The 72,089-nt window shown below is 34.7% G+C and overlaps 2 long non-coding RNA genes across 12 annotated transcripts; both read right to left on the bottom strand.

Annotated features, from left to right (window-relative positions):
- Positions 1–2,528: 2,528 nt before the first annotated feature.
- Positions 2,529–4,848, bottom strand: LOC144998636 (uncharacterized). 2 transcript variants are annotated; one of them, XR_013660386.1, is made up of 5 exons: positions 4,512–4,848; positions 3,968–4,184; positions 3,782–3,866; positions 3,471–3,698; positions 2,529–2,832 (listed from the first exon to the last, which is right to left on the bottom strand). It is a non-coding gene; the product is annotated as an uncharacterized LOC144998636 (long non-coding RNA). The 2 variants fall into 2 exon arrangements; XR_013660385.1 differs by having other exon boundaries at positions 3,782–4,184.
- Positions 4,849–51,690: 46,842 nt separating this feature from the next.
- LOC145048589 (uncharacterized) lies at positions 51,691–58,021 on the bottom strand. 10 transcript variants are annotated; one of them, XR_013682920.1, is made up of 6 exons: positions 56,738–57,692; positions 55,869–56,660; positions 54,848–55,673; positions 54,496–54,599; positions 54,304–54,412; positions 51,691–51,953 (listed from the first exon to the last, which is right to left on the bottom strand). It is a non-coding gene; the product is annotated as an uncharacterized LOC145048589 (long non-coding RNA). The 10 variants fall into 10 exon arrangements; XR_013682916.1 differs by having other exon boundaries at positions 54,304–54,599; positions 54,848–54,925; positions 55,212–55,673; XR_013682922.1 differs by adding an exon at positions 57,706–58,021 and having other exon boundaries at positions 54,304–55,673; positions 56,738–56,880.
- Between the last annotated feature and the right edge of the window lie 14,068 nt (positions 58,022–72,089).

Here is a 72,089-nt window from a genome sequence, read left to right as displayed (position 1 = left end):
CAAAAACTAATGAATCATATGGTGTTTTATTCTAAACTCTCTCTATCGTTAAGAAAAAAAAAAAAAAATACATCTCATCTCTTAAGTTAAAAGGACATCTTTTAAATTGAGTAATAACTTTTCCCAAACAAAATAACTTCATTAAAATAAAACCTTCATATTTCTTCTTAGACCGAAGAATATATTCACCATTTGTCTTATTTTATCAAAAAAAAAACCTTTCATACCCAGCACCCAAGGTGTGGTGTTACTAATGCAGTTTCAAAACCTTTCCTCCATCACTCACCCACATTGTTTGTCGTAAGGGTGATTTTAGCCGGTAACAAGTTATCAGCCGGTCAAGGGTTACCTTGACAATAGAATACATAAACTTTTCAAAAATATGATCAACAATTAAAGGTTTTTCAAAAAACAAAAATATGATCAACAATTAAAGGTTTTTCAAAAAACAAACGTAATATACTATCTTTGAGAAACATAAAATAGAATCTTATTGTATTATTAATAATATCATTACTTTTTGGGTTCAAAACATAAAATAACACCTTAAGAGTCGTTTGATAGTTGTTGGTTGAGTTTAGTGTTGGTTGAATCCATATTTGATCGAAACCATGTTGTTTTATTATTTTTCTGACTGACTGGTGAATGGTAAAAAAATAACCATATTACCTTTATGTTGTCTCTTGTACTACTAGATAAAACAATTATAAAAAATACAAATTGTCATATAAATTCTAAAGTAAACATATACATCATTTAAAATAAAAAATACAAATTGCCACACAAAATCAATGAGCAAAAAAATAGAGGTGAAAGAAGCCTCACCAACACCAACCAGCTTGGAAAGTTATTAAGGTGATTTAGGGGGTGTTTCGGAGTGTTTTTTGAACTCTAAAATTGCTTTTAGATAAAAATGTTTGTTGACTTATAGTGGTGGTAAAATGAGTTTTTTAAAAAGTATTTGGATTAGTTTTTATAATGAAAAGCCAACAAGTCAATAAGTTCAAAAGTGTTTGGCTGAAAAAAATGTTTTTTGAAGTTATTTTGGTTAAAAAGTCATAAATAAGTTCAAAAAACCAAGTTTTACATTCTTATTAGAAAATGTTTTTTCAAGCTTATAGAAAAAACTATTCTAAAGTGTTTTTGAGTTTGCCAAACACTTTTTTGACTTATTAGCTTTTCAAAAAGTCAATAACTGTTTTCAAAAGCAATCCCAAACACCCCCTTAATCTAACGAGCAAAATAAATAAATAAATAAATAAGAAGAAGAAGTCAAATATACCTTTGAAAATTGAGACAGTCAGCTCCTATTCTACGGACTGTGATGGACCAAAAGTCAAATAAAATCCCACAACCAGTTGCTGCAAAAGACAATCCAATTCTAACAAGCCTAAATGGATTAATGATGCAATATACAAAACATTCAAGATTATTAGAATATGAATATTAGTAACTTAATGTTTGATTAATTAATAATTTAGAATCCATAATTACACATATTTTTAACAAGCTACCTCTTAGCCAATGATGCAAATACTGGAGATGCTACAAGAAGTTCAAAAAGATTCTTTTAAGGACTTAGGGTTTAGGTATGCTCCTTCAACATATATGACAATAGTTTTTGGAGGAATTTCGTTGAAATTTCATCACACTCCATGAAAATGAAAATATGAGAGATGACAAAATGGTCATTTTAGAAGAGTTGACGACCACCGGGGTAGTAAAAAGCATTATGAAACCATTAAATAAGGACCAAAAGTGCAAAAAAAAAAAAAAAAAAAAAAAAAAAAAAAAAAAAAAACCCTTTTTGGGCCTAAACGGTTAAACCACCAAGCTGACAATAAAAACATGTTTAATTGTAGCAAGAAACTCCCTCTCCACTATAGATGTTAAAGAGGAGGGAATGCTAAACCTGAAATTAAGCAGATCACATTTCAAAAATCATAAATATATTTTGACTTATTTGGTCTACATGGAAACTTGAGACATGTTAAGAACAAATAAAATAGATCAAATTTCAGCAGAAAAGATTGAGACATGTTAAGAACAAATAAAATATATCTTACTACTACATATATAATAAACAATCTAATAATTACAAATAATAATAATAATAATAATAATAATAATAATAATAATAATAATAATAAAAATAAAAGTGATAACTATATTATATGTACATATATAATAAACAATCTAATAATTACAAAAAATAATAATAATAATAAAAGTGATAACTATATTATATGTACTACCATCAGTCTAGCAAAGGATATATCGCTAATGGACGCATTTTCTATCAAGTCAAACACAGATATAAACACAAATCCAGAAAATTGAAGACGTCATTATCCATGCACATCAATCGTCAACACATAACCATTAAAAAAGGTAGATAGATGCGTATAATTTTAGAAAGAGAAATGAAAATTATTTAGAGAATTTTCAAAAATTCACATCTAGTGAAATATAATGAAGTAAGTTGACAAACAAATCTGAAGTAGATCCTAATTACAACGACATGGTGGTTGAAATCTAAAACATCAACTTACACTGCTGAATACATTACATACCAATCACACCAATTTGTACAACAGAAAAATACCCATAATAGAAATAAAGTAACTAAAGAATCCCAAAACATGATACCCAATTTAAATAAAAAGAATAATAATATCACATCAAGAAATTAATTGCATCCAACACAGGTCAGGATTGCTACAATACAAAAGGAATTAGCTGGAAACACAGTAACAAGACAACAAAGAGAATTTGAAGTTAATTACCTTTCCGTGTCCTCGTATCTGATATGAAAATCAATCCATATTGTTCCTTTTAAAAAACAGAAAGAGTGTTTATGTATGTTTTATCTAAATACAAAAAAAAAAAAAAAAAAAAAAAAAAAAACAGAACTTGTAAGAAGCACACAAACTTAGAAAGAAGAGTAAAATTAAAGTAAGCCACCAGAAAGAATAAGATGAAATACATACTTTCTTAACATATGGAAATAGAAGAAGTATGCTGCTACTTACTGAAATTTATCCCTAGAGAACTAAAGTAAAAGGGACAAGTGAGAAATGATAATAAAGATGGTTTGCGAATCTAATTGCAATTTCCTTCAAGAAATAGGAAGTAACTGTTGTGACTGTCTGAATCAAGGGCATTATAGTCCTTTTAGCTAAGTCGGTGGTGATTACAAGTATAAATAAGGACAGTTAAGAAGTGGTTAGGTATTCTGTTTTTGGAGTGATTTTACTCTAATCATTCAATCAGATTCCTACTCAATTGTCCTAATTCATCTCTATCAGGTCTAGACTATAACTCTATCATCTTTTTACAACATTTTACTTTCAAAAATCTACCCAGTTTCAACAGTGACTGCAAAAAATATCAGTTTGCCTGAAATGTAATAACAATAACAATAACAATAATAACATCCAAATCCAATAAAGATGAAGTAATCAACTCACCTGTAACCTTTATATTTGACTCGCCAAAATACAAAGCGTGCTTTGGGAATTACAGGAGCTGTCTGATAAGCCCCAGAGTTTACTGGTTTATAGCAAGGGGCAAAATGAGAAATTGGGTGGCATGTATTTTCAAAGAAGATCAAAGACTAATATGACCACTCATTTATCAACTTATTAAGTAACCTGAATAAGCACCTTCTCACCATAGTTCTTCACAATAGCGTATGCCTAAACAAATAAAAACACTGTTTAGTTAAATAATTTATAACTTTTGTAGAATTGGGGAAAAAACACAAACATAACAATCCTACTTGCCACTTCGCTCTCTTTTGCTGTAGACCAAAGAAATACGCCACTTCATTCATTATTAAAATCGTACCAATTATCAAACACTACCTAAAGCATTAAAAAAAAGCATTAATTCACCATCAAAACTTCAAAACTTGCATTTTTATAGACATGGAATAGGTTTATTGTAACTTAAAGGTTACAACTACCTCTAATGGGAAAAGCCTTCTTTCCTTGACATTCTGCATTAAGTAAAAAAAGAAACGACCTTACCGAATTAAGTCTTACACATTTGTTCTGATTAAGCTCATTCAGTCAAAAAATATTCAAAAGAGTCAATGCTGCTGCCGAGTTTCGAGCTCATTCAGTCAAAATTGATAAAGTGAAAATTTAATCTGCTAGTCCAAAGCAAGTTTCTTATCCCTCCTATATGAGATAACATGAAACATTTATCAGTTACAAATACATACAGAATTTCACACATAAACTGATTTTACACTTCCAAAATTTTCTTATGAGGACATAACCTGAGCCCTGGTCTACATCACAAAAACACATTCAGTCATGAATAAGCAAATCATAAGCAAATCGGAGTGGGTCTTACTAGAAAGTAGAAACCCCAACGAGTAGAGAGAATATAAAATAAGATAAAGAAGAATAACAATTAACCTTTGATTCTTTCTTATTTAAACAATTTTAATTTAAAACGAAATTACAATATCTTAAATCACAAAAAACCCTAGAAAAACTTACAACGATCTTGATAATTTCTTGGACTAGAGAGATGAATGAGAGTCTCATTTGAAAGTTGTGGGTGTTTACGTCTCCGGCAGTGTAAAACGTATATATAACACTCAACTAAAAACCAGTTCCTTCGAATTCCAAAGGTTTCTTAGATCTCCGGCGAAGGAAGGTGATGCTTTGGTCTCCTGGGAGCGGAGGAGTTGCAGATATCGCCATCGATTTTCGGGGGCTTTTTTGGGTATCGGTTGAGAGCGGGATATCTGAAGAACGTATATATTGCGGGAATACGAAGCCAACCCTTTCGACTTCTAACGGTCAAATATTATAAAAGCTTTCCATAATTAACATTTTCTTAATTACAACTTATAAATTTTAAAGTTTTTAATTCTTTTTTGGAATACAAGAACTTAAATTTATTGAAATGTTTATTTATTAATATTTTTTTTATTAATGGTTTGAACATACTATATATTGTTTTTACCAAAAATTGTCCTATCAATTTTTTCTTAAACCAATAGGTTAAAATGCTAATCAAATACAACTACATGTGAGAGTCTTAGGGGTGTTTGGCTTGTCTTTTTGAGAAGCAAAAGAACTTTTTGGAAAAGTTACAAAAAGTCAGGTTTTTCTAACTTTTCCAAAAAGTCATTTAACCTTCTATCTCAAATCCAAAAGTCACTTTTAAAATATATTTACCAAACATCTTTTGCTATTTATCTTTTCCAAAAAGAACTTTTGCCCTTTCAAAAGACAAGCCAAACACCCCCTTAATTAGTAGACAAATTAGGGATAACATGACTTGCGGAAATCCTATAAGAGTATAAGATGTGGGTAATTAGTTATAACACTATATGTCACATCACCAATGGTTATAACACCAAGTGGGAAATGATCACCATCACCAACTTTTTTACCTCTTTATAATTTCTTTTTTATTTTTTTTCCAATTTTTTTAATTTAAACAAATATATTTTAAATATAACATAATAAATAAAACATAATGTTTAAAAACTATAAATAACATAGAATAAAAATAAATTTTAAAAATTAAAAATAACATATAAATTAAATTACAAATAACATCCAAAAAAAAAAAAAAAAAAAAAAACCCAAGAAAAATACAATGCTATTTATAAAAAACATTTTTTTAAAAACTAAACATTATTCGTTATCGTTATCGTTACCATAGAAGATATAATCTGTTAAGTCCTCTCGAAGTTGTCTGTGTTTATTTGTATCCTGAATGTCAACGGCTCGATGCAAATACTCTGTTGTTCCCGATTGAAATTGAACGTGTCTAGGCTCTGTTGGGATATAGTGTTCAATATTTCATCCTTTATCTTCTACTATCATGCTATGCATCATGATACATGCATACGTGATATATCGTAGAGTTTCTAAATCCAATGATCGTGCTGCATGTTCAACTATATGCCACTTCGCCTTCAGCACTCCAAAAGCACGTTCCACATCCTTATGTGCTCCTTCTTGTCTTCTCTTAAAAAAATTGTCTCGTTCTTCAACCGGGTGGTGGAATGCCTTCACGAATGTGAAATACTGAGAATTTATTCCATCTGTAAGGTAATACCCATATTTGTATTCGTTTCCATTCACCGTGAAAGGAGCATTCGGGGCCTTTTCATTCAAAAGATCTTCGAATATTGGCGACTGATCAAGTACGTTGATGTCGTTGTTGGAACCCGCAACCCGAAAAAATGCATGCCAAATCTATAAATTTTGAGAAGCAACAACCTCTAAAACCAACGAAGGTGATTCGTGATGACCACTTGCGTATTGCCCTTTCCATGCCACCGAACAATTTTTTCATTTCCAATATGTGCAATCAATGCTTCTGATCATTCTGGGAAACCGATGGCGTTCTTCATGCGCCGCATACAATTCTTGCAAATCATTCAACGAAGGTTTCCGCAAATACATGTCTCCAAATGTTTCAACAACACCCTTTGACAATGTATACAAAACTCTCCCTTGCGGTTCTTTCGTACATTCTCATATAGTCGTCCATGGTGTCGGGTGACTCCCCCATAGCCATCAAACGAATGTCCGCAACACATTTCTGCAACGTTGTAAACCCTCGTCTGCCTCTAGCATCATATCTCAATTGAAAAAACTCATACCTAAACATAAATTAACCACAATTTTAAAAAAATAATACATTTGTTGTAAAATTAAAGAAACATGTAGTACATTTGTATTTATTTTCTATAAAAGTATAGTAAAGAAGTGATACCGGATCCCAATGTGTTGGTGATCCGTAGAAATACATTCCTACTTAAAACGAAATCTTCTTTTGAAGTCCTTTAACCCATACATAATTATCCACAAAGTAGTCGCGATATAAATGTTCGTGTCCTTCCTTGCGATTTATGTTTAACATCTCACGTCTTGTTAGTAGCGAGACTCAGGGACTGAGTCTGGTTGTAGCAGGTCAGTAGTGCAATAATGATACATCATCCTGAAGAAAATATCATCATCGAAATCATCGGACGAGTAAAAATGATCCATAATTTTTTTTGAAGATAATTGAAATTATATAGAGAGAAAAAGATAAGTTATGTGTAAGAAAATGTATAGATAATAGGTATTTATATAGGAAAAGAATAATTAATTTTAAAGTTTTTTTTTTGTTAAATTGACCGTTTGAGTTTAAAATCAAACTGAAATTATACCGTTTCACCCGATGGTAACAAGCACGAATTATAAAACGACGAGAAGCAACGAGTAGGGAGGTGTTCCCCCTGTTACAACGGCATTAAGGTCGTCCACATAAGCCCATAACGAGCAAAACTGACCCATACCGCATAGTTTACAGGATTATAACAATGTTTTTAGTTGAAAAGGATATATAATATATTATAATATTATGAATTTCAAAATATATAAAACTTCATATTTCCTCACTATTATACAATATATATATATATATATATATATATATATATATATATATATATATATATATATATATATATAGGAGTAGGATCAAATGAGAACACCTAAAAGGTTGAGAACGCGAGAACAGATCTAGGCTCTCCAAATTTTAAAATCAAAGGTTAATATTAACGGGACATTTATATAAATTCTGAAAGTCATAGGATTAAATTGTAACTTCTTAATTAACTAAAAGGGTACTATAGTCATTAGGTTCTATCTTATTTTTATCAGCTCCTAAAATCTCTCTCTCTCTCTCTCTCTCTCTCTCTCTCTCTCTCTTTCTCTCTCTCTCGTTTCCTTTAAACCCTAATTGATGGAAGCCAACACTAAAAAAACGTACGCCTCTTCCCTCTCATCTCTCCACTGCCGATCTTTTGAGTTTTCTTCAACCTAGCCGCCACACAAGACAAAAAACACCACTACTACCATCGTGATTGTAGAATCCGCCAACAACACAACCGCTACCGTCATCATCACACAACAAGTATCTCTGTGACTGTTGCTGCAAGCGAACAATAAGGGTTTGAAGGGTCCACTTGCGAGCCAAGGAATAGGACTTCACGCAGGAGGGTTGTAGGATCTCAGTGGCAAGATTACGACGAAGGACCCTCCAACTAGGGTAGTACGAGGCTGAGGTGATGTTGAGAGCCGCCAAGGTGCTAGGGCGGCCGGAGAAGCCTGAGTCTCACTGGATGAGTAGTTCGTGGGTGAGATCTTGATTGCCAACAAAGATGAGTTGACGAGAACCAATAGAAAGAGTGACCAGTGTTCTATTTTTTAATTTAAGATTTCTGATGATTGGGACGAGCTCTTGGATGGCATTGGTTAATAGTAGGAAGTTAGAGGAGAGGAACGAGGGTCCTGGTGGTAGCTTCTCGACAAAGGTAAGAAAACATTATCGATATCAAGTGCTTTATTGCTAATCAGAGAGATGCGAGAAAAAGTTTTGAACTGACTTTGAAGGTTCTGAGAGTTCTTCCAAATGGGTTTTGTTGAGGTCCTTTGGATTTGTTTGAGAAGATGAAAGTTGCAGAATTTGAGCTATTATGTTCTGTATTTTTTAGATGTAAGTTATATTATATTTTGATAAATTTATTTATGTTAGAATGCATATGTATTTATGAATAGTAGTGTATTCATTTGTGATTAGCAGTCCATTCATGTGTGAACGAATGTATTTATTTATGATTAGAGGTATTCGATTCTGAATAATAGCGTACTCATTTGTTAGTAGCAGTTTATTCATTTGTGAATAACATTGTAATCATGTGTTAATGAGTGTATTTATTTATGATTAGATGTATTCTTTTTATGAAGAAATGATAGTTTTTACACTATTTTTATTTCTAGTTGATTAAAAAAAGAATTTGATTACTTGTAAATTGATGTGTAGTCATTAGTGATTGGAGCAGTAACAAGTTTCTTTAAAAAAAATCAATTATGAATACAAATGTATTAATCTGGGGTTCGACTTATATTCATTTTTTTTTAACACAAAAAACGTGAAATAGGAGAAAAAAATGAATTTTTTAAGAAAAAAAAAATATATTTTTAATTTTAAAATAAATTTTGGTAAAAATGTTTTTTTTATATCCCATTAATAAGAAAAATAAAACAAAAATCGAATATTTATTTCTTTTTTGGTAATTGGTTCTAAATTTAAGGGATTTAGATTGATTTTTATTTTATTTTAATTTAATTAAAATATACAATTACTAATATGCCCTTATATTGATTGGTCTAGAATTGTTCTCGCGTTCTCAACCTTTTAGATGTTCTCATTTGATCATTCCCCTATATATATATATATATATATATATATATATATATATATATATATATATATATATATATATATATATATATATATATTAGTTTTCAATAATACAAAGAAAAAACATAAATTATTTTCAAAAGATTTTATAAAAAGACTTTTGAAACGAATTTGAAAAGAGGAAAAGAACTTTGAAAAGAACAAGGTGTGTGATGCGTGCAATCGGCCGAGCTCAAGTAAGTTTTCCCCAATATACTCATACCTTATATGTTATGATATGATATGATTATAAAAAATGCATGCTAGATTAGGGATAAAGATCTAGGAAAGATGCCTTATATGCCTACTATATGTGTATGAGAACTGCATGCTAGATTAAAGTTAAGGGTCTAGGAAGATGCCTTATGTGTTGCATGATAGTATTGATTAGTCAGTTATATGATAGCCTAGATAGGATATGTGTGGTTTGGGTTATTCAATGCATGAATGTTGCTTGTTTTGTGCTTTTAGGAATCATAGTTATCTTTAACTAACTAGTAAACAAATATGTTAAGTTACATATTATGAGGAATAAATAATTTCAGAAGGTTAGGTCTAGACCTATTTTGCAGCTCTTGTTTGAGTCCAACCGTTGTAGGGTAGGGCCTCCCATTCGAAGAATTATCTGTTCTGAGTGATATGAAATGGTATTCGCGAGCTAGTTAGGTAAATGATGGTTGTCGAGGCCAACAAAATTAATAACCCTAAATCTTTTACACTAAATAGTGTATAGTGGTAAAGGGATCGAATCCACGGAGATTGGTTCAATTTTATAACTCTATGAAAAATCTCTTTGTAAAAATACTTGTAAAATGACAATAAATTAAAAATTGTGGGATTGATCTTTTGAAATACTTGAAAGAAACTAGAATTAAACTAAAATTTAAATAAACAATTTCAACAAAAATAAGAGTTTGATGTAAATAAATAAGAGAAGGATGGTTGATTTAAGGTTTCCTCACTTTGACTTTTTGAAGAACATATCATTAGAATCCAATGGTGCAATACTTGTTTTAAATCCTTAATTTGGCTATAGTAATCCAAGGAGCTTGAGATTACCTAGACTTTTCTTAATTGTTGAAATGGCTAGAGAAGCTCATAACAATTTCCTTAATCAAAGTCACTAATTCCAAATAGCATGTAATTAGTGAAAGTCAACTAGCATTAAGAACCAAAAAGTCACCAAATCCAAGAGGAGTCAATGGCTTTCACTACCATGTTGGAGAAAATGTTTTTATGATTATGTGAAGCAAAAACAACACAAAAATCATTTGTTGCTTGCTAATTTGAAGATCCTTTACTTAATCAAGAAATTAGTCAACTAATCACTACAAACACATTTAAACTCATGAATAAAAACATACTAGTAGTGATAATATGATAAAACACAAAACATTTCCATAAAGATTTAAGAACAAGTTCATGGATTCTTCAACATTCAACAAAAGTTCAAAGGATTCAACAAAATGTCAACCAAGATTAGTTTAGCCAAGCATGGCTAAACTCAAAGAAACAAAGTTAGAAGATGATTTTACCAAACATTAAGCAAGAATCAAGAGGTAAAAAGATGATGTTCTTCAAGTGTTCTTGGCCTTCAAAAGTCTTCAAAACTCCAGAGAGAATCTTCAAAAATCGGATGTCCAAGAGTGTGTAAAAGATAGGCACCAACCTTCCCCATATAGCTTATAACATTAATTCCCAGAAATGCCCTTGCAGGGCCTTGCGCGACCTGCGTGCTGCTGCGCGGGTGAGTTGCGCGGGTGGTGTCTGACATGAGCTTCTTTGAGTTTTTGGGCCTCCAAAGCATATCCCACTAGCCCAGATCGAGTCCAATCACCTCCTAGCCCATTTTCTTCAAGTTATTTCTTCATTTTAAGCACAATTTGACCTCTTCAAATCCTCCAAAGCTCGTGCGCTCGCCCGATTAACAATCTCCACACACTCGAATATTCTTCCGGTTCTTACAAATTCAAATTCAAACTTCATTTAGTCTAAGCCTTCACATAACCATCCAGCTCATTCCATGCATCATCTCCACAATCACCAAGCCTAACATCCTTTTTGTCTACCAAATCCCATCTCTTTCCATAAGTCCCGAACACTCCCGCTCCACTAGACCCGAAAACCTGCAATTATGCTCATAAGATTCGAAAGTACCTGAAATATTCATAAAATAACAAAAAGGAAAATATGCATGGAAATTATCTAAATTATGAATGACATATGCTAAAATAAACTATAAAAAGAAGTAAACAAAACAAACTATAAAGGTAGCAGGGATTTCTTATGCAGCTGATGGTGGAGAGTTACCCTAAGGTAAGCCTAGGATGAGATTAGTGTAGTAAGCAGTAGTAGTAGAATGGACTTGGTGAAGTCAAGACAATCTTGAAGAAAGTACATATATATATATATATATATATATATATATATATATATATATATATATATATATGGAAGGTAGTATGGGCCCGTACTATTGAAAGTAGAGGATCCATACTCGAGTCAAGGAGGGTTAGTGAACTTGTAGTGTGTGTGAGACATCTTGAGATTATGTATGACTCTAACGATTATGTGTTTTGTTTCAAAATGGTGGTGACATGTTTCGAAGCACGAGGTTCATGGTCGGGATCAGGTTCAGGTTCAGGTGCGGGGTCCGAGCCGGTTGATGATGGGTTACGTGAGTTCATCGAGTCAGAGATTACGAGAGGCATCCTTGAGGCGACCCCGATGATTTTTGGGTTGATCAAGGAAGGGAGCATTGAGCTGATGGAGGATTGCCTCAGGGCGTTCATGAGCGACATGACATCTGGCCAGACAGTGACACACACACTCTCCTTCAAGGAATTACAGGGATGTGGTGCACCATAATTTCATGAGGTGAAGGATCCCATTGTGGCTAGGAGGTGGATTGCAGACATGGAGTCTGCGCAGTTAACGAGCTTCTGCCCTGAGGGGTCGAAGGTCCGGTACGCTGCAGGATGTTTGACAGACCGAGCTCGAGATTGGTGGGAGACAGTCAGTGATTCGTTGGGAGCCCCAACCATATAGGCTATGACCTTGTCGGACTTTGTGACCAGGTTTAGGGCTGAGTTTGCATCGACTGTAGAGCTTCATCAGCTGGCTAGGGAGTTTCCTGAAAAACATCCCATTAGTAAAATAGCCATGGACTGGAGATGTTTTCCAGGGGGTTTGAGGGGTTCCCCTAGATTGGGGAATATGCCTGTCACTCCACGCACTTCTATGTTAACTCTGTCGCGTCCTGGTGTGTGCTCGGGCAATAGATACCCATGTAGAGTACCTTCCATACCAAAGCGCGCTCCTTTGTGTGCACCTTCCTGACCAACATGTGCCTCCTAGAGTGATTCCCTACCTTTAATCTCGTCTACACACTTTAGCCAAGTCGTCGTGAATCCCTTACGATATAATTCTCCATCCACAAGTGCGTACGAGGGAGCACTTTAACGCGTATTCTTATGGCTTCTCCGTCGCTATATGGTAAAATACCGTGCTGCAAGTATTCGATTAGCGGAGTCATCCATGTGCGTCTGGCCATTGTTAAGGTGTGCACCTGTCTCTCGTCTATACTTCTCTCTTTGAGCTCCTCTACTAGGACCTTTTTGGACAGGTAGTCAAAACCTATGCAGTTATCGCGGTCTAAAATCTTATAGCGGTCACTTGCTGTGATTTAAAATAGCGGTTATCGCGGTGAGATAACGGTTTTTAAAAATTATATATATATATATATATATATATATATATATATATATATATATATATATATATATATATATATATATATATATATATATATATATATAATCACAAAAGCGAACCTATTTACAAATTAAAACTTTAACTTGCTGCACAAAAAGAGTTACAATTGAAATGCATAACTGAGGTTTGATTATAATTACAAATTACATGCATTAATCGAGGTTTAATTACAAATTAACTGAGTCTTTATATCTATATCTGTTCCAATTTGTTTCCATCTAGTTTTTCCGAGTTTTGATTAGGTCACAACGTTACCGAAAGGTGATTAGGAATATAATATTATAAGTTGTGTGCTATAATCCATATTAAAGTACTTATTTTTTTATAAATCTGTATAAAAATCCCAAAAAAAATCAAATAGCGGGAAAAAACCGGGATACTGGTATTGAAATATCGGTGAAATAGCGGCTGATATCGGTGATAATCTCGGCTCCGATATTTCCGAACGCTATTTGAAACCGGGATTTTGCAAACAACCGAATAACATTATCCCACCGAGATCTCGGCGCTATTAACTGCCCAGGTCAAAACATGTTGATGCCAACTTGCTTAGGATGTCTTCCCTTGTGTTCTCGCTTCTTGGTATCTCCTTGATGGTAAACTCTTTGAAGGGTTTGACGAGTTGCTGTACTGTCTTGACATACTTCTCCATCGTTTTATCTTTTGTTTTGAAGCTTCCGTTGAATTGGTTGGCGGCTAGTCTTGAATCTGTCAGGGCCACTACTGCCTCCGCTCCCATTTGTTTGGCCAACCGTAGGCTTGCGAGTATGGACTCGTACTCTGCTTCATTGTTTGAGGTATAGAAATCAAAATGGAGGGCATACGTAACTTCCTCCCCCTCTGAGCTGGTTAGGATTAGGCCCGATCTTGAGCCTTCCCTGGTAGATGCATCGTCCGTGTATAGAGTCCATCACTGGCTATCCTTTGGTGGTTTCCCAGCAGCTGGTTTTCCTTCCGGGTCCATATCCTTGAGCGTGTGAAAGAGCGGCATAGCCTTCTCAACCGATTTTGATATGAAATGGCTTAGGGCAGTGAGCTTTCTGTTCAGGCCTTAGATGTCTCTCAGAGTGCTTGGTGACGGGTTCTGCATGAACTCATCCACCTTGACTGGGTTGGGCTATATTCCTTGCCTAGTGACATAGTATCCCAGAAACTGCCCCTCTTCTACTCTGAATATACACTTGCCGAGGTTTAGCTTAATCCTGACTTTTTATAACGTCTTGAAGGTTTCCTACACATCCTCTGTAGCAACTTTTCTTCATCCAGGGATTTTGATGACCATGTCGTCAACGTATACTTCGATATTCCTTCCGATCTGTTTAGCGAATATGGAATCGACTAGTCGTTGGTATGTTGCACCTGCATTTTTTAGCTCGAATGGCATCTTCGTGTAGCAGAAAGCTCTGTGGTCTATGTAGAAGGCTATATTCTCTTCGCCTTCTTTGCTCATTAAGATCTGGTGGTACCCTTTGTACGCCTCCAAGAAACATTTTAACTTGAACCCATGCTATGATTCTACCTTCTGATCGATTTTTGGCAAGGGATAACAATCTTTGGGGAATGCCTTATTCAGATTAGAGTAGTCAATGCACATGCACCATGAGCCTTCGTGCTTCTTTACCATAACTGGATTGGCGATCCAGGTTGGAAAGATCGCTTCCCTTAAGATCCATGCTTTTGTTAGCTTGGCTACCTCGACATTAATTGCTCTATTGTGGTCACCCCTTGAACCCTTTTTTCTCCTTAACTTCCTTTGTGCCCGGATTGATCATCAGCCTGTGATCTATAACTCCCTTGTCTACCCTTCTCCTATCGGTGGGAGTCCATGCGAAACACATTTTTATATTGTTTTAAAAGGTTGATTTGCGCTCGTCTAGCTGGTTCAGGGAGGTTATTGCTAACACTGACCGGTTGATCCGATTATTCTTCGTGGATGATTACTTTCCTGTTTGTTGACTCGACTTGTGCCTTTTTGCTTTCTTGTGTTATTTCTGTTGGCCGCATGACCTTGAAACATTGTAGTTCCTTTGTTGGGGTCACGAGGATTGTGCCTGGTCCTTCGGTGGTGCTGAATTTTTCGATCTTGTGCATTGTTGACGGAGTTGCTCAAAGTTTGAGTAGAGCTGTCCTCTCCAAAATGATGTTATGCTTTGTCGGGTGTCGTATTACTACAAAGTCGATTAGAGTCGTCTTCCTTCGCTGCTTGTTGTGGCTGGTCAGCATGAGAGCCGGTGAATTGTGCCTTTGGGCCACAAGCTATGCCATGTAAAACCAACGATCCTCCCTGTGGCGGGCTTTAGATTCTCCTTCCATCTGTCAGGGAGGAGGTAGAAGCAATGTTCGTAGATGATGTCCGCCGAGCTGCCCGTGTTGATGTACACCCTATGGATTGTTATGTTCCTAATGAGCCCTTGGATTATGAGCGGGTTGTCTCCTTTCCAGCCTTTGGGTCGAGGGTCTCTCATTGAAAATGTGAGCCCTTGCATTGTCGTGGTGAGGCTTGCCTGGTCGTCCTGTTCATCTTGTCACTCCTGCTTAACTCATATCATGATGATTTCCCTGGGTTGGGCATGCTCTTTTGTTGCATCCTTCCCGTTTTCAGCGTCAAATTTGGCGCGGAGGCTCCACGCTACCTCGATGAGGTTTCCCTTTAACTATTTTTCCTCCATTTCTCTCTTCAACACCGAATAGTTGGCATTGTCATGTGTTTTGCTCTTATGGTATTCACAGAGCCGTCCCTTCGCTACTTTTGTTGGTTGCTTGTCTGCGACCACATAGATGTTTGGTTGTCGGACCCGCCTGTCATCCTGGGTGAATGACCTGAAACGCCCCTGCAAGCGTTTTCCTCGCCCAAAATGCTTGTTCCCGCCTTACGCCTCTGCATGAGGCGGATTGTGGTGCTTTGTAGGGGTGATCATGGCGTTCAGGTATGCCTGTTTCGTTGCTTCCCTTTCCTCTTTTCTCAAATATCGTTCTACCTTTTCTTTCAGTTCGGCCTGTATCTGTGGGTTTTTTGCCCATAAGCTTTTGGGATAGAGGGCCCGACAGGAGTCCCCATGTGAAGGCCCCTGCTATTATGCCTTCGTCATGCCTTGGGACATCCATCATGGCGTTCGTGAAACTCGTGAAATATTCTCTTACCGTTTCCCCTTCTTTCTGTTTGCAGCCGTTAATGGAATGTGAGTCGCCTTAATACTTCCGTAGCTGCATGAAGTTTGTGAGGAATAGGTATTTTCAGTTGCCCAAAGTCGTATATGCTTCCTAGGCGGAGCATTTGAACCATGTTCCGACGTTGTCGTCCAGAGTTGTCAAAAAGTATGTGCACCAGAATTGTTCATCCAGCTTTAGTCACGTCATGATCGTCTATTCATATGTGTTGATGTGGCTATTTGGGTCTATGGTTTCGTTGTAAGTTTTTAGCTTAGGGGGTTTAGTTATGTTTGGAATTTCGTAGTCTAGTGGTTCTTTGGTGAACAGAGATGTCACGCTACGCGATAAACAATCTTGGTTTGGAATAGGCAACATGCCTTTCAAATTGCATTGTTGGGCTACAGTACGCGATTGCACAATTAACTTATTATAAGGAGTATAATAACTAGTGTTTTAACCATAGAATGTTTGTTGAAGAAATTGTAATGTTAGCAGGTGGTTGGATGATGTGGGCAGATTTTGGGCCAGCGATAACATTGAGGGGGTTGCTTGCACTTTCACTGGTGTCTAGATTATCGACGATGGTGGAATGTTGGTTGGATGTCGGTCGTCTGATTTAGTGGCAACATTGGTTGAAGGGTCATTTGTTGCTCTCTCGCCATTGGATTAAACAGCGGTGGTATCTAAGAGACTACCGGTTGCACGCGCTACCAGTTGGAACAGTGGCGGTGTTTGAAAAAATGTGGGTTCTAGCATTGTCATATGGACTGGCATCGACTGTTGGGGTGGGATCGGTGCTGCGACGTGGGTGTTTTCCGTTGACAGTGTAGGCGGTAGTTGAGACATCTGTGTGGGAGTGATTGTTGTTAGGACAGAGGCAGAGGAAAGGTATCTCTCGTCGGCCAGTTGTTGTTTTCTATCTGGTGGTTCGACGATTATCACCAAACTACCCTCATCCGGCACGTCTCTAGCGACCACTATGGATGGTGGTGATTCTTTTAACGACGTGCTTTTAGTTTTGTTTAGCATCACACCTCTCTGGCGACCACTATTGACCGAATGGGACTGGTCGGTGTGCCACTGGTACCTTTGGTGTTACCAGATACCATTTCTTTCTGATGAACGATGTGCTTTTAGTTTTGTTTTTTTATCACACAACGAATGACGCCAAATGATGAATGGTGTGCTTTTAGTTGTGTTTTCCGTCACTGCTCCTACAAGGTCACAGTGAAAAGAAGGTCGTCAGCTGTTTCCCGGAAAGATGCTCCGACGGTCAAGTCAGTTGGGTATTCTAAGGTTTGGTGTATGTTACTTGGAGAAGATTACTTACCTGTAGGGGTTGTGGGTGTAGCCTTTTATATTAGGCGCTCCTGATCGTTTGTACGGGATAGGATCGCCAGAGCCTATAGGACCAGGAGTGCTGATTGGAGGATCGTGCTCCTCTATCTGTCAGAGCGTTTTGATTGGTTCTGGAAGTAATGCCCTGATCGTTTGCTTTGTCTTTTGACCATACATTTGTCTTGGAGTGGGAAACGCCTAAGCGGGTGCGAGCCTTTCTACGAGAGTGCTCTGCTCTCAGGGGTGCTGGCGGGCGCTAAGCTCTATTGGGACTGTCCTGCTGGGTGCACTATGCCTTGAGGCATTATGTTGCGGCTGGGTGTGACTCTTTTCATGCTTGCTAAGGCACGTTATCAATTACGGTTCACTACCAAAGTAAGGCCTAAGAGGCCGACACTGACAAAACTATTCACCAACAAAACTACAAGTTATAAAGCTTCAAAGTTTTTTTTCCACGCCCCAGAGGGGCAACACACCTCAAGAAACAACAGGATCAACACCACTAGCACAATCCACTAATCCCGGATCACTAGCATCAATGTTGGCCACCACCACCCATGTCCTTGTCATTATCATCACCGTTATCGCCAACACTAACACCAATATTACCACCAGTGCCTTCACCATCGTCACTATCAATTAGCATACCCTCAGGGGTCTCCTCAACACCGTCAAAAGCATAAAGCTCTCAGACTCCTGCATGTCCAACTCTCCCAAACCCAGCAGAGATGCATGATCCATGCTTGCAAAAGCGAGAAGGGCTTCATTCACAAGCAGGGCATGTGTGACATCCCATTTTCACGGCCAAAAAAGACCGATTTTGTTTATGCTTTATAAAAATCAGAGTACCTCTTTTAATAAAAATGTTGCGGAATTTGTTCCCAGTAAAACATGATAAATACGTTATCAAAGAATTTCCGAAGAAAAGTATTTTTATTCATTTAAAAACATTTGGGATGTCATTGTCAATACAAAAACATAAACATAAACAGAACTTACATTCATTATCATTAGTGATTTATATCTCCTTAATCCCTCAGTGTAATGTAACTTCATATTGATGCCTGTGATACAAATAAACTGAGTGGGTCAAGTTGGGAAACCTGGTGAGTACATAGGGTTTTCAACTCACTATAATATAATTATTATATTTAAACATCAAACAATCAACCCAATTACCCATCCCCATTATCTTCTTTACTCTTAAGGATCTACCCTAAGATTCAGCTATTCCTCATTCATTTATTCCTAAGGATCATCCTAAGGAATCGGCACGAAGTCCATCGTTGCCACGGTTTACACAATAGGCATGCAATTCTGTTCTAAACCCTAGACATTGCTCTCAAGCTTAGAAATACGACGCCTCAAACCACCCTCACGAGCGCTACACCCTGAATGAGCAACCTCCATTTTGTTAAGTAATTGAATCCAACGGGAACCTGCAACAAGGTAAAACATGGCTTGCGCATCAACATAAGACATGTTGTGGGACAAGGCATGATGGCTCATGGCTTCCATATCAGAAACAACGACAAGTGGAAACGCATGACTGACGAACTCCACCGCATTTTCACGAACATATAGATGAGTATCATTTTTAAGACTCCAAGCGGGAATGATTTCCCTCATACTGTTGAAGGTCATCATCAAGAATCAAAACAAACGCTACCGACGTCGGATATATCGAATTCAAGAGATGAGTAAAGTTGTGCCTTGACTGAAATCGCTTACCAATATTAAGCGCACTGGTAACTGCCTCACCAATGGCCAAAACGACTTTCCTCTTGGCCTGCACACGACATGTAACGGCCACAAATTTGGGCTAGTCAATTTAGAGGCAATAGGGGTCGAAAACGACTTTTATACAAAAGATTATTAAGAATAAAAAAAATCTCAACCAGGTTGTAGTATATGCTACAAGGTTTCCGTACATATAAAGAACGCCAAAATCCGAGTTATAACGAAGAAGTTATGACCCGTCGAAGTTTCGCGACGGAACCGGCACGGCACCGGGAAGCGTAAATAGTGAATTTACGATAGAGCGAGATTTAGCCTTAGCAATCTAGACGGAAGTTGTAGAATATGTTAAACTACGAGCGTCGATAAAAAGAACGCCCAAATCTGATTTCGTATGAGGAAGTTATGATTTTTCGAAGTTTCAGATTAGTAGTGTACAGCCAGAAATTCGAATGTTAGATCGAGCGATTTTTAGCTAACACGACCTGGACGAGAATCGAAGATCTCGTTAAGATTAGCATAATGAGAAAAAGATGGGCAAAAACAGACATCAGATGAAGAAGTTATGAGAATTTAACAGACCAATCCTGTCCCGACCTGTTAATAATATAACTTTTAAAATAGAGCCAAAATTAGCCAACTGAGTCTAAACGAAAGTTGTAGAGTACGTTCCCACCTTCGTGTGGATATAAAGAACGTAAAAAACGGAGCTCGTATGCAAAATTTATGATTTTTAGAAGTCGGGAAGGAAAATTGCGAAATCTGCAAGGAAGTGGTGACGTGGCCAAATCCCAGCCGTTGCTTGCTGAGCACGGCCTCACATCCGATGATCGCCATGAAGTCTCGAATTACACCCCGCGTCCGAAGCGTACTTGATCTTGTCTGGGTCTAAGAGTGGGTGCGAGCCAGCTGGTGCAAGCTGGCATCCTTATCCGAGGAAGGCCCAGTGTAGCCAAGGACTACACCCAGCGTAATCCGAGGCCTCACTGGGTATAAAAGGGGGGCGACGGTTCCGAATTTTTCACACATTTCTCACTTCTCTCTCTACCTTCTTTCTCTCTCTATCTCTCCTAAACTCCCTAAACCCTAAGTAAACCCCCTATCACCAGGTTTCCCATCCTGACCCACTCAATTTATTTATATCACAGGTATTGTTACAAAGTTACATTACACTGACAAATCAAGGAGATGTAGATCACCAGTGTAAATTAAAGTAAGTTTCGTTTATGCTTATGTTTCTGTATTGACGATGACATCCCAAATGTTTGAAAATGAATAAAATACGTTTCTTCGAAAATGTTTTAATAACGTATTTATCGTGTTTTTCTAGGAACAAATTTCGCAACATTTTTATTAAAAGAACTACTCTGATTTTTATAAAGCATAAACAAAAATCGGTCTTTTCTGGCCGTGAAAATGGGGATGTCACACGACGGACGTCTGAGATTATACCATCCTTGCTATCTTCAACCACCTTCGTGGAGCTGGAATATGCACCAACAGGAGGGGCGATAGTCAAGATAGGGTGGGCTGTCAAAGGAGTTTCCTTGATCGACGTTGATGTCCCTTCACTCACGGGTGGGGCAGGAGTAGCAGCGGTTAAAGCAAGATGGTCGATACGACAGGGAGGAGGGAGATTATTGACCAATCCCGATGCTCTAGTTTTCCCCGATAGCGCTTCCACAACACCTCATCTATAAACAGCGGGGACTCGACACCTGCACAGACACCATGCAGTAGAAAAACATGCAACCGGGTGCAAAAGTATTAACATGTTAATCTCCTTCAAGAAAAAAAAAGGGGGGGGGGGAGGAAGAAAACGAGAATGTACGATAGAAGCACTTACCATCAACAATAGAGAAAAAGGTCGCCATCTTCCCCAGTCGCCGCCAGGAGGGGCTCATCCCGACACCAACAAGCAGCTCTTCGGAATAGTCCTCAGAGGCGACCTGGATAATCTTCAAAAGATCGGCAACGACCTGATTAGAGGAAAGTGACATTAGCAAAGGTATTCGCATGGTACCGACCGCTACTCACCAAGCCTTGGTTGACCCACAACCATTTGTCGTGCCAGTTTTTGGGGTTCCTCCCAGGGACCAAGGTATGTCCTCCTCGTCAGACAGAGAAAGTACATTTATCGCCGGTGCAACAGAATCGGAAAAAATACTTGAAAACGAAATAATTCGGGAGCAAGCCGATAGCACGACAAATCATCTCGAATGCCACCACGTTATTTATGGCGTTGGGGGTAAGCATTTGAATGCCACACCCAACTTTATGCAAAACAAAGTCCGTAAGAGGTTGACATAAACCAACGTCAAGAGTCTTCAAGTAGACTCTCACTTTACCTAGTAGGGGGGACAAAATCGATGAACCGAGCAACGGGTACTCAACACTGTCCGCCGGGGAAAGACCATATGTATCCCCAAGAAATTTGAAATCATCCTCAGAAGGGAGTGCACCAGGTTGACCAACCTTGAGAGAAAGGACAAACCCAGTGGAGCTTAACGCCCACCAGCACTCCTAAGAGTTGGGCATTTACTGCTCCAAGGCAAATGTTATGGTCAAGCGACAAAGCAAATGATCAGGGCATTAGTACCAGAACCAATCACAATGCTCTGACAGATAGAGGAGCATGATCCTCCAATAAGCACTCTTGATCCTGTCGACTTTGGCGATTCTGTCCCGTACGTATGATCAGGAGCGCCTAATATAAAAGGCTACACCCACAGCCCCGACAGGTACTGGTAACATACACCAAAACTAATAGTACACCGTTCATCAGAAAGAAAGGGCATCTGGCGACACAGGAGGTACCAGTGAGCCAGTGTAGTTTACGAAGTTCCTTAAATTACTTCGTGAAATGAAACGTTAACACACAAAGCTCATCAAAAGAAAAAGTATGGGGAAATAGTATAAAATTACTTTCGTACGCTCCGGTACTCTAACACATAATAGTGTAAAAAAGTACTTTGTACCTTAGAGAACTACAAATTGTAATTTGGCTTTTTTTTTTTTTTCAAATTGCCAGAAACTCTCGACTACTTCTGTTATCATTAATATCCTATCAAACATTTTACATTATTAAATAAATAAATAAATAAAACTAATCAACAAAGTGATCTTTGGTTTTGTACCTTAGAGAATTATAAATAGTCATTTGACTTTTTTATTCAAATTACTGGAAACTCTCGACTGCTGCAATTATCATTAATACCTTATCATAAATTTTGCATGTATATAAATAAATTAATTAATTAAAGCAAAAACAAATAAACAAATTAAAGTTTGATTTTGTACCTTAGAGAATTATAAATTGTCATTTTGTTATTTTTTTTCAAATTGATAAAAACTCTCGACTGCTCCGGTTATCATTAAAACCCTATTAGATATTTTGCATGTAATATTAAATAAATTAATTAATTAAAAAAAACAAATTAATCGGCAAAGTGAAGTTTTATTTTGTACCTTAGAGAATTATAAATGGTCATTTGTTTTTTTTTTCAAATTGCTAGAAACTCTCAACTGCTCCGGTTATCATTAATATCGTATCAGACATTTTGCATGTTTTCTACTTTTGAGAATTATAAATGGTCATTTTGCTTTTTTTGTTTTCAAATTACTAGAAACTCTCGACTGCTCCAGTTATCGTTAATACCTTATCAGACATTTAGCATGTTTATGAAATAAATAAATATATAAAAATAATTAAAAAAAGACAAACAAATCAGTGTTTTGGTAATGATTTTTCGTGTCTCATTCCAACATTAGCAAAGGTTTAAATACAATAGATCATCCAAGGCCATGGGCCGACATATACAAAATAAATATAATAAGATTATACAATTGAACTAATAAAGGAACAAATATAATAACCATAAATAGAGGAGATATCGGCTAACATCCCCCCGCAGTCTGAACGGGAGATCTCAAGCGGACGTTCAGACTGGATCTGAAGTCAAGGAACAAGGAAGATGGTAGACCCTTAGTGAATATATCGGCATACTGAGACGATGACGGAACATGAAGGACACGAACATGCCCAAGTGCAACCTTGTCTCGAACGAAATGAATGTCAATCTCTATGTGCTTCGTGCATTGATGTTGAACCGGATTTGTAGATAGGTACACCACACTCACATTGTCACAATAAACAAGGGTGGCAGACTGAGGAGGGAAGTGTAACTCCCAAAGAAGATTGTGTAGCCATGTAGCTTCAGAAACTGCATTGACAACGCCACGATACTCTGCTTCCGCACTAGATCGAGAAATAGTAGCTTGTCGCTTCGACGACCATGACAAAGATTCTGACCGAGAAAAACACAGTAGCCAGAGGTGGAGCATCGTGATGTGGGGCAATCGGCCTAATCGGCATCAGAGTAGGCAGTAAGACTACGAGCAGGGGAGACATAGAGTTGAAGACCGTGATCCAGTGTACCCCGTAAGTACCGAAGAATACGTTTGAGGGCCGAAAAATGAGCCTCTCTGGGATCATGCATATATAAAAAGACTTGTTGGACAACATAAGTGATGTCAGGTCTAGTAAATGTCAGATACTATAATGCTCCTGCACGACTTCTATAAAGCGTTGGATCGGAGGGCCTGTTCCATTAAATTTGGCCGATGTATCGGCTGGGGTGCGAGCTGTTTTGCAGTTAAGCATATTAGCGCGCTGAAGAATCTCAGTGGCATATTTTTGTTGAGAGAGAAACATGCCATGACTATCATGAGCAACTACAATGCCCAGGAAATAATTTAAAGAACCTAAGTCGGACATGGCAAACTCTGAGCGAAGAGAAGTGATGACCTGTTAAAGGAGGACAGAAGATGAGGTAGTCAACACAATATCATCAACATAAAGCAACAAGTATGTAACATGAGCACCTTGACGAGCAAAGCGTTGAAACCATGCGCGTGGTGCCTGTTTGAGACTATAGAGGGACCTCTGAAGGAGGCATACATAATCTGGATTATAGGAATCTCGGAATCCTGGTGGCTGATGCATATAGACAATTTCTTGAAGGTGACCGTGAAGAAAAGCATTCTTCGCATCTAGCTAATGAATAGGCCAATGATGAGAGATAGCAAAGCTGAGAACTGTCCGGATAGTTTCCGGTTTCACTACCGGGCTAAAAGTCTCATCACAATCGATACCGGGTCTTTGGCTACGACCATTGGCAACAAGACGAGCCTTGTACCGAGCTAAAGATCCATCTGCATTAAGTTTCTTCTTGAAAAGCCAAGTACAATTAACAATATTAACATTCGGGGGCTGAGGGATAAGAACCCAAGTTCTATTAGAAATAAGTGCATTATATTCATCTTGCATAGCTTGAAGCCAGTTAGAATCTCGAAAGGCTTCAGAGTAATTATTCGGAATTGGAGAGGAGGCTTCAGTGTGAAGATTTAATTTTTGGATGGGTACGGGTGGTCATGTGGTGAGAGCGAGTGGTAGCGGAAGGAGGTATAGGAGCAACCGTGGGGACATCTGAAGTGTTGGGTGTGGCATTCGGTTCAAGTAGGGAGGTAGGAGTAGGAAGTGGAGATGAAGTGGGGGAGAACTCGGTACGGTTGAACAATAGGAGGAGGTGGTCATAGGGGATCATTAAATATGTTGCGCTCATCCACATCAAGAAAATTATAATTGGGTGAGGAATTTGGGGTCATGGATCCGAAAGGAAATATGGATTCATCAAAGGTGACATGACGAGAAATAATAATATTTTTAGTTTGAAGATCATGACAACGAAAATCTTTATGGTTGGAAGGGTATCCAAGGAAGATGCAGGGAGTAGATCGAGGAGAAAGTTTATGAGTATGGTTAAGGTGCGGGTAATATAGACATCCAAAGATGCAAGGGTGTGAGTATGATAGGTGAGATTGAAAAGTCGATGGTAAGGGGTGACATTTTTCAGTGTGGTGGATGGTAGAATATTTAGAAGATGGATAGCCATATGAAGAGCTTCCACCCAATATGTTGGTGGGAGATGGGCTTGAAAAAGAAGAGTACGAACTGAATTATTGATTGTGCGAAGGATGCGTTCGGCTATTCCATTTTGTTGAGATGTATGAGGTCATGAATAACGCACATGAATGTCGTTGGTGTCACAAAATTTGTGGAAATTGGTATTGTTGAATTCACCACCATTATCACATTGTGTAACACCCATAAAATTCAAACCAAATTTAAACTTTTTAACACATTTTAAAACCGTTAAGCTATTACAGGTTGTTTTCAAAATAGATTAGACATCAGAGTATTCCCAGAATCATTCATGAAAATATGAGGAGGTGCACGATCACAAAAGCATAGCATATCACCATCCTAACTACCAGGATATAAATCAGTATGCATAACATGCAATAATCCAAATACAATCCATAAAGGGCCGGCCTTGGTGCCTTAGACCCTGTTGATATAGTGAGGAGAACTCACCTGGCACTGTTGAAGTCCCGCCGGTAAAACTGCAGCTGCTGGTTGATAGATTCCCGAACTGTCAACATCAAACAACACCCAATTAATAATTGGGTTCCAAGCCCAAAGTCCAACTCACACACTAAAGGCTCAATAGTCAAGTAATGGGCCAAAGCCCAACATATGGCCTAATTTACCAAATTGGACCCAAACCCACATATGGGCCTTACCCTATGCCCATCAACATATTCAAGTCCAATTGCTTGACTTTGGATGACCCATTCATAACCCAAATCATCAAGGCCCAATAGAAAGGCCCAACATTAAACCCACGTGAAATTAGGGTTTCACATAAAATTACGATTAGGGTTAAGTGTTTCTCACTTAACCCATTAAGGACTTAATCCTCTAAGAACTTAATCCATTAAGTCCAATATTGCTTAGATTAATCTTTGCCAATGATTATTAATTAATATCTCAAGTTATTAAATAATTCTCGTGTGTGTGTCCCGATTAATTCTTAAAATTAGGGTTTTATTGGCATTAGGGTTTTCCAAGCTCTAATTAGAGTTTCCAAACTCTAACTAGAGCTTCATTAAGCCCATTCGGGTTTCCAAGCATCCCAACGAATCAACACCACAATGCAAAGCACACCGCCACCCGACACGGCGGCCGGTGGTGGTAGGAGGCGGCAGCCACCACCTCACGGTGGTGGTTATGGATTTTTCTATTATTATTCCGGTCGATTACAATTACAACACCATCCAAAACACACACACACACACACACTGATAACCACAAACAAATAAACACACAAAAATACTACACACGCACACACACAGCCACCTTGGCGGCAGGCGGCGGTTCATGGCGGTGGTGGTCTTCCTTCGGACTCCGGCCAAGGTCACTCTAGGAACCTTCTTCCATCACAAAAACAACCCACAATACGTATGGCTGGAAAAATAGGCCAACAACAACGAAACCTTGATTGGAGCACACCCGAGAATAAGCACATACACAACCCGGAACAGTTTCACCACCACTCTCCTAGTGGTTCACGGTGACAACAATCACAACTCTAGCGGCACAACGATTGCTAATGGAAGCAGGTGATGTTGGCAGCAGCTTCACGGAGAAACAGCCGCATGGCAGCGGTAGCAATGGCGAATCCAACAGCCGCAATCGCGACCGGTCCTCCCACCACCACGGCGTCGATCTTCTTCTTCTTCAGCCACCACAGAAACGACGACATTTGATGGAAACGGATGAAACAGTGGGACGGTGGTGGTCAATTTTCGGCCTCAACGCTCGCCTTACGGCCGCTCACAATGTCCGACAGCGAAGTTGGACCTGAGATGGGCTGGGACTTGGACCGATCGGAAAGACGAGAGGATGTTGGGGGTGGTAACGGCGACTAGACGAGGGAGAAGAAGATGGCGGCAGGAGAATTAGGTTTAGGGTTAAAGGGAGAAGAAGATGACGACGGGAATGGAGCCGGGTTAAAGTCCCGATCCATAAAACTATTTTACGTATCCGGCCCCTCCCATGAGATTTTTTTTCCAAATCAAGGCCACAATTTACAAAACAACCCCTAGTTTCCAAAATTCATAACAATTCAGCCCTAAAGTTTACCATATAGCCCCCATGACAAATTTCTTTTCAAATTAGGTACATAACTTACCCATTTAACCCCATCCATCCAAATCCTTTCATGTTAAATCCAAATGATACCAAACACACCCCGAATTCTGAAATCCTTTTTCAAAATAGATCCCAAAATTATACTTTAACCCCTAGAAATTCAAATTTTGTCAATTGGCTTCCCAAACCAACTCCAGATTAATTATTATTTGGTTTCGGAATATTATAATATTAAATAATATTTAGAATTACTCCTCGGGGTTCCGGACTTATTATTTAATCAACCTTTTTTAAATGGGATGTTACACATTGGAACGTTTTGATGGTAGTTTAAAAATTATTTGAAATGTAAGCATTAAAGTGAAGAATTTTTTAATAAACCTCTGATTTGGATCTAAGAGGATACACCCACACAAAGTGTGAATATTGATCAAGAAAAATAACATAGTATTTTATTCCACTATGACTTTGTAATGGGTAAGTCCAAACATCTAAAAGAATAATTTCAAAAGGAGATGAAACAATAGTTTGAGATGAACCAAAAGACAATCTAACATGCTTGCCTAATTGACAAGCATGACATAACAATGGAGATGTTTTATTATTAAATGAAATAAAACGACTAGAAACTAAATGTTGAAGAACATTTTGGCCGGGATGACCGAGACGTTGATGCCATGTGGATGAGGTGACAGATGCAAGAGCTTGAGGAGTGGGTCTCGTAACTGGGTACAAGTCACCCGTGCTATCACACCTGAGGAGGATTTGACGGGTCCGGAAGTCCTTCATAGAAAAACCAAATTCATCAAATTCTATTATGCATTTGTTGACACGAGTAAATTGACGAACATAAATATTATTTTTGATAATCTGAGGAGTAATAAGAACATTTTTAAGAGATAAAGTACGAAAAGGATTTTGAGTAAGGGTAGTGTGACCAGAATGGGTGATGGGTATGCGAGATCCGTCACCAACTAAAACCGAAGATAAATTGCACTTATTGCTAAAAGATTTGAGTATACCGGCATGAAGGTGAGCAGTCGCGCCAGAATCCATGTACCAGTCCGCATTACTTGGCTCATTAAGACTCATGGAGTTGAAATTTTGAGGTAAATTAATTTGTTGACCATTGTTGCTAGGAACAGGAAACCACTACCAATGGGAGGGGACTGTTGGGCTGAAAAAAAATGCACTAGGCTGCTGTGGAGAATCAAAAGGTGGCCTAGTATCATTAGTCCACATTTGATGCTGTTTAAATTGGGCTAAATGTGCTGATGTATTCGGCTAGACTATAGGAGACGGGAGTATGCCATTGTTTAGGGAAGGTCGTCGACAAGCTAGATAGGGCAACGCAGACACAGACCTGGGGCACCAAACCCATCCACCGTTTGAGCTGAAATTAGGAGGAGAGGGTTGTCCAACGCCAACGCTTGAGAGATTCCGACTGGCACTGCCACCTGTGCCTGAGAAGTTCCGACTAGTGTTACCACCGTTTCTGCCACCACAAGAGTTTCGACCACCATTATTCCGTCCACCGCCACGACCACCACGAGTATTGGATCCCCGATGCGTATGATTGGTATTAAGGATTGTATGCGACGAGGAGTGATCAGTATGAGAAGCTTGAGTCATTCGACGATTGAACTGCTCCATGCGTTGTTCTTCAAGTAGCAAGATCGATACTGCTTCCAAGAAGGTGGGTAGGGGATTTCGGTAACGGATCATAATAGCCACGGGATCAAATTTATGAGAAAGACCATTGAATAAGTAAGTGACAATGTTCTTTTCTAGAGTAGGTGCTTCAATGTTATCAAGGAGATCAACAATGGATTTTATGCGAGCATAGTAATCAACGACAGAAGAATCACCCATCATAATGTTTCTAAGCTCATTGTCGAGTTGAATCACTTTGGCGTCTTTGTTGTCACGAAAAAGATCTTCAAGATTCTTCCATATTTGACTAGCAGTTGCGTTTCTCTTCAAAATCATTTGAAGTAGCGATTTGAACAAGGTGGCATATAGCCAAGACTTGACAATGGAATTGATCCTATTCCATTCCTCATCAGTTGGTTTGTATTTGGCAATATCGAGATGATCGGAGACCCCTTAACCGATGCAGTGAGTTTGGAATAACTCCCTCCAAGCATCATAGTTGAACCGCTCAAGATCAAGTGTCAAATGAATGACAGATTTGATATTGGTTATCCCGTAAGGTTTTTGTTAGAAATTTGAGTGTAGAAAGGCTTGGAAATTCTGAGAATTGTGATTATCACTTTCAAATCGAAGTATTTGGTGGTACTCCCAAATCTTCAATTGGATAAGACTCAGAGAGACAAGAACCGAGAATGTTTGATGATATTTTCGTCTGTACCAGAAAATGAGACCAAAACCAACTTTAATATCTTTGTCTGAAAACTGTCATATGACAGTTTTAAACTGTCATAAAACCATAAAAACTGTCATAAAAGGGATATATGGATAAGGTTCAAACCAGGTCAGCTCGATCCCAGCTAGGGGCTCTGCCCCTTAGACCCCGCCAGGGGCTGCCGCCCCTTGGACACCGCTCCCAGGGGTGCTGCCCCCGGACCCCCGTTCGTTCAGGGGCTTTACCCCTAAATGACAATGTACTTTGAAACTTGATCAAACTTAAACAAGTGTGTACTCCACACCTTCCTTACTTGTTTAATATTTACCAAGATCATTTTTGGTCAACACAAAGTAATCTCATTACACTTAAATAACATTGATGATCAAAATCACCAACAGTTTTTCTACAAGTTTAGACATTGAGAAAAAAGAAGGGGATGGAATAAGATGAAGAAGAAGATGGCAGGCAGAAAGAGGCAGAACAAGAGGAGAGATCGGCTAGGATTACTAGGGTAGCTCTGATACCATGTTTTGGCAATGATTTTTCGTGTCACATTCCAACATTAGCAAAGGTTTAATACAAGATATCATCCAAGGCCATGGGCCAACATATACAAAATAAATACAATAAAATTATAAAATTGAACTAATAAAGGAACAAATATAAGCTAACAATCATCAAAGTGAAATTTGGTTTTATACCTTAGAGAATTATAAATGGTCATTTGCCTTTTTTTTTTCAAATTGCTAGAAACTCTGGGATGCTCCGGTTACATTAATACTCTATCAAACATTTTGCATGTAATAAATAAATAAATTAACAAAAAAACTAATCAGCAAAGTGAAGTTCGGTTTTGTACCTTAGAGAATTATAAATGGTCATTTTTTTTCAAATTGATAGAAACTTTCGACTACTGTAGTTATCATTAATACCCTATCATACATTTTGAATGTATAAATTATTTAACAGTGTGAAATTTGGTTTTGTACCTTAGGTAATTATAAATGTTTGTTTGACCTTTTTTTTTCAAATTGCTAGAAACTCTCAATTGCTACAATTATCATTAATAACTGTCAGATAAATAAATTTAAAAACTTAATTAATTAACTAATTAAAATTGGGTTTGTACCTTAAAGAATTATATATTGTCACACCCCAAAAACCGAAGGCGGAAACATTTTCGGGGTTGACTCCACGTTGAGTATCAAATCCAATGTACATAGTAAGTAAAGTAAATCAACCATTACATTACATATATGAAAGTTTTACATTTGTTTCAAAAACATAAGTTATACAAGTAATACATAGTATATATGAACAATACGAAACGAGTCTTCTGATAACTCCGTCTTCACACAAAAGGATCTTCGGGTACAAAACTAACATGGACCTGAGAATACAAGCGGTTTGAAAATCAGCACAAAGCTGGTGAGTTCATAAGCGGTTAGTTTTTCTGAATATGTACGAGTTCCTTTGTTTTCCTGAAAAAGTGGTCATCCAAGAAAATCTCATATTTTCTTAATAGTTAAGTTACCAAATCCAGGTTGTATAGTAAAGATGTACAGTGAGAACGTGATTGTTCTTATGATTTGTAGAATTTAGTTATTTAATTTATTGCACTTTTCTAGTTACAAACTATTGTTACTCAGGAAAATCCTATATTTTCCTATGTGTATAAATGTGGACTATTACTGATTCCAATTATGTTCATTATTATCCATAGGAAAACCCCATGTTTTCCTGTATGTGTGTGTGTACCATTACCAGTTCTGATTATGTTCAATGTTCTCTCCAGGAAAACCCCATGTTTCCCTGACTGTGTGTGTGTGTGCCTGTCATTCTTAAATAAACATTAGCTTTACTACGCACATAAAGCTAGCAATTGAGTCTAAAACGTTAATAATCTAGATTGCGAGTCCTTAACCATACTTAGACTGGATATGACTCGGACCATGGCCAGTATCCTTTTTATGACTTTTGTCACCGTTGAACCATTCGGTTCGACTGTAGCTAGCAGCCAGGTGTGGGATTGTCAGTCCCGTATAGATCTATACACTCAAGCCACGCTCTCCTACGAACGGAGATTCTGGTTACAGGGTTAGTCCTCCACTATCTCGTACTATGGAAGTGTTACAAGGACGTGTCTCCAATCATTAAGATTACTCTTTACTTTTCGACTAGGAAAGTAGTATTTACGACTGACTATATTCTATATACCTGTCCTTTACACTCGAGCCTAGGTGTTTTATTAAGGACATTACACTCGAGCCTAGGTGTTATTTAATAATGGCTGTCCTTTTACACTCGACCCTAAGTGTATTATTAAGGACATTACACTCGAACCTAGGTGTTATTTAATGATTATGGTCCTTTACACTCGATCTTAGGTGTATTATTAAGGACATTACAGTGACTTGTGTGTTATGATGGTATTTATCTATCACACTCGAGCCTAGGTGTATTGTTAAGGACATATAGATGTTTTATGTTTTCTAATGGAGTCTGTCTTTTACACTCGAACCTTAGTGTTTTGTTACAGACATTACAATGGTTTATGTATTCTATCAGTTTAAATGTGAACAATCAAATGCAAAGTACACAATATAACAGTGTATAATAAGAATTGAAAATCGGGTTAAAAACAAACAACTCTGCAAGTTAAAACAGTTTGTTTAAAAGGTTTTCAATTCTTAAAATGTACAATTATGAAACCATTTAACTGAAATCATGTGATTGAGTACAAGATATTCTTGTACTTTTGCTTGTATTCCCCCCTGAAAACATTGAAAAACCATTGAAAAAGGGTAGGGGTATGAACTCACCGGACGCGGAAGTGTGTCGATTTCGGATGCTAAACGTCGAATCGAGGCCTGATAACACGCGAGGTTCCTATGTAAAGTGAATTGGCATACAAATATATCTAATAAGATTTACAATCTCTAATTAAATATGAAGATACACTCCAACGAACGAAAACACCTCAAAACGGGTATTTGGAGTGACCCGGGTGACATCTACGGACGGAAATTGAGGCGAGGGACTTGGGATTTGAGTTTACTCCCCAAGAGTAAACTCCCTAATGATGTTTACGGCCTAAACACCCATTCCCCATGAGTTTACGGCCGTAAACTCATAGAGGGGTGGTTTATGGTGTTTAATGGCTCACAAATGGATATGGACACTTGGAAATGCTTGGAATAATTTTAACTAAGGCTTGGATTGAATTAAAATCATCAAATACAACACTTAAGGGAGTTTACAGCCTAGGCATGGGGTCTATGGCCTTAAACTCACATATCCTCTTGAATAAGTGTTTTTAAGGTCTCAAAATTAATCACACGTGATTCTAAAAATTCTAACAAGCCTAGAAATCAATTTTGGGCACCATTTGACATCCATTTAGGAGTTTACGGCCATGGGGCATCTATGGACGTAAACTCTCAAATGTGGGGTTTTGATGTGTTTAAAGCCCTTAAACTATTTTTGGTTGACCCTATGATTTATTCCAAGGCTTTTGGTGGTGTTGGATGGCTTTCTAACACCTTAGAAATGAATTTATACCCATTTTTGAGGAGTTTACGGCCCAAGCACATGCCTTGGCCGTAAACTCATATAAACCTCTCAAAATTTATGTTTGAAGTGTTCTAAGTCCAATTCCAATATTCTAAAAATCATATCTAAGTCTTGTTTGTGTTTTGGAAGGGTTAAATGGCTTAAAAACCCTTCAAATATGTGTTTACGGCCTAGGCACCTTCCAGGGCCGTAAACTCATATACAAGGCTTCAAATCTTGGTTTGAGGCATTCTAATTCCATTTCGTAAAGTCCTCTAGCCATATACAAGGTCCAATTGAGGTTTGGAAGGGTTTTGTTGCTCCAAAAACCCCTTTTATATGAGTTTACGGCCTAGGACTGTTCTAGGGCCGTAAACTCATGATAATGGTCCTATCCCATGGGTTGAACTCGAATTTGAGGGCTAAAGATGTTGCATAACAAATTAGGGAAGGTACCTTGGTGATTTGAAGCCGTAAACTTGAGATTTTGACCCTTAAATCTAGTTTGAGGAGAGAGGTTGGAGTGATAGTTGTAAAATGGAGCAAAACCTTCAAAATGGAGACTTGGATCACTTTAAATAGTGTCCAAGTTCGGGAAATGGTAGAATTCTACCCGATACTGGCATTAGACGGGGCTTTTGGTCGCACTCGGCCAATTTGCCGTAACCCGATATAGTTGGTTCTAAAAATGTTCCGATCATTAATATGAGACGTTAGAATGAGTTCTAAGGTTATTTAGACACTTATTAAGTCATAAAATAAAATTCACATTAACGACTAAATAAAAGGTCGGAAATGGAAACAAAATCGGAAACGGCGATTGGGTGATCGGAACGAGTCGCGAAAAGGGTTACAATTAAGGATATGAAATTTGGGTTGTTACATTATCCCCCCGTTAGAGGGAATTTCATCCCGAAATTCAAAGATTCGAACACAGATCACGAAGTGGAAAGATATATGGGGGGTGAATTTACTGCATTCGGGTCTCCGCTTAACATTCTAGCGAACCCTCACTGTCAGGATGTGGCTTTGTTATGCATTATTAATGTCTCAATCTCAGTTGATTCATATATGAAAATTTGGATTTTCATTTCCTCAAAGGAATTTACTAGGGTTTCGTCAGGTCGGCAAGCCTTACGAATAAAGATGCGGAATACCAGATGGTTGCTACTGAGTCCTTAAGATAGCTCGGAGAGGGCTATGGAATCGATTCCTAACGAAGATCTCGAGGGGTCTAAGGCTCCACAAGTTAAGTTTTCCGCACTTCCCAAGACGTACCATGTCTTTCCAGGGTAAAACCTTCAACAAGTGGGTATGCTTTCACATGTCAGAGTAACTAAAGGTCCAATGGTTCTAAGGGGAACTTCTACGTGAGTCTACGATCGTAGCCGATGGGACCCAAAGATCGACAGGTTCCATGGGTGCTCTCGGTGTCGACTAATTCTTTATTGCCTTAGCTTTTGGAAGGATCTACGAGTATGACTGCTTTGCTTATCTACATGAACAAGAGAATGGTTCGACCGAAGGGCGTCACTTCCTCCTTGTAGTGATCGTATCATGCCCTGATTGCTGACTTGCACACACCGTGCTTACTGAGGTTTGGTTACGAGGAAATTCCTGGGATTAGGTCGATGCGAGACTAGACTACGCGTTCGGAAAGAATTCTCAAGAATTCTTTAGAAACAGCATCGGGAAAGGATCGTAGACTTCTCGTTTCTCGATGATCAATCGGACGAGAGACACATGGGAAGACTTTTTAAGCTTTGATGTACGAAGATCATGGGAGTCAAGTCGGAGGAAGATTATAACAAATGGCTTTCTCGAATCTAGGAAAGACAGCATGAATGAGGCTCGGTCATTACATGCTAAGGGTGACATCAAAGCATTTCATAAAAAGTTTGCTAATAGATCAAATGGAAAGGAATAATCGCTTGGATTGAGAAAACAATCTACGAATACGATACAAGCGTTCTTGTTTTCATGTGATAACCATCTCGAAGACATACATTTTTTTGTTACTTGCAACGACGAGGGTTAGAAAATGTTCAAATGGATGTTTAACGAATTTCTTTCGATGCTAGAATCGAAAAGAATCATAGGCATATAAATTTAACGAGGGGAAATATACCTGTGGCAACGGTGGGATCGGTGGTTGTCTCCTCTCGTCCTATTGCTAGAACTCTTCCGGTGTTCCCAGGTGTTGTAGCCTTGGGGCAGTTTCTCTTGAGATGCCCCACTTCTCCACAACCATAGTAGGCCCGACCGATGCCCGCTCCGGAAGTTTGACTCGTTGATTGAGTTGGCGTCTTACAGTTCTTTGCCATGTGACCCTTTATGCCACATTTGTTGCAAATTACCTCTATGCATGGACCGGACGAAAGATGATGATAGTTGCACTTGCCATAACTAGGAAGGGTTCCAGCATACCTATTAGCAGATTTTCGGGTTGAGGACCCATCAACAGAAACAGTTGCAGAGGAAGTGACAACGTGAATTGCCACCGTTTGCTGTCTCTTTGAAGATTCGTGTTGTTTGGCTTTTCTCTTGCTTCCCAAGTTTTCTTTTCTCACCGCTCCTCACCATCGGCTCAGTAGTGGTAGTTGCCTCTTCAAGGTTATCACTGTGATCGATTAGGATTTGTGCTAAGCATTTGGCGCTGTCGTACGTATCCAGCCTCGCAGCTATGACGTTTCCTTTCGTTGGCTGAGTCAGCCCCCAGATAAATATCTCTATCTTCTTACTTTCCGAGGTAACCATTCCCGGACAAAGTAGTGCCAAGTCGTCGAACCTGGAAGTATAAGCAGCAATGTCGGAACCTTTCATCTTCAGGTTCCACAGTTCATGTTCTAACTTCTGCATTTCTCCCCGATGGCAGTACTCAGCCAGCAGAAGTTCCTTCATGGCTTCCCAACCCATGGCGTTGGCTACAGGTAAGGTTAGGGATTTGACTCGGCCGTTCCACCAAGTCAGAGCTTTGTCGAGAAAGGTGCAGGCGGCAAACTTCACCTTGTCTGAATCTGAACAAGCGCAGATTTCAAAGATAGATTCGATCTTCTCGAACCATCGGGTAAGGGAAATGACACCTCCAGTGCCATCAAAAGACGTGGGTTTGGCGTTCATGAAATCCTTATAGGAACCCTCTTTCCGGCGTCCCTGGCTATCTTCTGGGTTTTGGGGCTGGGGGTTACCTCCTGAGCTACCGGGATTCATTTGTGACATGGCTGCCACCATCGCGGCAGTCAGAACTGTCTGGAGTGATGCGAGATCAAATTGAGGAGGAGGTGGTGGCGGAGGAGGAGGGTTGTCGTTGTTCTTTGAGCTGGGTCTCTTTCTTGGAGGCATCTTGATCTAAAAAGATCAGGAAAGAGAGGATCATAAGTCCTCTGAATTGAATCAAGAGATATGGAACAGGGGATATCTCATCAAGACAGATATAGCATTATACTAAGCGATAAAGCAAGAAAGAGTTATCAAGACAGAACATTTTATCGCTAGAGGAATGTTCAATTAACATCGCGTATACGAGGATTTTCTACGAAAGATTGGCTCGAGAAATACTCCCATAGTATTTCATGGTTCGCTGCAGTGACGATTCGTTGTTTGAGATATTAGGTAAGTTTTAGGCATGCTGCGTACCACAGTCACTCCCAAGCACATGTTGGCCGTGTCTCGAATGAATATAGTTGGCCAGGCTATATTGATCCTAGACACGACTACATAACTGCCCAGGTTTAACCGCAGTGTACAACACCCATTTACTTATGTTTTGTTCTACTTGTAGTTACGGATTTCGACGGTTCGGTATACTTGTATACTTTTGAAAATACTTATAGATTTGAAGATACTTTTAATTCAGAGCACTAAGGCCCTTTAATGTTTATAGTTTTATACCACGTAAGGTTTGGTATACTTCATTCACTATAAACAAGGGCTCTGATACCAATCTGTCACACCCCGAAAACCGAAGGCGAAAACATTTCCGGGGTTGACTCCACGTTGAGTATCAAATCCAATGTACATAGTAAGTAAAGTAAATCAACCATTACATTACATATATGAAAGTTTTACATTTGTTTCAAAAGCATAAGTTATACAAGTAATACATAGTATATATGAACAATATGAAACGAGTCTTCTGAGAACTCCGTCTTCACACAAAAGGATCTTCGGGTACCTGTCTAACATGGACCTGAGAATACAAGCGGTTTGAAAATCAGCATAAAGCTGGTGAGTTCATAAGCGGTTAGTTTTTCTGAAAATGTACGAGTTCCTTTGTTTTCCTGAAAAAGTGGTCATCCAAGAAAATCCCATATTTTCTTAATAGTTAAGTTACCAAATCCAGGTTGTATAGTAAAGATGTACAGTGAGAACGTGATTGTTCTTATGATTTGTAGAATTTAGTTATTTAATTTATTGCACTTTTCTAGTTACAAACTATTGTTACTCAGGAAAATCCTATATTTTCCTATGTGTATAAGTGTGGACTATTACTGATTCCAATTATGTTCATTATTATCCATAGGAAAACCCCATGTTTTCCTGTATGTGTGTGTACCATTACCAATTCTGATTATGTTCAATGTTCTCTCCAGGAAAACCCCATGTTTCCCTGACTGTGTGTGTGTGTGCCTGTCATTCTTGAATATACATTAGCTTTACTACGCACATAAAGCTAGCAATTGATTCTAAAACATTAATAATCTAGATTGCGAGTCCTTAACCATACTTAGACTGGATATGACTCGGACCATGGCCAGTATCCTTTTTATGACTTTTGTCACCCTTGAACCATTCGGTTCGGCTGTAGCTAGCAGCCAGGTGTGGGATTGTCAGTCCCGTATAGATCTATACACTCAAGCCACGCTCTCCTACGAACGGAGATTCTGGTTACAGGGTTAGTCCTCCACTATCTCGTACTATGGAAGTGTTACAAGGACGTGTCTCCAATCATTAAGATTACTCTTTACTTTTCGACTAGGAAAGTAGTATTTACGACTGACTATATTCTACGTACATGTCCTTTACACTCGAGCCTAGGTGTTTTATTAAGGACATTACACTCGAGCCTAGGTGTTATTTAATAATGGCTGTCCTTTTACACTCGACCCTAAGTGTATTATTAAGGACATTACACTCGAACCTAGGTGTTATTTAATGATTATGGTCCGTTACACTCGATCTTAGGTGTATTATTAAGGACATTACAGTGACTTGTGTGTTATGATGGTATTTATCTATCACACTCGAGCCTAGGTGTATTGTTAAGGACATATAGATGTTTTATGTTTTCTAATGGAGTCTGTCTTTTACACTCGAACCTTAGTGTTTTGTTACAGACATTACAATGGTTTATGTATTCTATCAATTTAAATGTGAACAATCAAATGCAAAGTACACAATATAACAGTGTATAATAAGAATTGAAAATCGGGTTAAAAACAAACAACTCTGCAAGTTAAAACAGTTTGTTTAAAAGGTTTTCAATTCTTAAAATGTACAATTATGAAACCATTTAACTGAAATCATGTGATTGAGTACAAGATATTCTTGTACTTTTGCTTGTATTCCCCCCTGAAAACATTGAAAAAGGGTAGGGGTATGAACTCACCGGACGCGGAAGTGTGTCGATTTCGGATGCTAAACGTCGAATCGAGGCCTGATAACACGCGAGGTTCCTATGTAAAATGAATTGGCATACAAATATATCTAATAAGATTTACAATCTCTAATTAAATATGAAGATACACTCCAACGAACGAAAACACCTCAAAACGGGTATTTGGAGTGACCCGGGTGACATCTACGGACGGAAATTGAGGCGAGGGACTTGGGATTTGAGTTTACTCCCCAAGAGTAAACTCCCTAATGATGTTTACGGCCTAAACACCCATTCCCCATGAGTTTACGGCCGTAAACTCATAGAGGGGTGGTTTATGGTGTTTAATGGCTCACAAATGGATATGGACACTTGGAAATGCTTGGAATAATTTTAACTAAGGCTTGGATTGAATTAAAATCATCAAATACAACACTTAAGGGAGTTTACGGCCTAAGCATGGGGTCTATGGCCGTAAACTCACATATCCTCTTGAATAAGTGTTTTTAAGGTCTCAAAATTAATCACACGTGATTCTAAAAATTCTAACAAGCCTAGAAATCAATTTTGGGCACCATTTGACATCCATTTAGGAGTTTACGGCCATGGGGCATCTATGGCCGTAAACTCTCAAATGTGGGGTTTTGATGTGTTTAAAGCCCTTAAACTATTTTTGGTTGACCCTATGATTTATTCCAAGGCTTTTGGTGGTGTTGGATGGCTTTCTAACACCTTAGAAATGAATTTATACCCATTTTTGAGGAGTTTACGGCCCAAGCACATGCCTTGGCCGTAAACTCATATAAACCTCTCAAAATTTATGTTTGAAGTGTTCTAAGTCCAATTCCAATATTCTAAAAATCATATCTAAGTCTTGTTTGTGTTTTGGAAGGGTTAAATGGCTTAAAAACCCTTCAAATATGTGTTTACGGCCTAGGCACCTTCCAGGGCCGTAAACTCATATACAAGGCTTCAAATCTTGGTTTGAGGCATTCTAATTCCATTTCGTAAAGTCCTCTAGCCATATACAAGGTCCAATTGAGGTTTGGAAGGGTTTTGTTGCTCCAAAAACCCCTTATATATGAGTTTACGGCCTAGGACTGTTCTAGGGCCGTAAACTCATGATAATGGTCCTATCCCATGGGTTGAACTCGAATTTGAGGGCTAAAGATGTTGCATAACAAATTAGGGAAGGTACCTTGGTGATTTGAAGCCTTAAACTTGAGATTTTGACCCTTAAATCTTGTTTGAGGAGAGAGGTTGGAGTGATAGTTGTAAAATGGAGCAAAATCTTCAAAATGGAGACTTGGATCACTTTAAATAGTGTCCAAGTTCGGGACATGGTAGAATTCTACCCGATACTGGCGTTAGACGGGGCTTTTGGTCGCACTCGGCCAATTTGCCGTAACCCGCGATAGTTGGTTCTCAAAATGTCCGATCATTAATATGAGACGTTAGAATGAGTTCTAAGGGTATTAAGAAACTTATTAAGTCATAAAATAAAATTCACATTAACGACTAAATAAAGGATCGGAAACGGAAACGAAATCGGAAACGGCGATTGGGTGATCGGAACGAGTCGCGAAAAGGGTTACAATTAAGGATATGAATTTCGGGTTGTTACATATATGGTCATTTGGCTTTTTTTTTTTTTTAAATCAAGAAAAAAAAAACCACACAAATCAGCAAAGGGAAGTTTGGTTTTCTATAACTATAAATGGTCATTTGGGTTTTTTTTTTTTTCAAATTGCTAGAATCTATCGACTCCTTCGGTTATCATTAATATACCCTATCAGACATTTTGCATGTATATTAAATAAAATAATTAATTAAAAAAACAAATCAACAAAGTGAAGTTTGGTTTTTTTACCAAAAAGAATTATAAATGGTCATTTGGCTTTTTTTTTTTTTTTTTCAAATTGCTTGAAACTCACAATTGCTCAAGTTATCATTAATGCTCCAATCAGACATTTTTATATTAAATAAATAAATAAATTAAAAAATAAAAACAAACTAATCAACAAAGTGAAGCTTGGTTTTGTACCTTTGAGAATTATAAATGGTCATTTGGCTTTTTTTTTCTTTTTTTTTTTGTTAAGTTACTAGAAACTCTCGACTGCTTCAGTTATCATTAAAACCCTATTCTCATTTTGCATGTTTTTAAATAAATAAATAGATTAAAAAAACAAACTAAATAACAAAGTGAAGTTTGGTTTTGTACCTTAAAGAGTAATAAATGGTCATTTCGACTTCTCCGGTTATCATTAAAACCTTATCATACGTTTTGCATGTATATTAAATAAATTAATTAATTGAAAGAACAAATTAACTAGTAAAGTTAAGTTTGGTTTTGTACCTTAGAGAGTTATAAATAGTCATTTGCATGTATATTATCATTAATATCCTATCAGATATTTTTGCATGTATATTAAACAAATAAATTATTTAAAAAAACTAATCAGCAAAGTGAATGTTGGTTTTGTACCTTAGAGAATTATAAATGGTTATTTGGCCTTTTTTTCAAATTGCTAGAAACTCTTGACTGCTACAGTTATCATCATTAATACCCTATTCGATATTTTTGCATGTTTATTAAATAAATAAATAAATTAAAAAAAAAGTAACCAGCAAGGTGAAAATTTTTGGTTTTGTACCGTAGAGAATTATAAATGGTTATTTGGCTTTTTTTTTTTCAAATTCCTAGAAACTCTCAATTATTCAAGTTATCATTAAAACCCTATCAGACATTTTACATGTATATCAAATAAATAAACTAAGTAAAAAAACAAACTAATTAGGAAAGTGAAATTTGGTTTTGTACCATAAAGAATTATAAATGGTCATTTGTTTTTTTTTTCAAATTGCTAGAAATTCTCGACTGTTCCAGTTATCATTAATACACCATCAGATATTTTCCATGTATATTAAATAAATAAATTAATTAAAAAAATAAACAAACTAATCAGCAAAGTGAAGTTTGGTTTTGTACCTTAGAGAATTATAAATGGTTATTTGGCTTTTTTTTTTTTCCAAATTGCTAGAATCTCTCGATTGCTTCAGATATCATTAATACCCACATTTTGCATGTATATTAAATAAATAAATTAGTAATTAAAAAAAACAAATCAACAATGTGATGTTTGGTTTTTTACCTTAGAGAATTATAAATGGTCATCATTAATACTCTATCATACATTTTGCATGTATATTACATAAATAAATAAATTAAAAAAAAAAAAAAAAACAAATCAGCAAAGTGTAGTTTGGTTTTGTACCTCATAGAAATATAAAGTATCACTTGGCTTTTTTTTTTTCAAATTGTTAGAAACTCACAACTGCTCAAGTTATCATTGATACCCAATCAGACATTTTGCATCTATATTAAAAATAAACAAACTAATTAGCAAAGTTAAGTTTGATTTTGTACCTTAGAAAATTGATAGAAACCCTCGACTGCTCCAGTTATCATTAATACACTATCAGACATTTTGCATGTATATTAAATAAATAAATTAATTAATTAAAAAAAAAAAACAAACTAATTAGCAAAGTGAAGTTTGGTTTTGTACCTTAGAGAATTATAAATGGCTAGTTGTTTTTTTTTAAATTGATAGAAACTCTCGACTGCTCCAGTTATCATTAATACGCTATCGGGTGTTTTGCATGTATATTAAATAAATAAATAAATAAAACTAATTAGCAAAGTGAAGTTTGGTTTTGTACCTTAGTGAATTATATATATGATCATTTGGCTTTTTTTTTCAAATTGCTAGAACTCTCGACTGCACCGGTCAGATATTTTGCATGTATATTAAATAAATATAAAGAACTTAAAAAAAAACTAACTAACTAATCAGCAAAGTGAAGCTTGGTTTTGTACCTTTGAGAATTATAAATGATCATTTGGCTTTTTTTTGTCAAATTACTAGAAACTCTCGACTGCTCCAGTTATCATTAAAACCCTATGAGACATTTTGCATGTTTTTAAATAAATAAATAGATTTAAAAAAAAAAAAAACAAACTAAATAGCAAAGTAAAGTTTGGTTTTGTACCATAAAGAGTAATAAATGGTCATTTCGACTTCTCGAGTTATCATTAAAACCCTATCATACTTTTGCATGTATACTAAATAAATAAATTAATTAAGAAAAACAAATTAATTAGTAAAGTGAAGTTTGGTTTTGTACCTTAAAGAGTTATAAATAGTCATTTGCATGTATATTATCATTAATATCCTATCAGATATTTTTCAAGTTTCTAGAAACTTTCGCCTACTCCAGTTAACATTAATACTTTATCAGACATTTTGTTTGTATATTAAATAAATTAATTAATTAAAAAAAACTAACTAATCAACAAAAAAATGAAGTTTGGTTTTGTACCTTAGAGCATTATAATGGGTCATTTGTTTTTTTTTTTTCAAATTGCTAGAAAGTCTCAACGGCTCCATTTATAATTAATAATCTATCAGACATTTTATATGTATATTAAAATAAATAAATTGAAAAAAAAACACAAACAAATCATCAAAGTGAAGTTTGATTTTGTACCTTTGAGAATTATAATGGGTCATTTGCCTTTTCTTTTTCAAATTGTTAGAAACTCTCGACTGCTCTAGTTATCATTAATATATCAAATAATTTGCATGTATATAAATAAAAACTCTCGACTGCTCCAGTTATCATTAATATATCGATTGATTGTTTTTTTTTTCAAATTGCTAGAAACAAAATGAAGTTTGGTTTTGTACCTTTGAGAATTATAAATGGTCATTTGGTTTTTTTTTTTTTCAAATTGCTACAAACTCTCGACTGCTTTAGTTATCATTTATCAGATAAATAAAAACAAATAAATTAATTTAAAAAAAACAAATCAGCAAAGTAAAGTTGGTTTTGTACCTTAAAGAATTATAAATGGTCATTTGATATTTTTTTTTTCAAATTTCTAGAAACTCTCGATAGCTCCGGTTATCATTAATACCCTATTAAACATTTTGCATCTATATTAAATAAATAAATAAATAATAACTAATCAGCAAAGTGAAGTTTGGTTTTGTACCTTAGCAATTATAAATGGTCATGTGGCTTTTTTAATCAAATTGCTAAAACTATTGACTGCTTCAGTTATTATTAATACCCTATCAAACATTTTACATGTAAATTGAATAAATAATTAATTAAAAAATACAAACTAATTAGCAGAGTGAAGTTATTAGACATTTTGCATGTTTATTAAATAAATAAATTGAAAAAAAAAACAAATCAGCAAAGTGAAGTTGGTTTTATACCATAAATAAATATAAATGGTCATGTGGCTTTTTTTTCTTCAAATTTTATAAACTCTCGACAGCTCGAGTTATGATTAATACCCTATCAGACATTTTGCATCTATAATAAATAATTAAATAAATAGATAATAAAAAACAAACTATTCAGCAAAGAGAAGTTTGGTTTTGTACCTTAGAGTATTATAAATGATCATTTTGGGTTTTTTTTTTGTTTTCAAATTGCTAGAAACTCTCAACTGCTTCGGCAAAGTAAAGTTTGGTTTTGTACTTTAAAGAATTATTAATTGTCATGTACCTTAGAGAATTATAAATGGTCATTTGGCATTTTTTCTTCAAATTGTTAGAAACTCTCAACTGCTTCAGTTATCATTTATCAGAGAAATAAATAAAAATAAATAATTATAAAAATCAAATCAGCAAAGTGACGTTGGTTTTGTACTTTAAAAAACTATAAATGGTCATGTATATTAAATATATAAACAAAATACTAATCAACAAAGTTAAGTTTGGTTTTATTACTTAGAGAACTATAAATGGTCATTTGACTGCACCCTATCAGTCATTTTGCATTTATATTAAATAAATAAATAAATATTAAAGCTAATCAATAAGTGAAGTTTGATTTTGTACCTTAAAGAATTATAAAGATCATTTGGCTTTTTTTTTCAAAATGCTAAAACTATTGACTACTGTGGTTATCATTTTGCATGTATAATAAATAAATAAATAAATTTATAAAAAAATAAAGTAATCAACAAAGTGAAATTTGGTTTTGTACCTTAGAGAATTATAAATGATCATTCTACATTTTTTTTTCAAATTGCTAGAAACTCTCAACTACTTCAGTTATCATTTAAACCCTATCAAACATTTAGCAAAGTTAAGTTTGGTTTTGTACCTTAGAGAATTATAAATGATCATTTGGCTTTTTTTCTTTTCAAATTGCTAGCAACTCTCGACTGCTCCAGTTATCATTATTACTCTATAAGATATTTTGCATGTATATTAAATAAAAATTTTAATTAAAAATTGGTAGAAACTCTAGACTACATTAATACCCTATCATGTTTATTAAATAAATGGTCATTTGACTTTTTTTTTTACAAATTGCTAGAAACCCTATCAGACATTTTGCATGTATAATAAATAAATAAATTAATTAAAAAAACCAAACTAATTAGCAAAGTTAAGTTTGGTTTTGTACCTTAGAGAATTATAAATGGTCATTTGGCTTTTTTTTTCTTCAAATTGCTAGAATCTCTCAATTCCTTAAATTATCATTAATATACCCTATCAGACATTTTGCATGTATATTAAATAAAATAATAAATTAAAAAATAAACAAATCAACGAAAAGAAGTTAGGTTTTTTAACCAAAAAGAATTATAAATGGTTATTTGGCTTTTTTTTTTCAAATTGCTAGAAACACTCTTCAGTTAACACTAATACCTTATAAGATATTTTGCATGTATATTAAATAAATATATAAATTGAAAAAAAAAAAAAACAAATCAACAAAGTGAAGTTTAAGTTTTTTAACTCATAGAATTATAAATTGTCATTTAGCTTTTTTTTTTTTTCAAATTGCTAGAAACTCACGACTGCTCCATTTATCATTAATACTCTATCATATATTTTGCATCTATATTAAATAAATAAACTAATTAAAAAAACAAACTAATTAGAAAAGTGAAGTTTGGTTTTGTACCTTTGAGAATTATAAATGGTCATTTTGTTTTTTTTTTTTCAAATTACTAGAAACTCTCGACTGCTTCAGTTATCATTAAAACAATATCGTACATTTTGCATGTTTTTTAAATAAATAAATAGATTTAAAAAACAAACTAAATAGCAAAGTGAAGTTTGGTTTTGTACCTTTAGAGAAAAATAAATGGTCATTTGTTTTTTTTTTTTCCAAATTACCAGAAACTCTCGATTGCTCCAGTTATTATCATTAATATCCTATGGGATATTTTTGCATGTTTATTAAATAGATAAATAAATTTTAAAAAAAAAAGTAACCAGCAAGGTGAAAATTTTGGTTTTTTTTTTTTCAAATTGGTGGAAACTCTCAACTGCTCTAGTTATTATTAAAACTGTATCAAACATTTTGCATGTATTAGACATTTTTCAAATTGTTGGAAACTCTCAACTGCTCTAGTTATCATTAAAACTGCATTAGACATTTTGCATGTATATCAAATAAATAAATAAATAAAAACAAACTAATTAGGAAAGTGAAGTTTGGTTTTGTACCTTAGAGAATTATAAATGATCATTTGTTTTTTTTTTTCTCAAATTGCTAGAAATTCTCGACTATTCTAGTTACCATTAATACACTATCAGTTATCATTAACACATTATCCGATATTTAAATAAATTTTTTTAAAAAAAATAAACAAACTAATCAGCAAAGTGAAGTTTGGTTTTGTACCTTAGAGAATTATAAATGGTTATTTGGCTTTTTTTTACAAATTGTTAGAATCTCTCGACTGCTTCAGTTATCATTAATACCCACATTTTGCATGTATAATAAATAAATTAATTAATTAAAAAAAAAGCAAATCAACAATGTATAATAAATACCCACATTTAGCTTTTTTTTTTCTTTTCAAATTGCTAGAAACTCTCGATTGCTTCAGTTATCATTATTACCATATCAGACATTTTGCATGTATAACAAATAAATAAATAAATTCTAAAAAAAAAAACATATCAGCAAAGTGAATTTTGGTTTTGTACCTCATAGAATTATAAAGTGTCATTTGTCTTCTTTTTTATTTCAAATCGCTAGAAACTTACGACTGCTCAAGTTATCATTGAACCATATCACACATTTTTTCAAATCGCTAGAAACTTCGACTTTTTTTTTTTAAATTGATAGAAACTCTCGACTGCTCGAATTATCATTAATACCCTATCAGATATTTTGCATGTATATTAAGTAAATAAATTAATTGAAAAACAAACCAATTAGCGAAGTGAAGTTTGGTTTTGTACCTTAGAGAATTACAAATGATCATTTGGCTTTTTTTAAAATTGATAGAAACTCTCGACTGCTCCAATTATCATTATTATGCTATCGGACGTTTTGCATGTATATTAAATAAAATAAATAAATAAACCTAATTAGCAAAGGGAAGTTTGGGTTTGTACCTTAGTGGTAAATGGTCATTTGGCTTTATTTTTTCAAATTGCTAGAAACTCTCGACTGCTGCAGTTATATACCCAATCAGACATTTTGCATTTATATTAAATAAATTAATAAATAAACTAATTTACAACGTGAAGTTTGTTTTTGTACCTTAGAGAATTATAAATGGTCGTTTGCTTTTTTTTTTCAAATAAAAAAAAAAATAATCAACAAAGTACTAAAAAAAACTCTCGTCTACTCCTCATATCTAATCTATCAAACATTTTGCATGTATATTAAATAAACTAAAAAAAACTAATCAACAAAGTGAAGTTTGATTTTGTACATTAGAGAATTATAAATGGTCATTTGCCTATTTTTTACAAATTTGTAGAAACTCTCGACTTCATTAATGTATCAGATATTTTGCAGCTATATTAAATAAATTAATTAATTAAAAAGAAAACTAATCAGCAAAGTAAAGTTTGGTTTTGTACCTTAAAGAATCATTAATGGTCATTCGGTATTTTTTTTTTCAAATTGCTAGAAACTCTCAACTATTTCAGTTATTATTAAAACCCTATTAGATGTATAAACGGTCATTCGGGCATTTTTTTTTCAAATTGCTAAAAATTCTCAACTGCTCCGGTTATTATTAAAACCATATCAAACATTTTGCATATATAATAAATAAATAAATAACAAACTAATTAGCAAAGTTAAGTTTGGTTTTGTACCTTAGACAACTATAAATTGTCATTTAGCTTTTTATTTCTTTTCAAATTGTTAGTAACTCTCGATTGCTCCAGTTATCATTTTTACTCTATAAGATATTTTGCAGGTATATTAAATAAAAAATTTAATTAAAAATTAGTAGAAACTTTCAACTGCAATAATACCCTATCAGCAAACTCAAGTTTGGTTTTGTACTTTAGAGAATTATATGTGGTCATTCGACATTTTTTTTTCAAATTACTAAAAATTCTCATCTGCTCCGATTATCATTAAAACCCTATCAGAGATTTTGCATGTATAAGAATGAAATAAATAATAAACCAAACTAATTAGCAATGTTAAGTTTGATTTTGTACCTTAAAGAATTATAAATGATCATGTGGTTTTTTTTCTTTTCAAATTACTATTAACTCTCAACTGTTCCAGTTATCATTATTAATCTACAAGGAATTTGGCATGTATATAAAATAAAAATTTTAAATAAAAAAACAAACTAACCAGCAAACTGAAATTTGGTTTTGTACCTTACAAAATTATAAATGGTAGTTTGTATTTTTTTTTTTTTCAAATTGCTAGAAACTCTCGACTGTTCTAGTTATTTTGCTTGTTTATTAGTTAAACAAATTATTTTAAAAAATGTTATCTACAGAAAAATCTCAATCTTTTATCAAAAGTTTCAATAAAGTCCTAAAAAAAATTTTGAACAGAAAAGTTTCAATATTTTCAAAAAAATCTAATAAAAAATGACTTTTTCGTTAATTTAGGTAAAACATCAAAATATTGAAACTTTTCTGTTAAAAAAAAAACTTTTAGGACTTTATTGAAACTTTTGAAAAACGTTTGGGATTTTCTGTAGATAACCCTTAGAAAATTATAAACCGTCTAGCTTTTTTTTTTTCAAATGGCTAGAAACTCTCGACTTCTCCGGTTATCATTAATACTCTATCAGATATTTGCATTTATATTAAATAAATAAATAAACTAAAAAAAATAAAAAACAAATCAGTAAAGTGAAATTTGGTTTTGTATCTTAGAGAATTATAAATGGTAATTTGGTTTCGACTCCTCTAGTTAGCATTGAATCCCTGTCAGACATTTTGGTTTTGTACCTTAGAGAATTATAAATGGTCATTTGGCTTTTTTTCAAATTGCTAGAATTTCTCGACTCCTTTGGTTATCATTAATATACCCTATCAGACATTTTGCATGTATATTAAATAAAATAATTAACTAAAAAAGCAAATCAACAAAGTGAAGTTTGGATTTTTTACCAAAAAGAATTATAAATGCTCATTTGGCGTTTTTTCAGATATTTTGCATGTATTTAAAATAAATAAATTGTCATTTGGCTGTTTTTTCAAAATGCTAGAAACTCACGACTGCTCAAGTTATCATTAATACCCTAATCAGATATTTTGCATTTATGTTAAATAAATTAGTAATTAAAAAAAACAAATCAGTAAAGTGAAGTTTGGTTTTGTACCTTTGAGATATAAATGGTCATTTGGCTTTTTTTTTTTTCAAATTACTAGAAACTCTCGACTGCTCCAGTTATCATTAAAACCCTATAAGACATTTTGCATGTTTTTAAATAAATAAATAGATTAAAAAAACAAACTAAATAGCAAAGTCAAGTTTGGTTATGTACCTTAAAGAGTTATTAATAGTCGTTAAAATTAGGGGTGAGCATAATAACCGAAAAACCGAACCATAACCAAATTAACCGATATAACCGAACCATAATAACCGAACCGTTTTAAAAACCATTGGTTCGGTTTCTAATTTTTGTTAACCGATAACAAACGGTTCGGTTATGGTTTTATAGGTTAACCGAACCATTATTAACCGAACCGCTAACTTTATATTTTAATATATAAAAATTATGGATTATATATAAAATAATATAGTCAAACTTATTTAAGACCCATTAAAATTTCAAAATATAATTCATTAATCCTCACTTATCAGGAGACGAACGTGCAATTAAACCATCAAATGATGATCATGCAGACACACACAATTTTCCAGTCATGCATTGAGTTGGATTATTGATTAATGCTATAATTCTTAATCGACTAATATAATTTGACTTTACAGTTCTATTCTAAGGATTTTTTTTTTAAATTTTCTTTTTTTATTTACTGTTTTTGATTTAATCACATTAAATGTATATGAGTGATTGTTTTTTTTTAATCCAGATAACACATAATATAAATGTTTAGCTATTTTATTTTATAGTTTTTTTTTATTTAATCGCATTGAACGTGTAAGAATGTTTGGCTTTATTTTAATGTTAATATCGATTATCAATATATGAAGTTATTAATGTCGATTTCTTTAATGTTTTATACTTTTTATTAAATGCTTTTGATTTTGAATGTGACTATGTGTTATCTCACACTGAGTATCAAAGATACACATTTTATTATATTATTATAAGTTAGGTTACAACCATTGGTACCGAGGACTTTTTGTATTCTCTTTTCATTTTTTATGCCACTGTACTTTCGTTATTTATATTATTTTGAACATTATGGTTAACCAATATTAACCATTAATCAAAACCGTTAACCGATAAAAACCATTAACCATAACCAATATTAACCATACCCAATGGTTACCAAAATGAATTAACCAATTATAATGGTTATGGTTCGGTTTTGACCAATAACCGAACCAAACCGCTCCATACACACCCCTAGTTAATATACTATCAGATATTTTTGCATGTATATTAAACAAATAAATTAGTTTGAAAAAAAATAATCAGCAAAGTGAAGTTTGGTTTTGTACCATAGAGAAACTCTGCTCCAGTTATCATTAAAACCTTATCATACGTTTTGCATGTATATTAAATAAATAATTTAATTAAAAAATAAACAAACTAATTAGTAAAGTGAAGTTTGGTTTTGTACCTTAGAGAGTTATAAATGGTCATTTGGTTTTTTTTTTTTTCAAATTGCTAGAAACTCTCGACTGCTCCAGTTCCTATCAGATATTTTTAAATGTTTATTAAATAAATTAATTAATTAAAAAAAAAAAGTAACCAGCAAGGTGAAAATTTTGGTTTTGTACCTTAGAGAATTATAAATGGCCATTTGGTTTTTTTTTCAAAGTGCTAGAAATTTTCCAGTTAGCATTAATACGCAATCAAATATTTTTGAATGTATATTAAATAAATAAATAAATTTAAAAAAAAAATTAACAAACTAATCACCAAAGTGAAGTTTGGTTTTGTACTTTAGAGTCTCTCGACTGCTCCGGTTATCATTAATACGCTATTAGGCGTATAGCATGTATATTAAATAAATAAAACTAATTAGAAAAGTGAAGTTTGGTTTTGTACCTTAGTGAGTTATATGGTCATTTGGCTTTTTTTTTTTCAAATTGCTAGAAACTCTTGACTGCTCTGGTTATATATACCCTATCAAACATTTTGTATGTATATTAAACAAATAAATAAATAAACTAATTAGCAAAGTGAAGTTTGGTTTTGTACCTTAGAGAATTATTAATGGTCGTTTGATTTTTTTTCAAATGAAAAAAAAAAATTTAATGCGTAGTACTAGAAACTGTCATCTGCTCCGGTTATCTAATCTATCGGACATTTTGCATGTATATTAAATAAACTAAAAAAAACTAATCAACAAAGGGAAGTTTGGTTTTGTACCTTAGAGAATTATACATGGTCATTTGGTTTTTTTTTTCAAATTGCTAAAAACTCTCGATTGCTCCAGTTAATACCCTATCAGACATTTTGCATGTATATTAAATAAATAAATAAATCATGTAACAGTGACGACTCAGATACTAAAAACTATATACAAATTTAAAATCATGTATAAACAATAAGAAAAACACCAATTTTATAGCTTTTACTTGGGAACCACCATCTGTAGCACTTCAGCTTGAGAATTAGCATATGCAGCAATAAGAGTGTTGATCTTGTACAAACCCTAGAATCAAATAAAAAGTAAGTAGCAAACAGGACAAATGAATGATGTAAGTGTTCTTTTTCATTTAATACTAAAAAAAGAAAACCTGGCTTAATGTATTCAGACATCAATCATTCATCTATTTGTAATTCTTCTTTTTTTCATCTAAACTCCTCTCATGTTAAAATTGATGATATTGCCAAAATTGTTTGTTGATTATAAGTGTAAAATGCAATGTCTCAAAGGCAATAAAATGATAATATAGCAAAGTATAACAAATTTTTATTTCAAAGTAAAATGCCCAAAAAGAAGAAAAGTTAAAAATATAAGGCCTTATAAGTTAGATATTCAAAGTATAGCGGTATAATAGAAAGTATAATGTTGGAAATGGTTAGATTTTCAATTCACAATGTCTTCATCATAATAAAAATGGAAGCAAAAGTTGGTAACCAGAACCAAAAAAGATTAGATTTTCAAAGTGCAATAACTTAATTGGAAAAAAAAAATGAACATAAAATGCTATTTGTAAGAAAATCAAACAAGTTTTCAAAGTACAATGAAAGTATAATGCTATAAATAGGTAAAGATATCTATCTAAGTATGTTGTAAGGAATTGTAAGTAAGTATAATCTTTAAAGAAATGTAAGTATGTTGCTATTGGTAAAAAGAATGAAGTATTTTGCTACTTCCTGAAATAAATAAATAAATAAATAAATAAAAAACAGATGTGTTTTACCTCTTCAACCTGCAAAGGATACTGCTGTGGCTTTCCCCAAAAATAAATGTAAATGAATAATAATAAGTTTGTCAAGATAGAGTATCAAATATATATATATATATATATATATATATATATATATATATATATATATATATATATATATATATATATGAGAGCAAAGCCTAATTATTTTTGGTACAAAAGCAGTTTTTTCTAATTTATTTTTTTTAATAAAAATTACCTCGAGAGGGTCAGAGGGTATTGATAAGCCTCAGGAACTTCTAGTTTACAGCAGGAGGGGTAGAACGGTCAATAAATAATAAAGCAGCATGGGAGTGTAGTGCAGTCAAGGTTTTAAAATACGGAATCGGGCCTCAAGGCGTTTACCCCTCGCCTCACGAGGCATAAGCCTCGAGGCAGAATAAAATAATAATAATAATAATAATATATTATATTAATCATAAAAAACATACTAAAGTCCAATTTCAAACATAAAAGTCTTACTTAATGCCATCATCCCAAAAATAAAAAGATACTAAAATTCATAATAGTCTTCAAATCATGCCAAATTAGTAAAAACAAACACATATTAGTTTTCAAATCAAACCATGTTCGATTTGGCTAACAACAGTTAACAGAGGGAGTAAGAAGAAACGAGAAGAGAAAAGAAAGAAGAAACGAGAGAATAAGTAGTGACAGCTGGAGAAAAATGAGGTCAAGTAAAGATATCACGTGATTTCTAAGGTCAAAAAATCAAAAAAAAAAAAAAAAAACCGAACGCCTCTTACGCCTCGCCTCGGACCGCTTTTCACCGCCTCACAAGACTGAGGCGGGCGCCTCATTCTCCCCCTAAGAAGCGTAGCCTCATAATCGTTTTCGTCCGCCTCGAGAATTATTCCCTTAGGAGTGTAGGGCTGTTTATCGAATTTGTTATATAATTGTGAGAGAACTATCATTAATCATATGAATTCTGGAGTTTACGTGTCTTTGTGAGTTATTCTTATTCATAGCTTATCAGGTATTTTTAAGAGAGAAATTATGTTGAAAATGGAAATGAAAAAGATGGCAAAATGGTCATTTTCATTAATTTAACATCTAGGTTGTTAGAGTTGATGACCCAGGTACTAAAAAGCATGAAAAAAGGACCAAATTTGCAAAAAGATTCTGTTTTGGACCTAAACCACCAACCTGACAATATAGACATGTTTAGCTGTAGCAAGAAACTCTCAAACTCCACTATAGATGTAAAGAGGAGGAGATGTTATTAACAAATAAAATACATCAAATTTCAGCACCCTAGGAATATATATAATAAACAATCTAATAGAACATACATTACAAAGAACATATCGAAAACAGATAGAACCTAAAGATACTAAATAAATTCAGTGTAAACCAACATGTGAACGGATGATTAAAAAACATAGACCAAGTACGATAAAGAAATCATTTTATTTCCTTAAAAAGCATGCTACTGTAACACTAACTGGAAAATAGAAACATTTTACAAAAAAAGAGGTGAAAGACATAAAACATGAGAAAAGAGACTCGAGTAGTTGTACACATACCATAACCTTTTTTTATTTTCCAAGAGACTCTTAAACAATGAACAAAGAGTGATTACATTTCTTAAATTTTGAATTAACTTACCTCATCAGGAGTTTCCTCATGTCTATCAGAGTATGCATTCATCAACAAAATTCTTGCATTGGCTTTGATTGATGATTATAAATTTCCACATCAAACCTTCCACATGTGTCTGAAGAGGGCAATAACGTAATTTCAGCCAATTCAGCATATTATAACAAGCTTTAATAACTAATTCATTTAGGACAAACTTACTGCCCTGATTCCTATATGTAAATGGACATGATCCTGAATATGAAACCATGTTGTTCCTTTAAAAACAGAAAGAGCGTTTCTGTATGCACAAATCACATTTTTATCTGATAAAAAAAAGACAGAAATTGTCAGAAGCACACAAACTTAGAAACAAGAGTAAAATACAACTTTTCTGGTCCCTGATTATAGCTAATTTATGAATTGGGGTCCTTATTTGAGGTTCTTGTAACATTTATGGTCCCTGTTCCAAGTAAAGTGGCTATTTTTGGTCACCAAATATAGCTGATTTTTGCAATTTTCGTCCGAAAAATTGTCATTTTACTTTAGAAAAAGGATCAAAAACATTACAAACCTCAAAAAAGGACCAAAATTGAAAACTATATATGTGGGTCAAAATCTGCCTACTGTCCAGCATCTTCAATTCCATGTCCTATTTCAATAAAAAAAATATTAAAAAAAAAAAAAAAAGGTTATTTGGAGGATAATTAAATTAAAGGAAAACTTCTTGTTTTTCGTAGGTTATTTGGAGGATCATTGTTTTTCTTGCATTTAGCCCAATCATGGGTTTTATGCATGAAATAGCAATATACATTCATTTTATTGTCTATTATAGCATCTTACTTTGATTTTTATTTCTTAATTTTTTAAAAAAATTTACTTTAACTTGTAATATGTAAAGTACATTGCTATTAAGAGTAAAAAACAGAGCAACTTACCCACATTGGTGGTGAGAGTAGAATACAGTTCTAATCCCTATAAATTCCACTTGATGAGGTTAAAAATATATCATCATTGAAAACAGCATGAGTGGCACCATATTTTGAAAGAAGATCAAAGACATTAGTGAGAAATTTAAATATGACCCTTTATTAATCAACTTATCAACTATCCTGAAAAAGCACCTTCTAACAATCATTCTTCTTCACAAATCACAGTAGCTTATTCCTAACAAACAAAAACACTATTTAATTAAATAATTTATAACTTTTGTTGAATTAGGGAGAAAAATAACAAAAATAACAATCCCACTTGCCATTTCGCTCTCTTTTTGCATTAAGTAAAAAAGAAACAACCTTACCGAATTAAGCCTTGTTCAGTTGTTCTGATTAAGGTTATTCAGTCAAAACTGATCAAGTGCAAAATTAATCCACGAGTCCAATGTAAGTTTCTTATCCATCCTATATAAGATAACATGAAACATTTATCAATAACAAATACATACCGAATTTCACACATAGATTAATTTTACGCTTCAAAAAAATTATTATTAGGATATATCCTGAGCCCTTTCTTATGCAAACAACAATCTTATATTTAAAAGGAAATTACAATATCTTAATAAAAAAAAAAAAAAAAACCCTAGAAAAACTTACAACAATCTTGATACTTTCTTGGACTGGAGAGATGAATGAGAGTCTCATTTGAAAGTTGTGGGTGTTTACGTCTCCGGCAGTGTAAAACGTATATATAACACTCAACTAAAAACCAGTTCCTTCGAATTCCAAAGGTTTCTTAGATCTCCGGCGAAGGAAGGTGATGCTTTGGTCTCCTGGGAGCGGAGGAGTTGCAGATATCGCCATCGATTTTCGGGGGCTTTTTTGGGTATCGGTTGAGAGCGGGATATCTGAAGAACGTATATATTGCGGGAATACGAAGCCAACCCTTTCGACTTCTAACGGTCAAATATTATAAAAGCTTTCCATAATTAACATTTTCTTAATTACAACTTATAAAAGTAACATATTAAATCTTAAACTTAATAATATGTTTAGTTATTTTTTGGAATATAAAAGCTTCAATTTATTAAAATGTTTATTTATTAATGGTTTTTCCAGCCCCTGGAGGCCCATAAACATAACCACATAATCTTTACATCAACCACATGCATATTATATTTGAAACTTATAGATAAAAATGCCATTAACATTTTAATACTAAAACTTACATTGCACTGGTATTTGTTCCTGAAGCTGCAGTTGGGACCACACGTTCAGCTAAAGTATCATATTTTTTATCCATGGTCCTGGAGAAATGGAATGGAGACTCTTCTAAAACCAGACTTTCAAAAATACTAAAATGCATAACACCTGAAAACAATAACTACTTTTAAAGATGACACACCGAGCCTCTACTATAGGGATGTCTTTCTTCTGGCTGCATAACACCTGGAAATAGATAATTAATCTATGAGATAAATAGCAGACAAATACAATGGAAAAGGTAAGAAAAAATGATATTGGACCTGAACAGGGCACTTCTTATGCCTTAAGAGTAGACTTTGATTTAGTGAAGGCTGAGGTCTGCTTTTATTACCCAACATGGATACAGAGCCTTGTTGATAGCATTGAGAGACACCATGTTTCTTGAGCACCACCATATCTACAGCTTTAGTTAGTATTACTCAAACTTAGCTGTGCATATTATGTTGTATGTGTGTGCAAATTCAAACAGCTAGTTTTAGTGTTTTAAAGAACGGACTAGTTGTTGTAATGGTTGCAAGAGAACAGATGATAAAGACACACAATTGAAATTGAGAACAAAATTAACACAGCAAGGCTTTCATGAAATCTCTATCAAACTTAATTTGATTTAGATCAATCATTACAAACATATATCAACAAGGCACGAATTAATCATATATCAGTATCATCGAATTTGAACAATAACAACAATTAATCCTCATTTCAATCAGCTACAAGCAAAATAACTCGATTACAAATTTAAAATCTGGTATTACGCCTAACAGACGATACGTTCAACACAAATGAAATGTGGAATCATATTATCCGAATGGAAGGAGTACAGTACATGAAAGTTTTGAATCATTTGCTTATGTTTTAGAATTAAAGAGCAGGGCGAATCATCTAAAATAGCCCTCAAATCAAGGATGCGAAACGACAGCAACATCAATCAATTTTGAAATTAAAATTTAGAGATTGCGTTATCAGCGAATTCGAAGAGTAATAAGAACGCATCGTTCTGGTCGGCTACAAACGAAACGAATTCATCAACAATCTCGTATTACGCCTAACATATACTATAAACATACGCACACACATATAGATGCATATTCAGATTGTGAAATTGACAAGAGATAGACCTGACGAAGGAAGGCAGATGATCACAGAAAACCCTAGAAAAACTTACAACAATTTTATATTTAAAAGGAATTACAATATCTTAATCACAGAAAACCCTAGAAAAACTTACAACGATCTCGATAATTCATTGGACTAGAGATATGAATGTGAGTCTCCTGTGAAGGTCGTGGGTGTTTACGTCTCCGGCAGTGTAGTTACATAGATCGCTATGGGTCTGGGTGAGTTTGGGTTTGTAGAGAGCGGAATGACTGAATAACGCATATATAACGGTCGACTAAAACCCAGTTCCTTCGAATTCCAAAGGTTTCTTAGATCTCTGGCGAAGGAAGGTGATGCTTTGGTCTCCTGGGAGCGGAGGAGTTGCAGATATCGCCATCGATTTTCGGGGGCTTTTTTGGGTATCGGTTGAGAGCGGGATATCTGAAGAACGTGTATATTGCGGGAATACGAAGCCAACCCTTTCGACTTCTAACGGTCAAATATTATAAAAGCTTTCCAAAATTAATATTTTCTTAATTACAACTTATAAAAGCAACATACTAGTAAATCTTAAACTTATTAATATGGTTTAAACATACTTTATGTTATTTGTAACTAATATCGACAGACCATTTTTTTAAGACAGCAACATGTTAAAATGTTAATTATAGACAAATTAGGGATTACATATGCAGCTGAAATCCTATAAAGGATTATAAAAATGTTTTTAGTTCTGAAATCATAATATATTTGTAATATCGGATTTAATTTTTTTCTTTTTTTTTGAAACAACAAACGAATTAAATGGAAGTATACTCTCAATATTAATATCGGGTTTAAATGAAAACGATATATAATATATTAAAATATTATAAATTTGAAAATATATAAAACTTCATATTTCATCAGTATTATAAACGAAATAAATTATAATACTACAAAGAAAAAACATACCTTATAATTATAAGGGAAAATGATTTATCAAAGTAATCATCTTTGTTGTTTTGATTACATTTAGACAACTTCTTTATTTTTGTATATATTTGACATTTTCTTCACTTCTAATAGCAATTTTATTTTTTAAATTTGTTTATATTATTTTTTTTTCAAACGTTATTTTTAAAATATCCATAACTTCCTAAATATTAATTAAATATTTATCAACTCTAAACTTTATTTTTTAATTAATAAATATGTTTTTTTGTGAAATATGTTGTATACCCTCTTATAATTTTTTTTTCTTTTGTTTTTAAGCATATAGAATATTTTAAAACTAAATAGCATCTAACAATAAAATAAAATACATTAAATATGTAACAATAAGTATGAAATATGTTTTAAAAAAATAAAAAGAAAATATTACTTAGCAAATAAAAAAACAAAAAAATCTATATAATGTAAATGTTTTTAAACACATCTAACCCTTATTATAATTATCCAATCCCCATGACGTATTAAACAAATTTCTTGTTTTATTATATCATTGTATTTTAGCTTAACCACTGTTTTGTTTTACAAAATTTCATCACAAAAACCAAAAAAGGTAACCTAACATGCTACAAATATTTTTTTTAATTATAACATCTTAAAAGCAACCTAGTAGCTATTTAAAGGCATAGTAACCATAAGATGGTGTAAATGGAAAGTAGGTTGCTATAAAATGACACTGATAAAAAGTAGGAAAAGTATATTACTATATGTTTACTATAGTAAAAGTTAGACACAAAACAATGTAGGGGTTTGTAATACATTCACATGTTTGATCAGATCAAGAAAGATAAGAAAGATATCAAACAAAGCAGGAATGGAGTCACTTTACATTTTAGGGCAAGCCTTATTGAGATCCATATAGTCCACACATATTCTCCATTTGTGGTTCTTCTTCTACACGACGACCACGTTGGCTGGCCATCTTGGGAACTGTACTTCCTTGATCATCCCTGTTTTGAGGAGTTTTTCTACTTCTTCTTGGATGATCTGGTTTCTTTCAGGGGCAAACTTTCTACTCTTTTGGTGTATTAGTCTGAAAGAATGATCAATGTTAAGTTTATGAATTATGATTTTTTTTCTATACCTGTCATATCCTCATGCTTCTAGATGAATGTTTTACATCTATATTTCAGGAACTTTATTAGTTATTGTTTGATTCGTTCTAGCAGTGAGGATCCTATCAGTATTTTGGTTTCAGGATACTCGAGGTTCAAGGGCACTTTGTAATACCTACAGATTCGGGCTAGTCAATTTAGAGATAATTTAGAATCAACAATCTTTACTAAGTTATAGTATATGTCACAAAGATTCTGTACATATAAAGAACATTAAATCCGAGTTATAACGAAGAAGTTACGAACTGTCGAAGTTTCGCGACAAAATCGGCACGACGTTGTGTGACGTAAAAAGTGAGTTTATGATAAAGTACTTTTTAGCCTTAGAAATCTAAATGAAAGTTGTATTATACGTTAAACCGAGATCATGCATAAAAAGAACGTCCAAATCTGACTTCGTATGAGGAAGTTATGATTTTTCTAAGATTTCGCATAGCAGTACACAACCCGGAATTCAAATTTTGGATCAACCGATTTTTATCCGACACAACCTAAACGATAATCGAAGATCTTGTTAATAGGAGGTCAATGATAAAAAGACAGACGAAAACAGACGTCAGATGATAAAGTTATGAATTTTTAACGGACTTTACCTGTATAGGCCTGTTAAAATATAACTTTAAAGATGAATTCAAAATTAGTCGATGGAGTCTAAATAAAAGTTGTATAGTATGTCTCCACCTACGCGTTAATATAAAGAACGTAAAAAACGGAGCTCATATACGAAAATTACAGAATTTAGAAGTTTGATGAGGCTGTTGCGAGGGTCAGTACGCCCCACGGTCTCATATACTAGGCTCCGAAACGACCACGTCGTCCCATCCGAAGCTCGCCACATGTCCCCTCGTACATGGAGTGTCACATCCTACACAAGTCGTAATGAGTCCATACAATGTACTCCGAAGAGTACACTCAGCGTAATGCGCAACTGAAACTTATATAAAGGATGTGAGGTTTACTCAGTTCTTTCACACCACAACCCTTCTCTCTAACCTCTCTATAAAACCCTACCAAAGCCCTAGTAACTCCTAAGTGCTAGAGGAAAGCCCCGGAGCACCAGAAGGCTCCGAAAAGAAGAGCTTTTCGACTCGGAAAGTTCTTCCCCCACAGAGCCCGGTTTCTCGCAAACCCCTTTGTAAGTGAGTTATGCTTACCTTACTCTAAGTATAAATTATGTTTCAATTTATTATCGTTATTATGAAATTATAAACAATATATATTATATAAAGTGTTATTATAGTATCTTTTAACTACTCGTGCTACGGGGAATATGGTTTGAAGGGTCGCATAGGGTTGTTGGATTTCAGAAGTGCTATAATGTCAAAATGGTCATGTCATCCGGTGTTTCATGTCTGGCCCTTGCATGTACATAGTGGTTGAAAAGTATTTTTTACACTTATAAAACAATATCACTCGTAAATAGTCTCTATAAATATTAGACTAAAATCTAGTGGTAATAATATTAGGTTTTGTCGAAGGAAAATAAAATCGTTAGAAGCGCATCGCTGCCCGAGTTTGAAATTATCACTTTAACAAGTAAGTGCATAATTACTTTTATCTTACACATGGATATGAAGCATTTAATATAAATTATGTGTTATGTGTGCATGTTATATGTGTTGTTGATATCTATGTTGGATGAACAAAATATACATATTTTATTTGATTTAAACAGCATATGTATTTTATACCTATAAAAATATTAGGTAAAGATGGGTAGATGAATTATGAGAGATGAAAGATGATATAGATGAATATTGAAAGCTATGGACTTAGTGCCCTACAAATGAACGTTGGCAGCTATGGATTTAGTGCCCTATAAATGGATATTGGCTGCTATGGACTTAATGCCTAACCGGTAGCATCAACAACTATGGACTTAGTGCATGTTGGATGAACCCTAGCAGTGATGGACTTCATGCCTATTCCTTAGGACAATCCTCAGGAATAAATATTGAGGATTAGATGATTCTTAGGGAAGATGCTTGAGAATAAATAAGATAACGGGGATGAGTAATTGGGTTAATTGTTTGATGATTAAACATAATAATTATATTATTGTGGGTTGAAAACCCTATGTACTCATCAGGTTTCCCAATCTGACCCATTCAGTTTATTTGTATCACAGCTGTCGATACGAAGCTACATTACACTGAGAGATTAAAGAAGATGTAAATCACTAGTGTAAATGAATGTAAGGTCTGTTTATGCTTATGTTTTTGTATTAACGATGACATCCGAAAGTTTTAATATAAACAAAATACATTTTTTTTGGAAATGCTTTGATAATATATTTATCATGTTTTTCTGAGAACAGATTCCGCAATACTTTTCTTTAAAAATGATACTCTAATTTTCAAATAAGCATAAATAATTTTTTTAAATGACTGTGAATTTATGGATGTCACAGTTGGTATCATAGGATTATTTTAAGTGAACTAGGAATAAGAATTTATTTCTAGACTTAAACTTAGAATGCTAAGCGATGAATCGTGAGGAGTGTGTCTAATATATTTTAGGAAGTACTCCTGAATAGACACAAGCACTAGCTTATTTAAGGAAGATGCCTAAAATGCTTTTATGTGCTAAATGATTTATGCTATAAGATGTCATATATGCTTTATGATGCTATCGTTTGATCGAATCTATGGTCTATTATCGATCGGATTTGGAAACTTTATGTGTTCAGATTTCTAAACGTTTAATTCCGGTATTAGAACTGACATATAACTTTTCGAAGTGATAAGGAGATTTATACGTCAATCGTAAATAAAGCTTTCCCTATCTTAACTCTCATCGTTGTACATACCAAACGTCTGATTTTGTGTATAGATTGACATGGTAAGAACTCGAAGCAGATTTGGAAATGCTAATGCTAATCAGCGACCTATGATTGAGCGTGTACCAAAGGTAGCAGCTACACCTGATCCAATCACGATGGCAGGAGTCCAAGCAATGATTCGGGCTATGATGGTTGAACAAAGGGAGGAGATGAGACAAATGTTTCTTAATAGGGATGAACTTACTCTGCCTATTGTTCAACCCAAACTAAATGAAAAACTGTCAAATGAAGGAATTAACAGTCGTACTGTGAGTCAAATTGGACCCCAAGTGGTCAGGAGGAACGACCCGGATAGAAGGCTTAACAGGGATGCGCGCATGTATAAGAACTCCTTGGGTGCCAGACCAACAAGTCTTTTTGGAAGCCCAAAGCCAGTGAATAAAATGGTCTAGATCTCCGAGATGGAAATGGTATTTGAAAGTTGCAATTGCAGGGATAAGCAAAAGACTGTCTTTGCAGTCAGACAACCAAAGACCGAAGTTTTAAGTTAGTGGAAGTTGTTAGCGGATACAATGCCATGAGGAGAAGCCATTTAGATGTCTTGGGAAGCATTCATGGAGCAGTTTAAAATGCAATACTGCTCAGAGATAGATCTAATAAACCTAAACAACGAGTTTCAGAACCTGAAGAAAGGGAAGATTAGTGTTGATGAATACGCCACTGCATTCACCGAGAGGATTAAGTTATTCTCCTACTTGGTGCCTACTGAACTCTCCAAGATAAAAAAAAAATTTGCTAACGGATTGCCAATGGACTTTGGCCTACCGGTCAAAATGGCAACTACTTTGTGCACAATCACTATTCCAGAGATTGTACGCTTAATGATAAGGTATGCTACGGATGTAGAGACAAGGGGCACATGTCAAGAGATTGCCCAAAAAAATGAATCTGCAAGGCAAAATGCGCCGTCGAAGCCAAAGGCGAGAGCATTCAAGATGATCCTCGACGAAGCAGGTGACAATGTAAGAGATCGGGAGTGAGGATCTATATATCCAAAGATCAAGATATGAAGTAGCCATATAGATAGTATCATATGATATATCCTATTATAAGAGGCCTATTGTAGGGTGAACTTGAACATCTATGTAATCGTTTCAAGAGATAATATAAACCTTGGTTTTGTTATCTGGTGTGTTAAGTTGCTATGTGAAATTCTTGTATGGTGACTTGGAGAACTACAAGATGATACTTGAGACGAGTATGAGTAGGTGTGAAAGGTAGTAGAGGCCTATACTACCGGAAGTACATGACTCACACTTAGATTAGGGAAAGACACAAGGTTACCAAGGCGCTAGTAACTGACTTCGTTTTGTTCATGATTGTCATTACCATAATTTCGGTAATGACTAAGAAGATAATTATTATTTTGACCCTAGTGGTCATATCATATCGAGTCCGACTAAGATATGTATTCTACGTGGTTAAAAGAACCAATCCTTATGTAGCATCTGACTTAAGCCAGAAGATTGATAATCAAAGCAATCAATAGAAGTATCATGATCGCCGTTTAAGTAAAAAGCTTGTAGCTAAAAGTGCTACATGCTAGAATGTGATTATATCGCATTAGAACATGAAGGAAGTTGTCTTTAATTCTGGAATTTAACTCTAAAAGACATAAGTCTAAGTGTTGCATCATACGATGAGAGGTCAATATAACGTGACCCATTGGTCTATTACGATAATCGGAGTAAATAACTTATCTTAATTTAATAAGGAGAGGGAGTCTCCAATAAGGATTGAGTTTGAAACTTGAAGGTTACGATTGAAAGACAACATGGTGTGAAGAGCAGGTGCAAGATCGAGCACCATCAGCAATCAAGAAGTCCAAAAGTTAGATACTCATTTGAGAAGACATAAGAGTTACTGTTATTAATTAGGATGAAAAGATAATGTGCGGAGTCATTATACAAGCCCTGTTTTTTGATGATTCCTGGGCGTAATCATCATAAGGGGGAGATAATTGTAATGCCCATAGATTCTGGCTAGTCAATTTAGAGATAATAAATGTTAAGAATGGATTTTTGATAGAAGATTATTTAGAATAAATAATCTTAACTAAGCTATAGTATATGTCACAATGATTCTGTACATACAAAGAATGATAAAATCCGAGTTATAATGAAGAAGTTATGACCTGTCGAAGTTTTGCGACAAAACCGGCACGACGCTGTGTGACGTAAAAAGTGAGTTTACGATAAAGTACTTTTTAGCATTAGCAATCTAAACAAAAGTCGTATTATATGTTAAAACGATGGCGTGTATAAAAAGAACGTCCAAATCTGACTTCGTATGATGAAGTTATGATTTTTCTAAGACCTCACATAGCAGTACACAACCCGTAATTTGAATTTTGGATCAACCGATTTTTAGCTGACAGAACCTAAACGAGAATCAGAGATATTTTTAATAGGAGCTCAACAATATAAAGACAGATGAAAACGGATGTCGGATGACAAGTTATGAATTTTTAACGGACTTTACCTGTCCAGGCTTGTTAAAATACAACTTTAAAAATAAAGTCAGATTTAGTCGATAGAGTCTAAACGAAAGTTGTAGAGTACGTCTTCACCTATGCATGGTATAAAGAACGTCGAAAATGGAGCTCGTATGTGAAAGTTATGGAATTTAGAAGTTTGATGAGGCTCTTGCGAGGGTCACTACGCGCCGCATGGAAGATAAGTACGCCCCCAGTCTCATATACTAGGCTCCGAAACGACTATGCCGCCCCATCTGAAGCTCGCCACATAGCCGCTCATATGTGGAGCATCGCCTCATACGCATGGCATAGTGAGTACACACATCGTACTCCGAGGAGTACGCCCAACGTAATGAACAGTTGAGGCCTATATAAAGGATGCGAGGTTCACTCATTTCTTTCACACCACAACCCTTTCTCTCTCCAACCTCTTTATAAAACCCTCCTAAAGCCCTAGTAACTCCTAAGTGCTAGAGGAAAGCCTGGAGTGCGAGAAGGATCCAAAAAGAAGAGCTTTTCGGTTTGTAAAGTTCTGCCCCCGCATAGCCCGATTTCTAGCAAACCTCTCCATAAATGAGTTATGCTTACCCTAATCTAAGTATAACTTATGTTTAAATTCATTATCGTTATTATGAACTTATAAACAATATATATATATATATATATATATATATATATATATATATATATATATATATATATATATAATATAATATAATATAATATAATATAATATAAAGTGTTATTATAATATCTTTTAACTACTCGCGGTACCGAGAATCTGGTTTAAAGGGCAGCATAGGGTTGTTGGATTTCAGAAGTACTATAATGCCAAAATGGTCCTGCCCTCCGGTGTTTCATGTCTAGAGCGTGTCTGTACATAGTGGTTGAAAAGTATTGTTTAACACTTATAAAACAATATCGCTCATAAATAGTCGCTATAAATATTAGACTAAAATCTAGTGGTAATAATACTAGGTTTCCTCGAATGAAAATATAATCGTTAGAAGCGAAGCGTTGCTCGAGTTTGTAATCCTCACCTTAACTAGTGAGTGCATAGTTACTTTCATCTTATACATAGATATGAAGTATTTAATATAAATTACATGTTATGTGTGCATATTATCTGTGTTGTTGATATCTATGCTGGATGAACAAAATATACAAGTTTTATTTGATTTAAATTGTATATGTATTTTATACCTATAAAAATATTGGGTAAAGATTGGTAGATGAATGATGAGAGATGAAAGATGATATCGATGAACATTGGGAGCTATGGACTTAATGTCAAATAGATAAACCCCGGCAGCTATAGACTTAGTGCTTTACAAATGAACATTGGCAGCTATGGACTTAGTGTCTTACAAATGAGCGTTGGCAGCTATGGATTTAGTGCTCTATAAATGGATATTGGTAGCTATGGACTTAGTGCCTAACAGGTAATATCGGTAGCTATGGACTTAGTGCATGTTGGATGAACCTGTTGGGTTTTGAACATAACATCATTCTTATGGTGTATATGCAACCCTAATTGTTTTAGATCTAAGTTTTTCTAATATGAACATACAACTATGAATACCAAAGCAATAACCCTATAACTAGCATACATATATATATCGAAAATCACATATGATTAGGGTTAGAAACTTTACCTCACTTGTTATATTGTAATAACATGAATTCTTTAACCTTTAAAAGCTTAATGCCCCAAGTGTTGCACCTCTAATGGAGTCATAACTCACAAGCACCACTAGCAACAAGGAAGAACAAGAGAGAAAGGAGGAGGCTTCAAACGTCTAGGGTTCTCTTAGAACTCATAGGGACGATTTGAGGAGTCTTTAGGGTTCCTTTTATAGTTGAGGCTTCTATGGTTAGCAACTTGGAAACCCTAATTCCCTTGCCTAGGCCCTAAGCAATATTTAGACTCCTATTGGACAAGCCTTGAACGCAATCTTAACCTGGAAACCCTAATTCCCTTGCTTAGGCCCTAAGCAACATTTAGACTCCTATTGGACAAGCCTTGAACGAAATCTTTATGGACTCTCATATCGATTTCATCTAGCTTATACCAATAAGGTCCATGAGCCGAAACTATAAATATTACTGATTTACATAATTAGTCCCCGCTAATTTAATAAGTCTCTTTTGATCACCAAATTAATTTTTTGATCAATACTAATTAAATAATATGATTTCTCAATTAATATATTATTCTTATAATATATCAATAGATCATAATTAATGATCTTTCTCCATAATTCATCCTATTAGTTGCTATAGTAAAGGCAACCCAAAAGGACCATGTTCATAATCAAATCAAGCACATACCACCTAATCCAACAGTCTCCCACTTGGATAAGTCTAATGTCTATTATTGCAAGTATGACTTCAGAATCTGATTAGCAATCGTAGCTTTCAAAAACCGCTGTCGAACTCTGATCTTATCAGCAGTGCGTCCTTTAGATAAGAGATCATATATTCCTCCATTGTAGATATTGTATGAACTGAGACATAGATTATAATCATTCTCCCTATTCATGTGTTGTTTCTTGATTTCCGATTTATGATGACTGACAACATACTACAACTGAACACATCAACTTAGTCCAGGCTTGGCCAAATGCTTAGGGTGTCATCACTAAATCATTGAGGGGCCCACATATATCGCTTTTATCTCACATTAGGTAAAAGGAACGGATAAACTTCGATTCATATGCTTGCTCTATTTATTCATCAAATCACACAAAATAATATGTTTTATAACATCAAGTTACCAATGCGTTTACATATTATAAATGTGCAACCAACTCGTAAACTGCAACTATATGTCTCCGTTTCAAGAATATAAGATATTATCATCTCACAACCACTCGTGATAATATCCATGAAGTGATTCATGTGAATGTGTGTAACAACTAGCAAATTTGCTAGGAAATTCTATGCCTTTGTAAACAATATCAATGACATCAGTTGTAAGCTTTGAACTTGATAATCCACTATGTTATTTAACAATAACAAACTTTCACCAAGATCCAATCATAAAGCCCAAAATTTATACAGTACATTATAAAAGTCAATTTAGGGTTTTGAAAACCCTAAGGATTGTTGTCTAAGTCCATTTTGGACTAGGAAACCCTTATTGGGCCTAATGGGCCAATAAGCTTATAATTTGATTATTTTGGGCTTAAAATTTCTAAATGGATCCACTAGCATGGAAATTAACATTTTGGGCCATAATGGGTATAAAATGAAATAAAACCACCCTAATGGGCCTTATTTGGCCATAACTAGCATGATTAGTTTCAATGGACCACAAAACCCATTTCTTTTATACAATTGGGCCGTGAGGCACCCTAGAGGCCCAATGGGCCGAAAATTTTATTTGAGCCTCATAAATTCGAGCATGGTCCCAAAATGACTCCTTTCTCTCTTCTTTACACCAAATGTTGGCCCATGGAATTATACAAAAAGGAAAGAAATGTAGAATTATAAGGGCAAGACACCTCATCTTTATCCTTTGGATACCCATGCACAAATCTCATACTCCCATGCATGTCACCTCATCTCTCACTTGCCCTATTCTTCTTCTACTACTCTCGGCTGAGAGCACCCAACACCCACACCAAATTCATTTTTCAAACACTCACTATTCTCTCAATAAAACCTCTCATTTCTTCATCAAAATTTCTAAGATCTTGAGCATTTCAAGAAGGATTTTCCACAAGAATCCTCATCCTAGGTAAGTTGATGCTTGGATCCATAATCTAGTCTCTTTATTTCATCAAGAATCTATTCTAAACTCACACAAACTCATGATCATACTCCTAGAAACCTCTAAGTTCAAGATCCATCCAAGAAGGCTTGCTAGGATCAAACTCTTCCATTTCTTTCTTCAAAACCGAAAACAACAAGCAAAGGTGAGTTCATACCCCTCTATTTTCGGTTTTACATGTTTATGGGGGAGAATACAAGTGAAATGTGTAGATCTATGTATATTTGTATAATATGTGTGATTTCTTATGTTTTATGTGATGATTATGTGCTATAATATGATCTATTCGAGATTTCTAACTATAATGGGAAAAATATTTGATCTAAGACAACTTATACATATTAATGTCAAGACAAAAGTGCTATGCAAGTTTGAAATGAGCAAAACAAAACACAAATCTTGTTTATGGGCCATTTTTGACAAATAAGCAAAAGATGGGTAAAATGATACCATTTTCGGTTTTATGAAGGTTAAAAAGGTCAAATTAGTTAAAATATGAGTTTTTATAAAAATCATGACTTTTAAAGGACTAAAAACGTAAATTTTAGCTTAATGGGCTAAAATTTGGGCGTTTTGGTTTTTAGGCCCATAATTGAAAAAAAATGTGATTTTAAGGACAAAAATTGTACATTTATCAAAATATGAGTTTTAAAAACATAAATAACAAGTTTTAGGAGCTGAAAATGTAATTATTACAAGAAAGGACTAAAAATGTAAAGTTTTTGGATTTTTGGATTTAAATTGTAAAATTTCAAAAATATGGACTACAATTGTAAATCTTTTTGATTAAAGGACTGAAACTGTCCAAAACCTTATTTTGGGCTGAAAATACTATTTGGATAAGTGTTTGGGACTAAAATGTCATTTTTCATAAAAAGGGACAAAAATTGTCATTTTATTATAAAAGGGACTGAATTGGCCAAACAATTATTTCTAGGACTTTACGATTGAACAATTCGTTTAAACAAAAATTCCGATTTTTATACTATACAAAACGGTTAAACACTAAATTTATTGCACTTAATATTTGTAAATTATGCATAATGGGCCTTCGTGACCTATTAACATAATTATTAGGTCCAACAATAATAATAATACATGTTGATTGGCCTTCTGGTGACCCAATTACATGCTTAATGGACCCTCAATACCTTTGTATGCTATTAGGCCTTAGTGGCCCATCTGCATTGCTAGTATGGTCCAACTTACTCATGTGCTCGATAACCTAAATTAACATACATGATTAATGGACCACAGTTGTTCTTATTCGTGTTGTTTGGGCTTTACTCATACTCATGTAAACAATAAAGGGATTGTAATCAATACTATTCAATTTCTCGGGGTAATAATTAGGATAGATCTATACAGGGTGACTCCCCCACACCTGAGTTGTTCGCTACAGTTAGACTCGGCCAGTCTAGGGTAACAAAATCTTGATCAAAACCAGCGTTTGTAAAAATGCCAAGTCAGTCAAAATAGTCATTATCATGCATGGTTATAACATATCACATAGAGATCCATTACCATTTCACTATTAATTAGGAAAATTGACTCCATACATATGGTCGTACTATGAGATTTATACGAATTCACAAAACTATCACACTGTTTTATATCAGAAAATATTGGATTTTCTGGGACTCAACATCACTTCTATATCATACTTCAACTGCTATATGAGAAATACTAATGTTAATAAGCTATATATACTAGTTCTGAAATTATACATATCTATACACTATTGGATCACCACATTGTGTTGCAAACAATTTTACTTACAAAAAATATCGGATTTTCTAGGTTTTACCAACAACATGAAATGTTTTATATCAAACATGCTTATGAATTCACCAACATTCCATATGTTGACCATTTTTAAAATAACTTGTATTCTCAGGTAACAGATAAGCAGAAGATGATTATCATGTGTGATTATGACTTCATGCTTTGTAACCTTCAAACAATATACTTTTAAATATGTAATATTTGTTCAATGTACTTGATGTGAACTATGTAAGTTATACTATGTAATGTTGGTGATGTATGTGTTTGTTTCATGTATATTCATTGTTATGGTATTCAATTGTTAGTCACGCAAGCCCTCGGACGTTTCCGCCGTCCGGTTCGAGGGTGTGACAACGTGAGTTTAATCCAACATTCAAATATTATTTCAGGAACACTCATGAACCATACAACAAACTTTTTCAATGTATAAACGCTTCAGACAATCTATAGTCGGATTCATGACAGTCTTACCTCATTACCTACTTCCAACGTATGATCGACTGTGGATGTTTGAATAATCTTATTATTTGGGAAATCAAAACATGTGAATTGAAACGCAAGAATAATCGAATCCAATATGGCCTCAACACTTTGAGTATAAATAAAACACCTTCTATTTAATTACCACATTTATTACACATTATTCATTGTATAATGTTTCGAGTAATCAAATTAATACTTGAAATGAAACAATAGTCATCCCATGCTCCAAGTATGCACATTATGTTTACCTATGGTCCTTACTTTATGAAATAGATCAATTGAACACATTTCCACTGATGCGCATTTCACAATTCCTAATCCTTATCACAAGTATAAGAATACAAAATTCTTGCCACTATTAGAACATGTTAGATTACGTAATGATCCTTTTGTAATGACAGGGCACCAAAGTCACAAAGACTTTGTCAATGATATTACAAAGCGCTCTATTGGAGATTGTTACAAGACAACTTCATAGACATGAAGTCTTAAATCCAAAGTACATTCGTTTGAACATCCTTCTTGCATAAAAGTTTCTAATCTACATATATTCTTAATATCCAACTCCCATTATGGAAACATTTTCATATTTTCCATATGACAACACATTTTAAATAGAATACTATTTATTCATAATAATGTCAATATGGTCCATCCATTACTATACTTCCAATTTCCCACAAGTGACCTATCCTTGGCGAACCTTAGATTGTCCTTGACAGTTGTTTAACTACTTTAGCCATATCCGGTTTTGGTCCTTTTTCCCTCATAATGCCCCAGACATTTGGAAAATCAGAACGGTCGAATATTACAACATATGCAATCGATCCTATACCTGAAGCGTATGGGATACGATTCATAATGTCTTACATAATACATGATACTTTACTAGTCTCCTGCTATAATTTCCTTATGTTATAACCTTTAAACATAACATTCATATATGTCCTTTGAAATGAAGTATAAGTTCCTCTCCTTTAATTATAACAAAACAACTTTTCAACCTCTACAACTTTGCAAATTGAAACTTTTGTTTTCTATAATTAAT

This window comes from Lactuca saligna, chromosome 5 (assembly GCF_052625555.1).
Source record: "Lactuca saligna cultivar CGN05327 chromosome 5, ASM5262555v1, whole genome shotgun sequence".
Classification (NCBI taxonomy): Eukaryota; Viridiplantae; Streptophyta; class Magnoliopsida; order Asterales; family Asteraceae; genus Lactuca; species Lactuca saligna.
Note: the sequence above shows the minus strand (reverse complement) of the source record. Positions and strands in the feature narration are given on the sequence as shown.